The sequence below is a fragment of the Phodopus roborovskii genome, unplaced genomic scaffold (assembly GCF_943737965.1).
Source record: "Phodopus roborovskii unplaced genomic scaffold, PHOROB, whole genome shotgun sequence".
NCBI classification, from domain to species: Eukaryota; Metazoa; Chordata; class Mammalia; order Rodentia; family Cricetidae; genus Phodopus; species Phodopus roborovskii.
In genome coordinates, this window is record NW_026126651.1 from 8,781,276 (window position 1) to 8,853,040 (window position 71,765).

The following is a 71,765-nucleotide window of genomic DNA, read 5'->3' on the forward strand; positions in this document are numbered from 1 at the left end:
GAGGGCTGTGTAAATGTACCTCGTCTTCTTTATCCATTCCTTGGTAGAGGGACATCTAGGTTGTTTCCAGGTTCTGGCTGTTACAGATAATGGTGCTCTGAGCATAGTTGAGCAAGTGTCCTTTGGTATGATTGAGCATCCTTTGGGTGTGTGATCGAGAGTGCTAATGCTGGGTCTCGTGGTAGGTTGATTCCCAGTTTTCTGAGGAACAGCCACATTGACTCCCAAAGTGACGGTACAAGTTTGCACTCTGACCTAGGCACTCTGCATATATGTCACAGTTGTGTAACTTAGTCCTCTTATGGGACTCCTAACAGCGGAAACAGGGCCTGCCTCCTGCTTCTCAAAACTGGGTCGCCTTGCCCAACCTTAACTCATGGGGAGGGGCTTAGTCTTAGTGCAACTTGATATGCCCTGTTTTGTTGATACCCATGGGGGAGCTGTCTTTTCCTGGATGGAGATGGGAGAGGAGGTGATTGGGGTGGGGGTGGGGCAATGGGGGAGAGGGGCTGGGAGGGGAGGGTGGGAGGCTTCAGCAGGGATGTAAAATTAATACATGAATAAAGGAAAAGAGGCCGCTCTCTGCTTTCTGCTACGGTGTAGCAAGACCTTGGCCCTGAGAATGCAAAAGTAAAATTAGTCCATCACAATTTAGTTCAACACAAAAGGAGGTGCTGTGTTAAGACAGCACAAACGAACTAAGACACAGTGAAGTTCTGAAAAGATTCATTGCTTGCATGTGTTTGCATGTTTGCGTGCATACACGTGTGGTCACTAGACACACATTGGATCCTCTGGTGCTGGAGACAGCTTTGGGTCACTATGGGTAGGTGCTGGGAACCGAACTCAGGTCTCCCATGAAAGTGGGGAGTGCTTTTAACTGCTGCGCCATCTCTCTAGACCCAGACACAGCACACTGAACAATATCTGCACACTCGTGTTCACAACAGCCAAACGGTACAAATGGGACGTATGCATACAACCCATCCAGCCTCCGAAAGGAAGGGAACTCTGATGCCTGTGGTAACATAAGCCTTGAGGACATTGCCTAAGTGGAACAGCCAGTCAGGAGACGCCAGGGCCTGTGTTATTCCATTTACATGGGGGTACCTTGGAGAACACATTTGGAGAGGCAGAAAACACCATGGTGGTTTCCAGGCTGGGGGATGGTGTGATTGACAGGATCTCAGCTTGGTAAGATGAGTTGTGCTGAAAATGGTCCAGGGTTATAAATGCACTGAGCATCTCTGAGAGACATACTTAAAACGGCTAAAGGGGTATATTCTGTTCTGTAACGTGTCTTCCACCACAATTAAAGACAGGCATGTGGAGCTAGAGTGCTTCTTCCAGTTTACACACCCACACCCTCACCAGTATTTGCTGTCACGTGCTCTCTGGAGGGTGGCCACTCTGACAGGCACAAGGTGGAATCTCACAGCAGCGTTTTAACTCGACTCTCCCTGATGGCTGAATGTGCCGAGTTCTTTAAGTATTCCTTTGCCATTTAAACTTCTTCTCTTCAGAACGCTCATTCAGCTCGTTAGCCGCCTGTTTACTGATTGGATGGTTTGTGGGGCTGTTGGTGTTTAATTTTTGCCGTTCTCTATGTATTTTGTGTACGAATCCCCTGCAGGACGGGCAGTTGGTAAAACTGTTTCTCCTGTCTCTTTAGTGATCATTCTCTTTGCTGTGGAGAAGTTTCTTAATTTTGTGCACTCTTTCTTTTTTTATTTACTTAATGTATTTTTACTTTTTTTTTTTTTTTACTGGTGTTTTGCCTGTGTGTATGTCTTTGTGAGGGTGTTGGATCCTGGAGTTACAGACAGCTGTGAGTGTTGCATCCAAATTCTGAGCCCCCAAATCACCAAGAGACCCGATCCAACGCAAAAGCAAAGAGTCTTTAATAACTTAACAAGCTAACTATATTAACTTGGTTCCTCTGTCCATCCGATGCCGTGGGCAGGCGGAGCCAGAAGGAGCCAGAGGGTCCATGGGGCCAGGAATTTATTGGGGTGGAGCAAGGGAGTGTCTGGAGCCCACAACAGTCTCAGGATTGGTGCACTTCTGGACTTGGGTGATCTGGCCTGTGTTGGTTGGTCAACTGGTTACTATGGCTTCTAGGCCCTCCCAGGGCAGTTACTATGCTCTGTACATCACTGTTACCATGAAGCACATCCAGAGCCCACCAGCTAACTTCTGATCAGTTCCTTGACACACGGAGGTGTCTGGCTTCCTAGTGACTGGGGGTGGGTGGGTCAGGCAAGGTCAGGAATCTCAGCACATGAGACTGAGTCATGCCACTGGTCTACATCTTGCTGGGTCTTTTCTGTAGCCTGTCCTGGCAGCAGGTGGCCAGGTGTGAAGCTGTAGGAGTAACTGAAAACTCTCAGCATAATCACGAGGCAGAGAGGGACGCTGGGAATGGCATGAACCTTTTGCAACTGCAAAGCCTCCCTCCCAATCCTTCCCAAAACAGTTCCACTAACTGGGAATGGTCATTGGAGCATGTGAGCTTGTGGGGGCCATTTTCATTCGAATCACCACGAGACTTATGAGCTATAGGGTGAACTAACCCTAACCTCCCCACATTGCTTTTTTGTTGTAGTGTTTTCTCCCTACTAGCTTCAGACTTAGAACGACCAGACTCCATGGCAATTCTCAGCTGATGAGACCAGATTCTGGCTACCGAAAGTGGGGTCACTTATCTCTATTCACTTCTGGTCACAGGCAGGCTCCTGCCACTGGAACCTTTTCTTTGCTAGCCTTCTAGTTCTACAAAACTGCCTGTCTACGTCTTTCATTAACCAGAAGCTATGGTAGGCCAAGTTGAAACTCCCCAACCTGTGGCAAGTAGCTTAGTTATCAACAACAGAGTATTGAAATTGTTCATCTGATGCCCCCCTCCAGACATCCATCATGGCACAATGGGATTTCTCCCCACTTCTGACCCAGAGGAACCAGCTCTCTCTCTGTTTGAGACAAGGTTTCTCTGTAGCTTTGGAGCCCATCCTGGGATTCTTTCTCCTTTTTTGTGTGGGAGTGTTTTTGAAACACTATGTAGCCCTGGCTGTCCTGCAACTCCTTTTGTAGACCAGGTTGGCCTCGAACTCACAGAGATCCACCTGCCTCTGCCTCCTGAGTGCTGGGATTAAAGGCGTGCGCCACCACCACCACCACCACCACCACCCAGCCAAAGAACCCACTCCTTACTGTACGTACTGGACTGGAGGCTGTGGGCTCATCCTGAGTCCCCTTGCTGCCTGGGAACCCCTTAGCTGTGTCTGGCTGTCCCTGGGTATGGAATGTCTTTGTTCCTGCTTCCCCAGTTTCTCATTCAGACCACTCCTCCCCCGGCTCTTAGGAAGCGCCACTCACCTGCTCACTCAGAAGCTCCTCCTTTCTGTTTGCTCCCACAGTGTAAGCTCCTGTCTCCGTAGTCATTCCCCATATCCATTGTTCCCATTTCCACATGTTCTTTGTCCCAGCTTCCCCTAACGTTTAGCGTTTCTGTAAGCCTTTCTTTTTCTTTTTTTCTAGTCTCTAGATAGCCTCTCTTGCCCAAGCTAGCCTAGAAGTCACTATGTAGCCCAGGCTGTCCTCATACAACCATGGAACCTCCTGCCTCAGCTCCACGTCTTACTTCCCTGTAACCAAAATTCTCAGCAAAGACCTTGTTCGGGTGGACGCTTTGTCCTGGATCCTTCCGGTCACACGTTAGGGCTAGGGCTGCCAGGAAGAGACTCCGGTGTTGTTTGTATGTATGTATGACTGCCAAACGCTCACTTCCTTTGCTGTTCTGTTTCTGAAAATTCATAGTTGCACCACCTCCCTGCAGGGAGGGCAGTAAGAAGAGATTGGTTTTGGAGACTTTTTGAGAGCAGCCATGACTAGGCCTGCAATTAAGGGCACAGTCAGTGTGAGCTCTCTCAGAGAAACACTCCTCATGTCAGTTTTGGTAACCTACATTTGTAGTTGCTACTTCTTGAGGGCTGGTGGAGCCAAGGCCCCTTGTGGCCTGCCCGCCTGCTGCAGCCAGCTCTTGAAGGGCCAAGTGCTATACTTCAGGCCCAGGGCTTCCCCCAGCCTGAGGGGGCCTGCGCCATCACCTCCCAAACGCTGACTCTTACAACTGCTGTGTCAAGCTGTGACAACCCTCAGTTTTGAAAGGGGCGTGACATTCAATAGCTTCAAGGCTCTCTAGCTACCTGCCGAGGTTCCACCCCGCCTTGGAGACTCTCCTGGATTCCTTCTGGGATCTTGGCACATCACTGGGCAGGAGCTGACATCTCTTTGCTCCTTTAAACAGTCACCTGGTATCATATTTGTGATATGTGAGTGCCACCGGTCCGGTTAAAGGAATTGGACAGTGGATTTTCCCCATCCCCTCCTACCCCATTCTTCGACACTGCCTTTAGGTCAATTCTCATGGAGGAAGGGTAGATTGCATGCGCTCAGGAAGTCTAGACTTGAAAAAATTTAACATTTCTTAGTTTTGGATTTTGTATAAGGCGTGAGCTTTCTTACTGGCCATATTAGAGTTTATTTATTTGTTTGTTTGTTTGTTTACTTGTTCATTTTTTGTGCAGACATAGATGGTCCCTAGCACTGAAAGCAAAGTCAGGAATGGTCGTGCAGGCTTGCAGGGTGTCACTGCACTTATTTGCCTCCCGCCCGTTTATAAATGTCGGATGGGGGCAATTGGCGTCGTGGTTCCCATCCATTCCTGCTTGTTCCTCTTTTGAACTGTGTTGTCCTTTGCCTTGCGCTGAGGCCGCCAGTGCTTCCAGTTAGGGCGAGAGCACATGCAGCCTCCTCAGCCACTGTGCCCTCGTCGTCAGCACGCAGATGCGAGAGCGGGGAGTTTTTAAGTTTCCAAGCAGCTATTTCTTCCCTCAGTTCATTAGCTGGGATGTTAATTAATTCCATCCGGTGTACAATTCACGATACCTTTGACATCTGTGGGTTTATAAGCCGGTGGCAAACTCAGAATCCTCTCTTGTCTTTTAATTTAAATTTAATTTGAATGGAGGACTTCATACACAAGTCCTATGTTTGCAGCGTTTCCACTCCTCCTGAACCCACTCCAGCTCCTCCCCTGCCCTCCTCACTGAATGAAACACGAGGGCGTGACTGCCCCTACAGTGTGGAAGAGGCTTCTGGAAGGTTCAGACTGAACTGGGCCGAGGGGGGAGGGGAGGGAAGAATGAGTGAGGAAGAGGAGAGAGAGGAGAGAGAGAGGGGCTAAGAGAGGAGCTGTCCACCAAGAGGAGCCCAAGGGGGAAAGCAGGAGCTAAGAGGACATGCAGCCAGGATGGCTGAGTTATACAGGGATCAGAGGCAGGGGGGAGGGCGGGGAGAGAGGGGAGGGCAGGGAGGGGAGGGAGAGGAGGGCAGGGAGGGGAGGGAGAGGAGGGGAGGGGAGGGAGAGAGGGGAGGGGAGGGGAGGGAGAGAGGGAGGGAAGGTAACTGTAAGTTGTTGAGAGTTCCTTGATGCAACTCCCCTGTCATCTATAGAGAACGTCATCTTCCAGGAGATTTCCAGGTCCTCTTGGTCTTCCGATTTTTCCACTGTGTCTTCTGTGATGTTCCCTGAACCTTAGGAATAGGCTTTGGGTTGTAGATACAGCAACTGGACCTCAGGGCCCTATGGTCTAGTGTTCTCTGCATCTGACCTGTGTGTGTGTGTGTGTGTGCGTGCACATTTGGAGTGTGTGAGGTATGTGTGTGATATGCATGTGGTGTGCACATGTGTGTGGTGTTGGTATGTGTTCATGTGGTGTATGTGTGTGTGTGTGCATGCATTTTTAGCTTTGAGTAATCACCTACTTCAACAGCAAGCTGGCAGGAATAGCCGGGCAAGTTTCGTGTTGTTCAGAATATATGTAGCTCTCGCCCAGTTGGGCAAGTCATTCACACACAGCTCCCTCGCCCTGAATTGACTTTAACCTTCTCACTGAATCAGAAATGTCTGCACTCAGTTGGTAGAGAATGAAGGTGTAACAATGCTGGTTGTTGCCTTTACTTGTATGCGTACTCGAACTGAGAGCTTTTGTGGTAACTTCTCTTTCAGAAAACACCTTTGCCTGCAAAGATACAGAACTCTTGCCAGACCCTACAGTCACGTTAATCACATGCCCGCGATTGTTTAAGACTCTGTGCTCAAGGCGCTATCACACCGCCGACTCAGCCTGCTTAACTTGCCTTGGAGAAGGCAGTGCCATCAATTTCCCTACGCCCTAGCTTTACACACCCTAAGCTAACCGCATAGCTTTGGTCTTAAATTATGTACGCATCCGTACCCCTGACCAGAAGAATGTGTTTGTGTTATAACCATTGGCTGAAAACAGCAAACAAGTTGAAAGCAACCTTAAACAAATAACAGAAATTCCATGAATGTTGGGAGCAACATGTAGCTATGGCTTTGTAACATTCCTTTGCAGTTTTGAGGCTATCCTGGGTTGGTTGGGGTCAGCAAAGTACGTTTTTCCCCTGTTAATGACAGGCAGCACAGACAGACCACAGACCGCAAATTACTGACAGACAGACAGAAGGTGCAGAGAGAGAGAGAGAGAGAGAGAGAGAGAGAGAGAGAGAGAGATGAGGAATTCAAATTTAGGCTCACTCTTTGTCTTAACTACTCCAGGAAGTTTTGTACGCTGGGTAGGATTCCTTAATATTGAAGCATTCTTCAAATCTTTGGTCTGGTGTCTGTGTCAATTTCAGCCAGAAAAGCTCTTTTAGTCATTTCTTGTCAGCTAGGTGTTCTGGCCATGCTCTGATTAAAGAAAAAAAAAAAAAAATGGTGCTAGCCATGGTAACACACACCTTTAATCCCACCAGCACAGACAGAGGCCAAGTGGATGTCTATGAATTCAAGGACAGCTTAGTGTATGTAGAAAGTTCCAGACAATCCAGGGTAAACAGTGAGACCCTGTCTCAGACAAAACAAAAGACCCAAAACATTGGCAATGCCTCAGTTCCCCCCTCACTGTTGAAGGTTAGATTTACTGGAGTTTTGGTTCACAGTGTTCCCCTCACACTGTAAATGTGTGCTTAGGCCGCCTGTTTGCCACAGCTGCTACGGCTGCATTTGAGTATTATTATTTATTTTATTTTATTGTAAGCCTGAAGGAAGAGATTGAATGTACACGGCTGCTGCCTCTCTCCCAGGGTCTCTGCTGCAGGTCTTACTGATGCTGATGATATCAGAGATGCTGGACCACTCCTCTTCCTCTTCTCAAGACACCAGCTTCCCTGCTCACCAGCTGAACATCTCATGCTGCAGCAGTGTGGCTCTCTTGTGTTTACCCTAGTTGCAGTTTCTTGAAATTCTTGTATTTCCACATTTATTTCTTCTATAAAACTTGGGGATTTTTAAATCAGTATTTCTTCAAATATGTTTTTCTTTTCTTTTTTAAAGATGTATTTATTATACAGTGTTCCGCCTGCATGTCTACCTGCAGGCCACAGGAGGGCACCAGATCTCATTACTGATGGATGTGAGCCACCATGTGGTTGCTGGGAATTGAACTCAGGATCTCTGGAAGAGCAGCCGCCGGTGCTCTAAACCTCTGAACCATCTCTCCAGCCTATTTTTTTTTTTCTTTTGTCTCTCTTCCTTGAGACTCCCCAAAATGCATTCATTAGTTAATTCAATTCCACAAATGCTCTAATCTCTCTTCGTGTAGTCTTTATTTTTTAAAATTTTCTCCTCTATTTGATCCTTTGCTTTATTTTATTTTTTTCCTCACTTCTTCCATCTGTTGGGTCAGCTGTTGGGAGTGTCTTGTGAGGCTGGGAAGATGGCCTAGCTGGTAAAATGCTCATGTGCCTGATGATCCTAGGAGGTTGGATCTGCAGCTCTTACCTAGGAGTCAGGTCTGGTGGCATGTGCCCGAAGCCCACACTAGAGGGCAGAAGTGGGCAGATCCTGGGAGCTCACAGGCTGACTAGGGAGGGAGGCCTAGCTAAATGATGAGTTCCAGGTTTGCTGAGAAACTTTGTCTCAAAAAATAAGGTGCAGAAGCAACTGAGGAAGATGGTCCAACATCATCAGCCTCTGCCCTCCACATACACTCACATGGGTGAGCACGCAAGCACATACATGGGATCATACACACTCAGATGCAATTTCTTATATTTTTCAGCTCCAAATTTTTGTTTGGTTCTATCTGACAATTTTAGGGTTTTTTTTTTTTTGGGGGGGGGAGTTGATATTCTAATTTTATTCATTTTTTATTTCACTTGTTGCCTTTAGCTTTTTGTTCATTTCCCGGCAGATAGGGTCTCATGGATATGAGGCTGGCTTTGAAATTGCTGTATAGACACGGATGACCTGCAGCTTCTCCCTGTCTATACCTCCCCTGTGCTGGACTTATAGGGGAACACCACCACACTTGGTTTGTACAGGACTGGGGCTTGAACCCAGGTCCTCCTGTGGGCAAGGCATGCACTTTAGCGACCGAGCCACGGCTCCAGGCCTGTTTTGAAGGTACACTTCCTGAGGCATTCCTCTCCTGGTTAGCTGGGCATGCTTCAGTTTGAAGGCCAGCTTGGGGTAGGAGCCTCTGGTCATCCCATGTGCTAAGAAGTGTGAGTTTGCTTGATCACACGTTTGGCATTTTCACGATCCCGGTGTGCATGGTTGCTTTTGAATATGGTACTTTCCTGAGGAGAGGACACTCACTGTAAAGATTTCAGTGGGGATGGGGGCAGACAGAGAGGGTAGAGGAGGAGTTATGGGTGGGGTGACTCAAAGTAAGGATGTATTTCCCTTATGGAAATCTACTAGTTTATAAATTAGTAAAGATACAATATAATAATAATAGTAATAATAATATTATAGAATTTTAGTTTGGCCGGGTGTTGGTAGCACATGCCTTTAATCCCAGCACTCTGGAGGCAGAGGCAGGTGGATCTCTGTGAGTTTGAGGCCAGCCTGGTCTACAGAGCTAGTTCCAGGACACCATCCAAAGCCACAGAGAAACCCTGTATCGAAAAACCAACAAAATTAAGAAAAAAAAATTTATTTTAGTTTGAACAGAAGTGCCAGCTCGCACATAAAGACATGGAGACTGTGGATGCCTGGCTTTATCATGCTTGTTTGTATTCATCTACATTTTGCCTTGGTGAATTTTACCTTTGGTTCTGCATGTTGTGCCTTTCACTGCTTCTTCCGTATCTGGCTGGCTGGTGACTGGCTGGGTGACCCCAGCTGCCTCCCTCTCTTTCTCCCTTGTTCTGTCACCCTTTCAAGCCTGGATTCCTCCAACAACTTCTTCTCTCTGCCCTCCAGCCCTGCCTATCCCTCTACTGCATAGCTATTGCCCGGCCATTTAGCTTTTAGATCAATCAGGTGCCTTAGGCAGGCAAATCGACACACCTTTACATCGTTAAACAAATGCAGCATGAGCAGATGTAATCCACCTTTACACAGGTAACGTAGTATTCTACCACAACCCTGCGTGGGTACGAGGCCATACTGCACTCAGAACACACAGATTATTAAGCTAAAATCTCAGTGACAGTCACTTGATGGGAGGTGTCATTCTGTAAACATGTTTCTCTTATTGGTTAATGAATAAAGCACTGTTGGCCAATAGGAAAGCAAGAGAGGCGGGACTAGGAGACTAGAGGGGAGAGGAAGAAGTAGGGAAGAGATTCAAGATGGAGGACCAAGAGAACAAAAGTCCGGGCCCTCTCTCCGGTAAGATGAGACCACGTGGAAATACTTAGATGAATAGAAATGGTTTAATATTTAAGACAGAGCTAGCTGATAAGAAACTAGTACCTGGCCAACAGCTTTATATCTAAATCAGAGTCTCTGTGTTTTTTGGGGCTGGCGTGGCGGTGGGACCAGGCCGGTGGGAAAACATACTCGTAACAGTCACTGGATATTTCCCTTTGAGTTATTGTCCAGGGAGGCTGTTGGAAGGACACAAACATAACAGAGGCTGTTGACATTGTTCTGCGCTGTCCTCCAGAACCAGTTGATAAGACCCCATTGCTGAAGACACCATATACTTTAAATGCAGGTCATAGAGAAATCAATCTTGGCTGAACAAAAGAGCATTTCCCCGCTTACACAGTGACAGAAGGTGCGATGCAGAATTTCTGGGGGGGGGGAAGATATCCACGGCCTCAATTATAACAGTATATCGTGTACGCTACAATATTGATCTGCCTTGAAGACTGTGCCCACTGTTGCAATGGTGGCATGCCTATTATGGGAGTAATCAGAGGCCTGCATCGCAGGAGAGATTGTGTGCCTTGTATTCTGAACCAGCTCAAAAGTCTGTGACTGTGGAGAGCACAGCCCCGGATGAGGGGAGTACCCATTGTTATTATGCTAACTGGCCCCATTGCCAACTGCCTTCTAAACATGTACGCTCATCCTTAGATCTGTGTTGCTCCCAGCTCTGGTCAGAGAAGCTTCTTTTTACAGTGGGTAGTGGTTCATGCAGAGAAGCATAGCTGGTCCAAGAACCAAGTGTAAGTGAGTAGGGGTGAGTGTTTAGCTGCGGACGGACTAGTTCTATTAGTCCTGTGCCAGGGAACCTTTGCAGGCGACTGGGCAGTAACAGTGTAAGAGCTGGATGAATAGGGAGAGGAACTGTGAAAAGCTGACTTCTGGATCTGACACAGCTTTGCACGAATCAACCCAGTGGCTGTGGCCACCTGCACACAGGACCTGCACAATATCGAGTCAGCGAAAATTCTAGCATGGACAGTGGAGTCCCCTGTAGCCATCCCTCCTAAGTCCCAGAAAGAACTTTGGCCACATAGATCTCATTTGGGTCTCAAGTGAGCATTCCATTCCTGCAAGCATCGTCCACCTTGGTGACTCTGCGTCTCTCCCTGTCTCTCCCAGGGCTCCTTCAGCTTTGTCTCAGTTCAGCGCCAACTCAAGAGACCTTTGTTTGAAGGAAGACACCCCCCTGCTCTGGAACGCGTCACAAAAGAAAAGGTGAGTTTTATTAAATTAATGTTTTTTTTTTAAATTAAATTAATAGCTTTCTGGAAGTTATTTGTGGTACTAAGTGTCCTTTGTTCCATGGATGATGGAGAATTCTTCCCGAGATAAGAACTTTTGCTTGGGATGTTGGATTTCTGCCAGGTCCCAGAAAGTCCATTATTGTAGAACTTTGTGGTTTGGGATTGTATTCTGTGAAGAACCCCACACATGTGTACACCCATGCATGTACACAATTCCGACAGGCGGTCTCATCGACCATAGGCTTAAACCTTCTTCACAGGGAGATGACTTAATTCTCTTACTCCTTCCCTAAGGGATAGCCGAGAGCAAGCATTCCACACATTTCGTCAGTCATCTCTCTTGACATTTCAGATGTGCAATTCACCACACGTCCAGTGAATACGCTTTGTCCTGCACATGTGGCTTGAGTGTCAGCTGGAGGCTTACCTGCCGATCAACCTGGTGAGCTCCGATAATGACCAGCCTGGCAAGATATGCCCATTGGTGCAATTGTGACAACATTTTTCTGGGGGGGGGGTGGTGGTGGTAACAGTAGCTTGTTGTTTAAATTTAAGGCCTATTCCACAGGAGAGGATCACACCTGGTACTGTAAACCTGGCCAAGACCCTGTGTCTGGGATGGCCATACATACTCCTAAAAACAGACACGTATGTCCTTCAACTGCCTTCTAAATGCTTATCCTTAGACTCATAGATTAACACAGCTTTCGCCTCACATCAGAAACTTCTTTCTTAAATTCATTTTAAAAAAATTAATTCTTTGAGGGTTTTATACAATGTATTTTGATCCTAACTGCCTCCCTTCGCCAACATTCCTCAGATCCACACTCTCTTCCTTACTTTCACAATTTTGTGTCAAAAAAAAACAAAACAACAACCCAATAACAACTGGACCCTTTGAGTCCAGTATTTTGCCCACATAGGCTTGAGTCTGTGGCCATCGGAAGAACACAGAGAAATCAGTCTGGTAACGAATGGAATGGACGCTTTGTCTCTGCTGATCATCATTTCACTCAGCGGTGAACCCCCCCCCCCCAGCCCAATCAGGAAAGCTAGCTAAAGCCCAGAGAATACGTTGCTGTGGAACGCTCAGCCACAAATGGGACTTCTCTATGCTACCCTCCTCCCAGCATTCAGGGGACATTACGGAAGAGGCGGGTGGAAAGAATCAGAGGCTGTGGAGAACTGTTTCAGAGTATTTGTCTTCTGGGTGCTGCAGGGCTAGTGAACGAGCTCACAACAGATTTGGCTGCCTGCAGAAGAGCTGTACAAGGTCAAGCCAGTCTGTTGTCACTTGGAGGAGGGAGGGTCATGCAGTCACAGCTCTAGCTGAGACCTAGTGGCCGTTGGTGGTTTCTGGGGGAGGAAGAGTCAGTTTTCTTAAGGGGTGTGGCCTGCCACAGGTTGCCATGCTCTGTCGGATGGCTTTACACCCATACACACATAAGGGGCACTAATTAGAATCAGTGGCTCATAAGGAATTAAAAAAAAAAAGATGAAGTTGGAAAGGGGGAAGGTGGAGAGTTCTGGGAGAATTTGGAGGAGTAAGTAGGAAGTAGATGTGGTCAAAATCCATTGCAGGCATGTGTGAAAGCTCAAAGAGTGTATAAATAAAATAAAAAAAAATTAAAGAAGGTATTGGTGGTAGGGAAATCTTCTGTCTACCTTTTCTTTCTAACCACATTTTTTTCTGTTACAATTTCAATTTGAACTGTAGTTTATCATGAAAAGATCAACTGCTCTGTAATTTTAACAGAAGGACCCACGTCATTTCAGAGCATCGGGGACCATGGCACAGGGTTGGAGAGTGTGCCACACTGGCACTAACCTGGTAGTCACTCACCACATGTGATAATTTGGCTTCAGCTTCCATTTGTGCTGGGGGCTCTGGAGTAGATGGGGGAATTCATTTCTGCTCCCCAGAAAGTGCTGTGCATGGTGCAGGCATCTCCTCAGGAAGCACCAATGCTCAGAACTGCTGTGCACAGTGCAGGCATCTCCTCAGAAAGCGCCAATGCGCGCACTGCAGTGCACGGTGCAGGCAGCAATGTGCTTCTTCCCTTTAAGGAAAGCAGTTTCTTCAGTTATGAAGCTGCAGTTGTAGTCTTCCCCTTCCCCCAAATCAAGACGACATTTCACACATGGACACTTCCCAGTCACAAAATGGATCGAAAGAGTAACTATTTCCAAAATCACTTATCTTGGCCACTATATTGTGGTTGAGCCAACCTGATGTCTATCTCTAGGTTTTTCCTTAAGAATAAGATCATTATTATTATTATTATTATTATTATTTTTATAATGTGGAAAAGTTTTAAAACCATGTTGCATTGAGAATTACGATACCCACTTAGATGAACACGTGACACCAGCCAGTTCTTGGCTGTGGTTAATATTAAGATTATGACTACATGAGCATTCTGTGGATTAATGTGAAGACTCTCCCTTTTGGTACAACCTTTCGAGAAGGATCCCAAGCTTTCAACCATAAGAGAAATGACCTGGTCACCCAAAACTTAGGATTCCTTTTTTATGTGTCCTTGTAAGTAGAGACCCCAGCCTTGAACCTTTGTTAGCAGATGTTGACATTGTTCTTCCCAGCTTAATTAACCCAGCTGAAACACTCTCTCACAGACCCGCTTAGAGACCTCTCTTAGGTAATACCAGTAATCAGTATTAAGTACGGCTTCCCTTAAAGACCAGCACTGATTCAATCACATTTGTACCTCACAACTGAGAAGAAATCTTGTTTTTTGAGGGAGATACTGTTTCAGGAAATATAAACATAGTTGCTTTTCCCTTTCCAGAGCACAGTTCATGCCTGCTCATCACCCAGAGTTCATAGACACTGAAGATTCCTGGGAAAATGGCCTGACTGCCTGGCAGCAAAGATGCATGCTGGGCAAAGAGGTTGCTGATATGTCTACACTGGACTCGTCAGAGAAGGGAGACCTTGCGGGCAGTGTCCACCTCAGGGTTCAGGTCTCCAGACTGGGGTAGGTGGATGTGGGCAGAGACACCTCTGGCCGTGGGTAGTGGCTGCATGTGGCTTTCTGTTTGCCTTGAGGCCTTGCCCACACTTCCAAATGTCTAGGGTTTACAGGAGGATGAAGTTTTCTTATTTAGCCAGGCTACACTTTTTCTTCAGCATCATCTACTCTTCCCCTAGGCCACAGGGGACACACAGGTCAGCTCTGCAAAATTGGCAGGGTGCTGACCAAGTCACAAGGAAGCCCGATGAAAAACCCAAATGACCTGTAGCTCGTATTCATTTGTTCCTGCTTATGAGGCTGGTGTCTTCTTGACAAATAGGATCACTGGTGTGGGGATCCCTGTGGTGTTTTGGAATTTACTGTCTCGCAGAATTCAGTGGGCACGGATGGAGGAATGAGTGTCTGAGGGCTGGGAGGATCTTCTGGCCTCTGGAGCTGCCCACGCATTTTAGTCTTATTTTTTCTATCTGCACACCTTCCTTCTTCGCACGCATTTATTCGGAGAAGGGTCTCCTTAGTCAAAATGTTTGAAAGCCCATCTCCAAGGGAAGGTCAAGGCTCACTCACTGTGCCCCTTTGAGAGAGTGGTTGGGTAACTGTGACAGGGCAGTGTGTGGCTGTGCAATTGTCTCCGGTGACGGGACCTCCCTCCACTCCATTCCTTGCTGTGGGCTTATGCAAAGATGGTGACTTTATATCCAAGATGATCGAAAGAGTGCCTGCCACCAGACTCAAACTGCTCAGCATTGGTACTGTGCCACTACGCTTGTGGGTTGGTCTTTTGTGAAGACGCTGGAAAGGCTGATGGATTCCGTTTTAGGCCTCAAGTGTTTTATCTATGCTCACAGAAAGCCACCTGCCCCTTCATTACCAAGTCACCCCAGTGATTCTCCCAACAACTGTGACAGTTATGCAGAGGGCTAGTGACTGGGATCCTTTCGCTTTGACCACGAATTGTCGCTTTCTAACCTGGCTCCCTCACTGTAACAGCTCCCAGCTCTCCTTCTAGGCACAATGGCTCATGGAGCTGTTCTGAAATTATCCAAATCATGAAATTGAGTGTTTGGAGATCTGGCTACAGGGGTGGTTGGAGGTGGGGGTTAAACCCTGTTACTGTACTTGCCTTTCCCCATCTGGCTGCTCTGCAGTTTCAGAGGCCGTCACAGCGCCAACTGTGTCACGGTGAGGTAACTTTACATTCAGTGGTTGGATCTTCTGTGATTTGTGGGACAGTTGCGTCAAGCTGCTCTTTATAACCCAGAAACTCAATACAACAGGTTCACCTTTTGGTGATAGCACAGTCAAGAGATAAACGAATAAGGAACGGCTTATTTCTGGGCAGTTTGACAGAAGCTAAGCTAGGCTGTTAGCTGCACGGGCTAACACAAACGGGCTAAGGTAAGTTAGCTCGTGCATCCTGACCTTGGGTTCCTAGAATAGAGCTGGGTAATTTTCCATGGGACTCTCCATCAAGGAGGTCAGATTCTAGTTAAGTTTGAAATGACCTCAGCGAGGACACGTGATGGAGGAACCTCTGGATTGTCTTGTCCTGTTACAACTTCTGTGTCATGCTTCCCTAACTCACCTGATCAACACATTGGTGGGCAAAGAACTCCTCTGAGCAGAGACGATATCATGAAATGGTTTTGATTTTTAAGTTTGCTTTTGCTCACCTAACATGTGTTCGTGAAGAGTGCTTCCTTATATAGTTCCCAGAGAGGCCTTTTCTGCAACCAAAAGCAACTTTAGAGGCGTGTTTGGTCATCTGAAAGGCCAGCAGCCTTCTGCAAAAGCATGCACCACCCTGAAGGCACCCGTGGAGTAGCTAATGACAAGTCTAGGTAGCACCAGGCATGAACAGCACAGACATTTGCAAGAAACCTTTCATTCTGAATTGTCAGCTCTGCTGTACGTCAGTTATGTTAAAAAAAAAAAAAAATACACCTAGGATTCAAAAGCCGTTTAGATATCACTTAAGCAGGGCTGTTGAAAAGGAATTTGGAAATGTGAAATGACTATTTGTCAAATTCATTAAGTCTGAGAGAATGCAGAATAAAATTTTACCATTTTGAAATTTCCAGAATTATTTCCTCGCACACAGGGAGCTTAACCAGTGAACACAATAACAAGCTGTGCTATCTCAGACTTTCCTGCTCCCTCCAGATACCAAACAGACGCTGCCACTGTGCGTGGCTCAGGACCCCCCCCCCCCTTTCTCTTGCAGGTGCTGTGTGCGGTGGATGAAGGTCACAGGCTTGTTTGTTCTTGTGGTGGTGTGCTCTGTGAGTACCAATGTCACCCACCACTGCTATTGGACCACTGTGGGCACCGGGGGGCCTTACTGGGTGGACACAGCCCTTGTGTGCTTTGGGATGGATGGCAGAAGGACCTGGGACGTCCTGGTAGCACTGACTGCCTGCCTGAGTTTCTGGCCTCTTTGAAGAAGATGCAGGGTGTGCATAGACAAGGCAGGCTGAGGGCTGGTGAGGGAAGCCCGCCCTTAGCAGCACTACTTATAGGCAGAGGTCTGTCTCTCTGTAACATGTAGTTAGAAGACAATGGTGCATCTTATTCCTTCTAACTTGAGTTGAATACAGTCAGCTCCAAAATCTGTGAGGGAGAAGGTTCAGTGGCCCAGAATCAGACAACCCCATACTATGAAATGGAAAAAAACTGTCTTGAACTCAAGGGGGGGGGGTGGTCAGGGTTCACCAGCTTTCCCTCAGGCCGCAAAGACAGCTTGAGCTCAATATTTAAACCTCAGGCTTTTTTTATGTTGGAAATGGACTTTTTTTCTTTGTAGACACATCTGAAAGAATTTGAGAGATAGCTTTGAACTTCTGTAGGGTGGCGCCTTATCATTCATTTCTTTAATCACTTTAATTTAATTAATAATGTTCTTTGTAATTCCCACAAACATGTTAACAATGGTCACTGAGGTATATTTCTCTGTTCTCCTGAATGAGAAAATGACTCACATACACGTTTGACAGTTTAATTTGTGTTTAATTTGTGACAGTTTAATTCTAGAAGCTGCTGAAACAAAAAAAACTGGAAGTGCGAACCCTTAACGGGAAAACATCAATAATCAAGGCTCATTGTAGCTAATATAGGACAATGAATAAAAGTATTTTTTATGTTCTAATACTATTAGGGTGTGCTGGTGAAACTCGAATGTATAAACCACACCTCTGTTTTTAACAGCAGCCACGATTATATAAATCCTATGTTTTTCATATTACAAATATATAATTAGATGTTTTTAATGGTTACAGATTTTATTCAGCCTGTATCCGGATCAAGGAAAGTTCTGGCAGCTGTTGGCCGTGTCACCACTGGAAAACTACTGTATCCAAAGTATGCGTGGGGTAGCAGTTACCTATACCTGAAACTTGCAAAGCAAAGCCATTCAGAAACTATGACTACTCTGCCAAAGAGGGTCAAGCACAGAGGGTCAGAGTCAATGTTCCTACCATGGACCGTTTCGTAAGGGTGTCGCTGGTGGGCCGGGGGGTCCAGGCTTCTTAAAGCTCCAGTGTTGTCTGAATTGTGGCCCTATCCCGCTGTTCTTTAGCATTTCAGTACAGGTGACTCCCTGTCTTCGAGTTCTGGGTCTTACCTCTGGCTGTATCCTCTGCTCAGCCGCTGTTTTTGTTTTTAAACATAATATTGTTACTGATTATTTGGGAATTTCACATGATGAACCCTGATCACACTCCCCAGTCCTCCCAGGTCCTCCCCACCCACTCTCGTGGCCCCCTCCCCACAAAAAAGAAGAAAAACAAAACAAAATTGAATCCATTTGTGTCACTCGTATACTCACTGGAGCACGGTCGAACTCCCAGTTGTCAGACCCTTAAAGAAAACAGAGACCTTCACTATCCCCATCCCCTGGAAGTCATCAGTTGTGGATAGCTACATCTCAGCATCCTTATCACAGTTTCAATAGTTGTCTGTCTAAGCTGTGACTTTTTTGGGGGGTAGGGTGGGATGAGGTGGGGTGGGGTGGGGTGGGGTGGAGGTAGGGGTTATCACAGAAGCCTTTATGTCCCCCTTTCTCAGCTGTGAGTCCACAGTCACCGCAAAAGTAATTTTTCTCTTGTCTTGGAATCTTCTGTCGAAAGCCATCATTAGGGCAGTTGGAGACTGAGTTCCATAGTTTTTAAGGATGGAGACAGACAATATCTTAACCTCTGTATTACTTGGAGAGTTGATGTAGACCTAGTCAGAAGTGAGCTCGTGTGGGGAGTGTTGGAAACCTGGAGTGACTGTCCCTTGTCTGACTTGAACATGGCCATGTCAAGGACTCCAGTGCCTTAGACCCACGGGAATTACGTCCAGATGCGGAGTGTGAGCAGAAATTAGCAATTGTAGCCTCCTCCTCTCTTATTACTGCAACCCAAGACCCCGTTCCTAATAGATACCTCCCACTGAGGCTAGTTAAACCCCGCCTTGTGCTGTACATATTAAATGTGCGCGCTTTCTGGGTTGTACAGTTGTTTCCTTCTGTCTGAGCAAGCGCAGCCCACTTGACTCAGCGTTTCTGTATGTGTGTCTGTTTTGTTTTTCACTCCTGATTTGTTCCAGGCATGTTTCCAGGACCATGCCACACAGGACGTGGTGAGTGGTACCTTGGCATAGGGGCCCCTTACTATGGGATGCTTGCGTAGTCAGTCAAGGGAATGCTCCTGAGAGAAGCTTGCAAGTAAAGAGAAGGAGGAAGAGGCAGATCAGAGGGGGCACAATCCCAAGTGTTGGGGACAAGTAGACTCTAGATATGTTGGTGCTTTGGGGGCGATTTTGAGATGCTGTGGAAGTAAGATAAAGAACTGCATCTTCATCCGTTTTTAGATTATGTTCAGGAGATAGTTTCCTGAGGAAGAGACAGTAGGTTTGCTGCGTGGGAGGAAACAGGATGACTGAGGGACTGGGCACACGGCTGAGGGACCCCAGTGTATTCCCATTTCCGCTTTCAGTTTATGGAATCGTGTACATGATTCCGTAGATCTGCGGCTGTTTCCTCACAGGAGGGCAGGCTCTGCAGACCTGGGTCCTGGTGAATCCAGCCTTGCTCCTCTTGCTGTGAAGGGGCTGGCAACCAATACTTTGTTCTTAGTAAACTTACCAACACATTAACAAAGCCACTGTAAAAGCATGCTTAGGCTCCTTGCAGGGGTGGGGCGGGGAAGGGCGGGGCGGGGCAGGGTTCCTGCCTGTTTTCTTAAGGTGACAACAGCATACACTTTGGTCACTATGGCTCTGAAGTGTAGTTTGAGTTCAGGGTTTTTTTTTTTTTTTTTTTTTTTTTTTTTTTTATGGGGATTGCATGGATCTGCACATTGCTTTTAGTAAAACAGTCATTTTCCACATTAATGTTGCCACTCCACAAGCACAGATATTATTATTATTATTATTATTATTATTATTATTATTGGTAGCTTGAAGTTTCACAGCGAAGGTCTTTTATCTGCTTGGTTGGGTTTATTCCCAGGCACTTTAAACTGCTGTTTGAAATGAGTTTTTTTTTTTTTTTTTTTTTTAAATAAAAATATGTTTGTTTCTTTGAAAATTCTCTTTAAAAAAATGAGATGAACTTAGAAAGCTAAATTCCAGTATTTATTATACTTACACTTTATAAAATGGGGTCTCTTTTCTATTTGTTGTAGACGGTGTTTCTTGTTATGACTGGTCCCACGGCCATTTAGTCCCAAATAAACACACAGAGACATATTAATTATTAACTGTTTGGCCAATGGCTGAGGCATCTTACTGGCTAGCTCTTTCTTAAATAGTAACCCATAACACTAATCTATGTATTTCCAAATGGCCTTATCTTCCCGGAGAATGCCCGGAGTCCTGTCTTCCCAGTAACTACATGGCGTCTGCCTCTCTCTTCCTAGCATTCAGCTAGTCTTGTAGCTGTGCCTGTACTTTCTGTCTGGCTCCTGGCCAATCAGCGTTTTATTAAACCAGTAAGAGAAGCACAGCACACAGAAGGACACTCCCCCATCAACTTGTCCTTTTAGGGCTCATTTCTCAAGTCCCTGTGAGGGAGGCTCTCTCTGTTTTCCCGAGTTTCACTACAGGGCTGCTGTGAGGGCTGGCTGAGCCTTTTCGCATGTCCTGTACTTTTCTTCAGTGTTGGGAAAGGGGTGCCGGGTTTCACTTTCGGCAGAGGAAGCACTTCCCTGTGAGGTTACTGAAGATCTAGGATGGTGGCAGTCTGAGAAATCCAAGACTTTTTCCTGATGTTTCCTGGCTTCTTTTGTCCCCTCCCCCACCCCCTCCAAAGCATTGGTTTCACCCTGGCCGCCAGGACTTGGGTTCTGCTCTCCCACCACCTGGTAACTTTGTAGCAGATGGCTTGAAGCCCTCTGAGGACCGTCAGTGTTGCTGAGTTAGGTCTCCAGTGAGACTCACAGAGGGAGGAGAGGCGTCAGGAAGCTGTGGACGGGACTGTGCTGTGCTGGGACATCCCTTGAGGACCAACGGTGACATCCTCATCACACAGGCATCCTACATAACCACAGCAGGTTAGGAGGGGAATAGGTACCAACAGTAAAGCCCCTTTCCCTGTCACCATGGTATGCCGCTTTTATTCTAAAGCAGCCTACTGAGCTCTTCATTGGCGCTCACGTAGGCTAGTCTCCAGCAAAGGGTCCATGGTCCATCAGTGGCCCATGTTTTCTGGGCAACACAGGTAACAGGGGGCTCGTTTCCCGTTTTCTGGGTGGGCTTGCATGTTTGGATGGAGGAGGAGCTAGAAGGAGATGGGGGGAGCATGGGGGAAGCCAGGCGGGAGGGGCCGGGTTGGGGGGGGATTTAGGACAATTATTACTCCATGGAGGCTGGTTCCAGTTTTATGTGGGCTCCTCAGAACAAGTCCACTGTCACCATAGATTTCCTGTGGCTCCACTCTCCAGACACTAGGCTCTAAGTGCACAGTGAGGGTCTGTGAGAGCTGCCAGTCTGTGACCCTCTGGGGCCGTACCCGGTGGGGAAGTAACCAACTTGGGATTTGTATACTGCCGAAGGTGTACAGGGAGCTCAAAGGAGTGTAGTTCTGCTAGAATTGAAGAAGGGGCTGGAACATCAGGTTAATCTCTGCCTGAAGAAAATCACTCCAAGCACCCAGAGGTAAAGGAAAAAGAGACTCGCCAATATTGGTGGACGGTAGCCCCTAGCTCAAGGAGCCTTTGCCCTGAACACAAATCGTCCATAACTTACATAGGTTTGAGCTGTCATATTGCGTTCTTACGTATGCTGCCACGGGTGAGTTGCTTTCAGGTTCCTGTCCTCAAGTTACACTTAAATCAATTAAACATCCCCCCCCCCCAGAGATAACAACTCTAAGTTCTAGTCATTTTGAACAAATGGGGGATTTTTACAGAGCTCCTGTAGGGGAAGCTGTTAACCAGGGTTGTCTGGCTTACCTGGTAGAAATATGTTCTTTGAGATAAGGCACAGGGTTCAGTACATAGCTCAGAGCCAGGGTCATCCTGTCTGAACTGGCAGAGTATGCTTATTATTTTTAATTATTTTTTCCTTCAGGTCTAGGATGTTGGTGACGCGTGACTGTCATCTTAGTGTTTGAGAAGCTCAGGCAGATGAAAACCTGCTACACAGTGAGACCCTGTCCTAGAACACCAAAGCAGAGGAACAGAAAGTATACAGGGATGGGACAGGGCTCTGACCTTTGAAGGCAGCTCTTAGAGGGAAGGGAATTAAGCACAGCCCCGTGTTCTCCTTTGCCAGCCTTCCTGGATGGAGCTGAGGCCAGAGACTTGGGGCTGTGTGCGGTGACAAGGAAGGCATTGGGGCAAAGAGCCACTCGGTTGCAGAATAACAAGGCTGATTCTTCCTTGCGAACATCTGTGTCTCCTTGTAGCAGTCGGCCGTGTCAGTTCAGTAATTGCAGGGTTTATTTTAGAGCCCTGTAATTGCAGGCACCTGAAGATCTTTGTCCCCAAATTGTTGTCTGTGCTTGTTGTGGGGGAGGGCAGCAAGGCTCCCAGGCCATTATGTAAAGGAGCAGGGACCAGTGGCCCTCCCTCTCTCCCTCCCTCTCTCCCTCCCTCTCTCCCTCCCTCCCTTCCCCTTCTCTCTCTCCCTCTCTCCCCCTCCCTCCCTCTCCTCTTCCCTCCTTCCCTCCCCCTCCCTCCCCCTCCCAGTCCCTCTCCTCCTCCCTCCCTCTCCCCTCTCTCCCTCCCTTCCTCCCTCCCTGTCCCTCCCTCTCCCCTTTCTCTCTCCCTCCTTCCCCTCCCTGTCCCTCCCTCCTCTTCCCTCTCTCCCTCTCCTCTTCCCTCCCCCTCCTTTCTCCTCCCCTCCCTCCCCTCCCTCTTTCTCTCTTCCCTCCTCCCTTTTCTCAATACCTCATCCTTTCTTTTGCTCCCCCCCCTCTCTTCTGTCCCTTGTCATACCTCCAGCTGTACCCAAAGCTGTCAGCAAAAGTAGAGGAAACAGTGTAGGGATGAAAGCTATTTCCCCCACTGCCCTTTTAGGGTCTCCAAATAGGACCCCATAAATTAGACTAACAAGACACAAATAGAACACACACACACACACGCACACACACACACAGAGCTATAGATGTATACAATTCAAGTATATATATTTATATGCATATACATACACACATATATGTATATACAGTTATAGATATATAAGACAAGTATATCTATCTATATATCTCTACACACACACACGCACACGCACACACTAATTATTTCAAGGCATTGGCTCACATGATTGTGAAAGCTGAGACATCCACCTGCAAGTCTAAGTGGAACTCAAAAACCTGGGCATGTGGGGGTGGCGTGTGTTCCAGTCTAAGACTGAGCCTAGAGCAGGAGATGAAGATCTGGCTCACTAGAGAGAAAGGGGACCAAATCCTCCCTTGGACCTTTTCCACCTGGGCTCAGAGGGTTGGATGGTTTCTGATGTGTTGGGAGGGCACTCAGCTCCATTCAGCCTGCCAGGTCAAATGTTCAAGTCTTGCGGAAACACCCTACACAGTAACAATTATTAACCAAACACAGGGAAATCTTGTAATACAGGTAAACAGACCCTCAAAGTAGCTCTGGCAAAGGAGGACAGAATCCTCGGGGGATGCCAGGGGGACAGCTTGTAGGTCCAGTCCAAAGGAGGGCCAAATCTTGAGCAAGCAGGGAAGCTGGGCCCCGCAACATGGAGCTTAATGTTCAAGAGCTCCACAGGAAAGAGGAAGGTAAGCCTTTGGGGACTCAACAGTGGAGATGCCAGCGAAGGTCTCTCTTTGAGACCATCGCCTGCCCTTCTCAAGTTTCTTCCTCCCTGCTACAAGACAAGATCCCCAGCTCTGGGACAGGAGTGGAGGGGGAGGTCCCTGTCCTCAAAGGGACAATGGGAGATGAGGAGGCACAGGCCGCCAAGACCTCTGAGGATGAGTTTTGGAACCCCGAGGGGGTGCTGAGTTAGGTCTTAGACGACAGGGAAAGCTTACATTCAGGCAAATGGGCAGGCAGAATGTGGCTGATGCATCAGAAAATGGAGGAATTTGTTTTTTTCTTCTCAGTGCTCTTGTCTGTGTGACTACGGTCTAGATTCAGAGGACCTGGAGGGTGAGTCCATATACAAACTGTTATTTGGTAACCGTGTACTGTTTAGGGATCATTCTCCAGAGGAGTTAAAGGAGAAAAAGGAGAGTGAGAAGTAGCTCTGTTGCTTGAAGAAGTATACCCACCCATTAGGGAGAAAGTTTAGACTTTCAGACCACGCTAAATACATTACTTGTGGCTTAGCGCAGAGTGCGGCAGAACACAGGGAGGAGTGGCAGAAGGGGGGAACAGACTGGGCCCTTGGTTGTGTTTCAGAGATCAAAGTATGCAGTAAAGTTCTGCAGAAGTGGGGGATCATTGAGGATGGGTGCCCCATGCAGAGACCTGCATTGCATCAGGATCACACTGTGGCTGGAGGTCTTAGGTTAAAGAGAGATACAGGGCAGGGCTCATCCCCAAGGCTTGCATTTGCCAAGTGTGGAAGTCATCCTGACACAATGCCAAACTCCAGGTTGGGCTTGGAGCCCTGAGCATGCATTGGGGAAAAGGAAAAGTGGCTACATGTGCAGGGCTTATGCATCCATCCATCCATCCATCCATCCATCCATCCATCCATCCATTCATCATCCACCCATCTGTCATCCATCCATCCATCATCCATCCACCATCCAGCCATCCATCTATCATCCATTATCCATCCATCCATCTATCATCCATCTTCCATCCATCATCCATTCATCCATCCATCCAGTCATCCATTCATCATCCATCATCCATCCATCATCTATCTCAGGGTTTCTCTGTGTAACAGTCTTGGTTGTCCTGGAACTTGCTTTGTAGGCCAGGCTGGCCTTGAACTCACCAAGACCCACCTGCCCCTGCCTTCCGAGTGCTGGGACCAAGGGTATGCGCTACCACACCCAGCTGCCCCTGTCATTTTTGTGTTCTTCATTTGAATGGCTAACTATAGGTGTCACCTCCCGACTAGTGCTTTAGACCCCCAAACGCACACACACTGTTTTGGAAGGTTGTGGAATCTGTGGGAGGTGTGGCCTAGTGAAGGAAGTGGATCAGTGGAGCGTGCTTTGAGGGTTACAGGCCAGCCTTGTTGGTCCCAGCCTCCCTTTCAGGATGCTCTCCAGGAAATGGAGCTACCTGCTGTCACCACCTTCAAACTGATACCAGAATACATTTTTATGCTCTCCAGTTTCTCCTTGTCAGGTGTTTGTTCGCATGTAGAAGAGGAATAACGGCTACACTCAAGGACAAAGGCTTTGTTTTACTCTGCAGTAGATAGATGCTCAAATTCTGGAGGGACGCCAGCTGCTCTTCTGCAGTTTGCCTCTAGGTGGCACTGTTCTACTTTCTGACGTCTTTAAGGACCTTTGTAGTTTCTTTCCTGTTAATACTATTTCTTTAGTATTTAGTGGGAAAGACCAGGACAGGAACAGTTTCAAGCTGGCAGAGCAACAGGGCCTCTCTTGTAACCCTCTATGTAGATTTTGCTCCATGTGTGATTTCCATTTTTCCATTTGTCCCTTCTAAACCCAAGTGTCGAACCGTGTGAAGCTCCCGTCACACAGATCACTGGGTCCATCAAACATTTTCTCTACCAGCGTGTTTTTGTACAGCATTTTAAAAAAAACAGTATGTTTAGAAAATTTAAAAAAAAATAATGAAAAAGAGCCGTTTACTGACTGACTTTCCCTAACCCTCAAAGGAAACCCCGTATGCCTCCAATAAATCAACTGCATTTCTAGGGACTAAAGACAGAACAAAGGACTGGCCACTGAACCAGCAAGTTCCTTCTGAAGATCTGCTTCAAAGACGCCTCTGCTCATTGTCCTGTGCAGTCAGTACCGCTTACACACTCTGTGCTCCTAGGACCTGGCAACCCAGGTGGGAGGGGCTGAGAATCAAGACTCAGCCAGCCAAGGAACGAGGCAGGAGCTAAGGGGCAGGGCACTGGGCCCTGCTCAGTGCCATGGAGCGAGCAGAAGGGCCGTCCCCCCTGATAGGCCCTGCGTGACCATGAGCTTGACCTTCAACTCCTGGAGCGTCCAGTTTCAGGGTGCCTCTCAGTTCTCACTGTGGTTTCCCATCTGACTCTCAGGGGTTTGACACCCTGTGACTTAGATATGGTATGGGTTAGTTCATCCATGAGAGAATCTGACCTCCTGTGGGTCCCTGAGCTCGGATGGGAATTTTATGCTAACAGTACATGGTGTGAGCAAGGAGGCAGCGTGGATACCGCCCAGTACTCAAGCAACAGACATTAAACACGGTGGAGCAACACAAATCCAATTGTATGATGTGTGGCGGTGAGGGGTTGGCGTGATACGCGGGGCGAGGTTACAGGGGTGCAGGGGGTGGGGGAATTGGTTGGAGCTACGTTTCTTTGTGAGCGCTCCCAGGAAGGGAGGAATGTGCCTTGGGTAGGGCGGTTTCTTCCTTGCTTTGCGGTTCACCTTGATAAACCCGCAGCTGTGAGCCTCAGTGGCCACGCCGACGCCGTGATGCTTCAGCTGGACCTGGCAGGGCCCCTGACGGCTGGAGGACCAAGTGGTCCAGGGAGAGAAGAGCATGTCGTGGTGGCTGTGACCCAGGCAGACCTAATGGGCGGCAGGCGGCGGCGACCACAACAGGTTATACTTATTATTTGAAAGCGATTGCGAAGTCTCATTACACCTTGTTATACGTTGGGTTTCCCATTGAATGGTTTTTTTTTTTTTTTTAATGGAAGCCAAAAGGCGGTAACTTCATTATTAGTGAAGCCATCAGTGATGCTCGCCCGCTTTGTCGTTGAAATTATTTTTTCCTATGCCATTAGAGTCAAGTCACACCTGCCAGTTTTTCATGCAATAAAAATTTTGACCGGCTTATTTCGAGAAGCATTACGGGTGTAAGCAGTTTTTGTTGTAAAGTGCAAACCAATTTGGGACTCACCTGATGTTACAGAGAACAGGTGGATGCTGCAGCTGCCCTGTGTTTGTGACATTGCTGAGCACATGGGTTCCTGAGCCTATATGCAGCCCCATGTGCAGAGCTTTGCTTCAAGTCCCGTTCTGAAAATGCACTCGTGTGCAGGAGGGGAGCCAGCAGCAAAAGTCCTCATGTCAGTGACGCCACTGGAACCCCACTGGAACACCTGCATGGAAGATATGCCCTGTGCTCAGGGGTCTTCCCCGGTATAACCGGCCATGAGACAGAAACCCCATGTATATGCAAGGTTGTCCCTCTTATATTTTCCTCCTCTGCAGATTGTAGTCCACAGGACAAAAGTCTAATTATGAGCAAGAATGATAATTGCCACTGGCCGGTACAATGCTAACATTCTAAACCATAGAATGACTTCAGGACAGGAACTAAGTTCCCACATGAGGTGCACAGCCCACTGCAAGGAACGCGGGGTGGGCATATCTGTCTACCCTGTGCTTCTTGACTCTTATGCCAAAGACCATGAGGTATAGGAGGATGCCTTCAAACATTATTTTATGATTAAAATTTTAATTGGAGCAATATGCGTATATACTTGTATGGTAGAGTGTAATAGTTCGGCACTTGTATACACACAGTGTAATAATCAAATCAGGGTAATTGACATTGCTGTCTTCTCAAACATTCATCATCTCTGTGGCAGAAAGTTGCACATTCTTCAAGTCGTTATTATAGTTTCCCTGCTATGCTACAGATGACTAGAAGTAAGGTCTATTGTCTAGGTGCCCTCTCAGCTTATTGTCCAAATTAAATGAGTAGTAGCGCTTCTCCTCGCTCTTTCCAGAAGGCTCTCTCTAACATGCTGGCACTTTGCAAATGCCCACATACACATCCATTCCCAGAAACACAGAACCCGAGTCTTTCAAGGTGATTTGTGTTTTCTCACGTATGAGGCTTCCCACAGGGACCTAGTTTAGAGTTCCTCTGTCCAACCTCTTTCCACTGCTCTCCACTGGAAGTTTCTCTCTGCTGTGTTGGCTCAGGGCAGGTATGACTGCAGCAGCTGCTGTTCCAACTCAGCTCTGTGGGAGGAGCTGAGTGACGCAGGGTGCTGGAGTTTCTTGGGGGCAGGTTTGTACCTCCTGGCTGTTAGCAGAAGTCAGCACTAAGGAGGCATTTAAAAATTGCCTCAGATGACTAAGAGACTGCCCAAGACTCAAATAATTCCAATAACACGTAGTGATTTATTTCACTCATGGATCAGTATTGGTGGCCTTTCTTATCCACCATAGGTTCTACTACATTCAAGCGTTAGATCAACTGTAATTTGAGAGTATTTGTAAAAATATTGTGCCTGTTCAGAACATATACCCCTGTGTTTCCTGGTGGTTCTTCCCAAAGACTACAACTGTACATAATTTTGACTTCTACAGGTCACTCACAACTGGACTGTCCTTTTAAGTCCGAGGAGCGAGCACGTGGTGGTGAGCAGAACCTTTGAGATCATGAGCAGGTGGGTTCTTGGGTTTCAGGATGACTTTTCTGGGTGAGGCTTACCATCTCCACTCTGTCTTCTGCTGGTATACCAGAATATCCAGGACTGAGTGATTTGTAGGGAATAATGCTTTATTTATCTACTGTCCTGGAGGCTGAGAAGTCTGAAAACACAGGGCCAACATCTTCTTTGCATGTAGTGTGTTTGGCTGCCTCCAATGGTAAGACAGAGCAAGCCTGCCAGCCTGGGGCAGTCTTCTTCCAGGACCACAGGTGTCATTATGGGGACTTACTCTTAGGAGCTCATCTAACCCTAAGCACCTACCTCTCCAAATACTATCAACATACACATTTGCAGATTAAGTTTCCTGCACTGGACCTTTTGAATGGCACATCCGAACCATATCACTTGCTTAAAGAAGTTTAGCCTACAGGACACCAAACTCGGGCACACACAGTGGCGGAAGAGTTATGTGATTTGAACAAGGTACTCACACATTCTGCCATTCTGCATGGGTAGCAAGTGCAGCTCTCCTGGGTAGCAAGTGCAGATCTCTGCAGGAGACATTGTAACGATCCCAGCCAGGACATAAGAGGATTGACTTCAGTACCCACTTTGAAGTGAAGGCATGTTTTAAAGTCAATGTTCAAATCTTATTAACAGTATACAAATTCCATGACAGTTTACACGGGAGACTTGAGTATCCCGGTTTTGGTATCATTGGGGGTCCTGGATGCAAGCTCTTGTATCCTGGGGGATTTGGGACTCCTTGGGATTTTTGTTTAACTAAAAGAAACTCTCTTCAACCAGCATTGTGGTTGCGGTTATGGCCATCACGGTTACGACAAATCAGTTAGGGTGTATACCCTGGAGGGCTGGAACATCACACACGTTTATTCAGAACTCGGGACTGGGAATCTGACATCAGGCAGAGGACAGGCTTAGCTCACTGTGAGCGTTCTCTTCCTGGGCCACAGATGTCATCTTGCTTTTGTCTTCCCCGTATGACTGTGTCCTCATCTCTGCTGATGAGCACAAGGACCCCTGAATCAAGGTCATTTTCACCCATTGTGTCTTCCTTAAGAACCATCTCTAAATCATGCTCTGGGGTCTGGGGAGTTAGAGTTCAGCATATGAACTTGGGGTGGGAGTTGACACCATTAGGCTCACCAGATTTATAATCGAGAGGCTTTCAGAAAAGTGCTTTTGTTTGAGTGTGTCCTGCTCGTTTGTCTTCAGGCTTCCCATTTATTTAGGTGCCGTCTAACACTCCTGGGGACCAAAGTTTAAGTAGCCGGTGACTCTCCGTGTTAGCAGGTGAAAGAGTTCACTGTGTTGATGAGGATGGAGAGAATGAATGGCTAAACCCATTGCCAGTTGTTGGAGTAGCATCTTCAAAAGGCTGAAGGGCCCTTGTTGAGTGTCCCAGAAAGACTGTACTTAGGGCTCTTCTGTCTGGGAGATTGTGGATCACTGTGGAATACCCTGGGCTCTGGCTCTGGCCATGTGGCTGTGCTAGAAAGGATACTGAAGAAGTGTACTAATTAGTCACTTTGTGACCCCAGTCAACCTCAAGACCTTTGATTTGTTTTTGCAGGGAGGCTGTTTCCATCAACATCCAGGCCTCCCTTCGACAGACTCGCCTTGTTCCTCTCTTGCTGGCCCATCAGTTCCTTGGAGCGAGTGTCGAAGCACAAGTCACAATAGCGGTGGCCATCCTCACAGGGGTTTATACTCTGGTGATATTTGAGGTAACCTCCGTGCCTGCTTCCTGTGATCCTCCTGCGCCTGTGCTCAGGACAGCTTGCCATCTGCCTTGGTAGACTCCACTTTATTGATTTTTCTTATTTTACATATCGACCCCAGTTCCCTCTCCCTCCCTCCCTCCCATGCCCCCTCACCACTCTCCCATCCCATTTCCCCATCCACTACTCCACATGTAGGGTGATGCCTTCCAGGAGGGGTCATCTAAATCTGTCAAGTCATTTGCAGTAGCGACTAAGTCCTCCCTCCTTCCTCTAGGTTAAGGGAGTTTCCCTCCATAGGGAATGTGCTCCCAAAGTCCTTTTGTGCACCAGGGATACATCCTGGTTCCACTGTCAGAGGTCCCTTAGACTGCCCAGGCCTTCTAACTGAGACCCATGTTCAGGGGGTCAGAGTAGGTCCAATGCTGGATTCCCAGCTATCAGTCTGGGGGTCCATGAGCTCCCCCTTGTTCAGGTCAGCTGTCTCTGTGGGTTTCTGTAATCTGGTTTGTCTTCCCTCTCTGCATTTGGACTCCAGTTCGGTTCAGTATTTAGCTGTGGGTGATAGACTCCACTTTAGTCAGTCAAGTTGGAGAGGTGTACTTCTCTAAGGATTAGACTGTCCCTCATTCTATGTAGGAAAGGCAGCTGCCCCCCCCCAATAGTTGCTGAATCATGAGCACCGACCAGAACAGGATTAGATGGGAGAGGGCAGAGCAGCTTAGTGTTCTATGTGTTTAGTAATTGAAGTTTTAATGTTGAGTTTTGAGTACTCATGTATTTGAGATATAAATATATGAAGTTTTGTTGGATATGCATTTTGCAAATATTGCCTTGTAATGTCTGTGTGTCTCATAGATTATGATTTAATGTGAAGTCTAAGAACTTACTGCTCAGCTGTAAGTTCTCTAACATATTTAAAGTCTTAGCTTTGAGCCAGTGTCTGTGTGTGTCCTAGATGGAGGTTCCTTTTCAGATCCATGGATGTCCAATTACTCCAGCACCGTTTATCAAGAAAGCTTTCTCTCCTTAACTGAATTGCTTTTGTTCCTGTATTAAAAAAGAAAAAGATTGGGTGGGTGGGGGAATTGCAGTGGCTAAAGAGATGGTGGTTCAATGGTTAGAGCATTTGTTCTTGTTGCAGAGGATCTGGGCTTAATTTCCAGAATCCACACGGAGGCTCACAACTGTGCCTCCCTCCCATTCCAAGGGGTCTGGTCTCTTCTTTTTTGCTCCTGTGGGTACTAGGAATGCACAGACATATGTATGAGTGAAACACCCTGCCCCGGCCAGCAGGGTCAGTTAACCCGGACCTTGAGGGGGGAAGTGAGAATTAAGATACAAGAGACGAGAGAGACAGAAAAGACGGTATTCTGATCAAGTCTCTTTTAATGAATGTAATGTAGTAGTGGAGAAATGAGGGGATGGGGCAAAGGGAGGAAGTTAGGGAGGCAGAATGTCCTTCCAAGCAGAATGCAGGCGCCATGTTTAACAAGAGAGCAGTCCTAGGGGAATGGAAAATTACCAGTGTGTTAGTATCTAAGAGAGTAGTAGGAAGGATGGCTGTTAAGATGCTAACTTTGCTCTGGGGTTCCCCACAACACCCATGTACATAAAATAAATAAACCTAAAACAAAACAAAACCCAAACACTTAAAAAGCAACTCGAGTCCTTGTGGGGCATATTTCCCAGTCCCTCGTCTTGGCACACTGGTTAGGTTCTTACCCATCCCCCTCACACTGCCTTGATCATGGCGGGCATGCTCTGTCTTCTCACTGGAGGGAGCACCTCCCACTTGCTACATTTCCCCCAGTTTGTTTAGTGCAGTGGTCATTCTCATTCCATACATGCTTTATATGCTCTCACAGTCTGCAAGCATGGTGTATCTCTTAATTTGCTTTGGCTTTTGTTAAAGAAACAAGTCACTGTACAGACCCTATTCTATTCGGTTTCTACTAAATCTTCACACTTCCTTCTCTTTGGAGCAATTGAAAATAGCACTCCATTTTCTTTGTATGGATGTTTACTGGAAGCGCGCGCGCGCGCGCGCGCGCACACACACACACACACACACACAGGACGTTTTAGGATAGTCTTGTGATCTGCCATTTTCCTGATCTCACGGGAGTAGTTTATTTATTTATTTTTGAGATTCTCGAGATTTTAAAGATAGACTGTTATAGATTGTGGGCGGAGGTGGGACCAGGACACCACCTTCAGCGCTTTTTCTGGAGTCTTTCAGTTATACAATTAGAGTTTGATTCCCACATGGCCAGAGGACTTACTGCAAGGATTTTTATCTGACTTGATTTATATTTTGTGAACTGGAACTTAAAATTAAATTCCTATTTTGTGACATGACGGTGACTTGCAGATATGAATTGCATATGCAACAATGTGTGAAATGGAAACTCTCTGCCCTTGGTTGGTTTGTTCCTGGGTAAAGAAGGAAAAGAAAGTTGTAGCAGTGTTAGAACAGCTGCGTTTTAGTTTGTGTTCATATAACTTCTGCGCTTCCAGAATTTTGTAGCTTTCCTCCACTGGTGAGGCTTCCTGTGGGTGGGGGATGGTCTCTGGAAGTAAGGTCAACATTGTTGCTTTCCTGACTTACACTGCTGATGTCTGATCCGTTGGCCCCAGGCTGAACCACTAACCCACCCACTCACTCTCCCGATACTGTTGCCACTGCTAGTTTCCTGGTCCTGCCTTACCTGTTTTTCCTGGGAGCTCCCTTATCGTGCCTGTTGGTCAGTGTTGTGGCTAGCACCTTGAACCAGGCATGAAGCTAGCTCAGTAAGTAAGCAAATGTCCCTGAGTGCCTGCAGGTGTTTGAGACAGTGCTGAGTTCTGAGCCTGGTCAGCCTGACCTCTGAGCAGTGCCCACACCAATTCTTTCTTTCTTTATTTTTTTGTGCCACTGACCCACACGCAATTGAGCAGGAGACAAAGGCTCAGCCAGGGTCCCCATATGTCTCTAATAGCTGGGTAGGATGGAGACACTTGAGGACATTCTTTGGGTTATTTATACCTCTGATCCTATAGCGGAGGTAGAACTTATTGGTTCTTCCTCAGTGTTATATTTCTTATCCTCTCTGAAAGCACAGAACAAAGTTGGAGCAATCCTTCTAACTCTCAGACTTTGATCTGTAACTGGGCCTTGGCCTTAGAGAATTTCCCAGCATAGCATACTAAAAATACTACCACAGCCAAGGTTTGCAGACTGAATAAAATCACATTTAAAATGTCTTAGACAGTCTTAACGAAAAGGAGTTCACAGCATAAAGGAGACGGTGTGTTTCTCAGACATCCACCCTGGGTTCCTTTCTGCTGGAAACACAAAGGCGCTTCCCTTTACCCCGTTATCAAACAGAGGCAGAATCGTGCAGCCTCTGTGTGAGGCCAGGCTTCACTGCTCAGGTCTTTTTGTACTTGGCTTATGCATTATGCAGCGTTTGGTTTAAAAGCTAGCTATGATCTTCTGCACTAGCCCAGTGCCCCATGTCTTCCTAACCTTATTCTGCCTGTGCTGTAACCGATCTCCAGGCACAGCCTGGCCTGCATATCTTATCTCAGCCGAGCTTGCCAGGTCTGTCCACCCAACCTATTCCACCTACCCCAGGGCACCCTCCACCATCCTCAGACTTAGCCTGGGTCCCACATCAAGTGCCCTGGCCTGAGGAGCCCTGTTGATGCTATCTTTAACCTGAGGCTTGGGCCAGGACTGACATCCTGTACATCATCCCAATCCATGTGTCCTCATGATCTTATCCCAGCCCACCGTACCCAACTCCCAAGCCTGTCCCAGTCCAAAGATCCTGTGCATCAATCCGGATGATGAGTCCACCTGACCCTTCCCTGCCTTCCCTCAGTCGCCATACCCACCCCAGGCCTACAACCAGGACCCTGGCTCAGACTGGTGTGCCCTACCCAGCCTCCAGGTTTGGGCTGGTTAGTGCCAACCTTTTGTGCCCACATCCAACTTATGACCAAGGCTAGAAGTCCAAATGCTCAGGTCTCATTGCAAAAACACAAACAACATGAATGGTTAAGATAGAAAGTACGTCCCCTGCAAAATCTGCCAGTCCTGTAGAAATATTCTTTTGTGAGGATTACCCGGATGAAGCCCCAAGACCAGGAGTGTAAAGGGACAATCATAAACACAATTGAAGAATTAGGAAGTTTGAGATGACATAAAGAAACAGCTGAACAAACTTAAAGAGAATAAATGCCTGAGTGATGCCCAAGAAGCACAGGTGTAGGTTGAAGAGGATGACAAAAACAATCCAGGGTTTTCACTAAGGATCTAGAAATAATGAAAGAAACTAGAAATAATGATGAAACGAACTTGAGATGAAATGAAGACGGGATTGAAAAGCTCAACAGCCCAGCTAGAAAACTCAGAGGAATCCTTACAAGAAGGGATCAAGGAGAAGACAGAATATCAGGACTCAACAATAAAGTGGAGGAATTAGACCACTCAAGCAAAGAATATGAAGAAACCCAAAGGAGATGCAGGAAAGGGATGCGCAGGATCTATGAGACACCGTGAAAAGACCAAGTCTTCAAGTTACAGGCACAAATAGAAAAGAATCCAGGTCAACAGTCATAGGAGAAAACTTGCACAAACCCAGGAAAGCTATACATGTGCAATACAGATGCAAGAAGCACACAGAATCCCAGACAGAAGAGGTCAAAAGAAACTCTCCATAGCATATCATAGTTAAAATGCTGAGTATACAGAATAAAGCAAGAGTATCGAAAGCTACCATAGAAGAAACACAAGTCACATACAATGCAAACCCATCGGAACAGTTTTTTTGTGTTTTCTTCTCAATGGAAACCTTAAAAGCCAGAAGAGCCAGGAGCAATCCCCTGCAAGTTCTAAAAGACCACAAATGCCAACCTAGACTACTGTATATCCCATAGTTGAAGGAGAAATAAAACATTTCTGTGACACAAACAGGCTAAAAGAATTATGTCCATTAAACCAGTGCTACTGGGGGTGGAGGGGAGGTCATCCATGGACGATCAGGTTGGTTTTAACCTGGAGATACATGAATGGTTCAACCTAGCTTAGCCAGCAAATGTAATAAATCATACAACCATCTCAATAGAAACAGGAAAGGCCTTTGACAAAATCCAACATGGCTTCATAGTAAAGTTCCTAGACACAGTAGGACTACAGGGAATATACCGCAACACAATAAAAGCTATACATGACCAACCCACACCCAGCAGTATCCTAAATGAGAAAATCCCCAAGATACATCATTAAAATTAGGAATGGGAAAGGACTCTCCACCATTTCCACTTCTTTTCAAAATAGTACTTGAAACACAATCTGGTATAATAAGGTAAGAAGAGAAGGAAATTAAAGGAATGCAAATAGTAAAGAAGTCAAATTTTTCCTAATTGTAATTGGTATTGTTATTATACAGAAGGAATTCCAAAAATGCCACTAGAAAACTTGGAAAAATGATGAACCATTTTATCAAGGTTGAATACAAAATCAGTAGCCGGTTTATACACTACACCAGGCATGCTGAGAAGCAATCATGGACATACTAAAATTCACAGACGCCTCAAAGACGATAGAGTATCTATGAATAAATCTTACTAAGGAAGGGAAAGACCTCTACAATAAAAATTTTAGATCTCTGACAAATCAAGCTTGGGGAAGTGAATGGAATCTGGAAAGGGCTCATGTACATTGATTAGTAAAATTAATATTATGAAAAATGGCCATCCATTACATATTCAATGCAATCTCAATAAAAAAATAACCATGATATTATTCATAGAAATAGAAAAAAGATTCTAAAATTCATGTGGAACAGCAAAAGACCACAGATAGCCAAGGCAATCCTGAGCAAAAAGAACAATATTGGAAGGATTTCTATCCTAGATTTCAAGATATAGAACACTATAGTACCAGCATGGCAATAGATATATAGACCAATGGAAAAATAGAGAATAACAGAACATAAGCACACACAGCTATAGTCATCTAATATTTAACAAAGATGGCAAAAACATACACAAGAAGCATGGCATCTTCAATAAATAGTACTGGAAAATCTGCAAGTCCACACCCTGCACAAAAATCAATTCCAAATGGGTCAATGCGAATCCCCAAATGCCAAAACTGCTCTAAGAAAACATAGACAGTAAGCTACAAGACATGGACGTAGAAAAGGGTTTTCTGCCTAGGACTCAATTAGCCCAGAAATTAAGGCCAACAATGGACAAGCAGGACCTCATAAAACTAAAAAGGTTTTGTATAATAAAGGAAAACGTCAGTCAGGTGAAAAAGAAGCCCAGAGAAACTCTTTGCCTGCTGTATATTTGATAAAGGGTTAATATCTAGAATATATAAAGAACAAAACAACAACAATGAAAAGCAAAATCAAACAGAATCAACAAAACAAAGAACCCAATTAAAAATGGGCTATTTCTTTCAACAGAGATTTCCCAAAAGAAGGAACAAAAATGGCCAAGACGTAGCTCAAAAAGTGCTCACCATCTTTAGCAATTAGAGAAAGGAAAATTAAAAGTCCTTTGAAATTTCACTTTGTCTTAGTCCCAATGTCTAACATCAAGAAAAACAACTGACTAAACAATTGACAACAAGTGTCAGGGAGGATGTGGAGAAAGGGGAGCTCTCATTCCCTATCCTGAGGACGGCAAGCTGGTGTAGCCACTACGGACGAAAGCACAGAAAATTCTCAAAAAGCTAAGATCAAATCCATTATTTGGTACACTTATACCATTCCATAATTTATCCCCAAAGGACTCACGTCCTACTCCACAGATATTTGCTTCGCTACATCCATTAACAATAGCCAGAAGCTGGGTGGTGGTGTGTGCACTTTTAATCCAGCACTTGGGAGGCAGAGGCAGGTGAATCTCTTGAGTTCAAGGCCAGCCTGATCCTCAGAGTGAGCTCCAGGACAGCCAGGACTACTCAGAGAAACACCGTCTTAGGAGGAAAAAGCCAGCAGATGGAACCACTTCAAATGTTTTTTGACTGATGAACGGGTAATGAAAAGCTGCACATGTGGGCAACAGAACACTATTCAGTTATAAACAAAAATGAAGTCATGAAGCTTTCTAGTAAATGGATGTAACTTGAAAATATTGAGCGAGACGACCCAGGCTCAGAAATTCAAGTGTGACGTGTTCTCCCATCTGTGGTTCCTAGCTCTAGGTCTTTAGATGCGAGCATATAAACACACACAGTAACCACAGAGAGCAGGGAAGTTAAACAGGACCCGGGTGGGGTCTAGAGAGAGGAATCAAATGATATGAAGAGGGAAGTAGGAAAAATGGAAGAGAGGCTTTAACTTGGAAGAAATAAATAACACTGTTGTTTGGAAATCCACAAGGAATCTTACCATTTTACGTTTACTCCAAATTACAATACTCTATATAACACACACACATAATATATATTAAATAAGGATACATCCAAATCTATGTTAAGTGAAGTTAAGCTACTTGAGGTGATAATGCTTTTCCCAAGAGTGGTAGACTATCTTAGGAAATCCCCAGTATCGTGTGTTACGAGTAGTTTTTCTGTCAGCCTGGTCCCACAGCCACGTCAGCCCCAAATAACACACAGAGACGCTATATTAGATATAAAGCTGTTGGCCTGTTACTAGTGTTTCTTATTGGCTAGCTCTGTCTTAAATAACCCATTTCTATTAATCTAAGTATTTCCACGTGGTCTTATCTTACCGGAGAGAGGGTTCGGAGTTCTGTTCTCTCCAATCTCTACGTGTTGAATCCCCTCCTACCTCTCCCCGAAACCTCCTTGTCTCCTAGTCCTGCCTATCTTGCTTTCCTATTGGCTACCAGTGCTTTATTCATTAACCAATAAGAGAAACATATTTATAGAATGACATCTCCCATCAATCAGGCATGAGAAACCTCCTTTGGTCAGGGGAAACAATATCGGCTATTGCATTTTCTCTTGTTTGAATCCTCAAAGTTGAAGTTCAGAACTCAGAGGAATCAAGTTGGACATGACCCGAAAGCTTCTTCCCTGAAAACTAACTTTCATAGTACTAGAAGGTCTATGCAGACTGCCAAGGGAGTAATCAATAGTCCTATCCAGCTGTGATACCTGTGAACCTCAGCAGTAACCACCAAGCAATATATCCTTAAAGGGGTAATAGTGGTTCTTCAGTCTTGGCAGTAAGCAACATCTATCTATCTAGTTGGACTCATGGCCCGATTAGCAGGAGGGAAATCAGGCCTTATACTTTCAACTTTTATAGCCAACTACAAAAGGAAGCCTCTTTGGAGAGAGAGGGAGGAGGCTGCATTTCAAACTGCAATGTGCACAGCACAATGCTGGTCCAAGCAGTTAACTCCAAGGCAGGTTGTCTAAGTTTTCCTTTGTAATTAATGGTTTGCAGAGCTGAAACTCAAATAACACCTGTGGCCAATTACTGTTCCCCTAACCCCCCAGTTATTCGCCTCCAAGTTTCTTTCTACTACTGTTTCACCCAACAAGTTTTCTCCGTTACCTATTTCCCAAGATCTTTCCATTTCTTCTTCGGAAATGATTTTAGAATTTCAGGAAAACGGATGAATTGGCTTACACAGGGCTATCAGTGAAGTCAACTTTCCTATCCAGAGTGTTTCAGTCCATCGGAGGTTTTTAGGTCATGACCCTTTCAGTCTTAACAGAGTTCAAACCTCCACCCTTTCAGTCTGAACAGTGTTAGGACCTCCACCTTTTCAGTCTGAACAGAGTTCAAACCTCCACCCCTTCAGTCTGAACAGTGTTAGGACCTCCTCCTTTTAAGCCAGCGGCCTTTGTTTATTGCTGAACATGAAGACAGCAAACTGGCTTGAGCGGGTAGATGGCCGAAAGTGACTCAAAGGAGAAGAAGATGAAGTGGTTAGCTAGCCAAAGAAACCTTATTTACCCTCTGTGAGAAGCCTGCCCTTGTCACCCGGACTTAGGAAATATAGCATACAGTAATAGGCCAGTAATGGCAGAGTGAGGGCTCCATCTTTAATGGCTGCCTTTGGAGTCCCAGCTTCTCTCCAGGTGTAGTGCTCATCCAACTGCACAAAAATATATAACAGAGCCTGATGTCTAGCCATAGCCCCTAGAATGGGTCTTTGAGATAGACCCACCCTTAAGATGGCTTCATGATGGTCCTGTGACCCATATGGACACTTACAAAATTACCTGAATGGGCCCAGTCATTCCTTGAAGGCATGAGTATGGAACAATGGTTTGGAGGGGTGGCTATGAAGACTAGATTCACCATTGATGGCCTTGTCATTAGAAAAACATCCTGAGTGTGAGATCAGTGAGCAAGGACATGGGCATGTATGAGGCTCTTATTACATGTGTCTATGAGCATATGGGATGGTGTGTGTGTGTGTGTGTGTGTGTGTGTGTGTGTGTGTGTGTGTGTATGAGGTGGTCTGGGTGCCCCCTTATTGCTCCTGTTACTGGTTCAATCTTCTTCATGACTGGTCTAACCTTTCCCCTATATCCTGAGGTTTGTGAGTTTGTCCCTCCGAGGACTAGGCATTACTAGAAGTGGGGCAGGCACTGTTAGCCAGCCAGGACACATTGTGATGGCATGGGTATACCTTCTGCCATCCCTTACCGAGATCCAGTCTTTTTATGTTCTCATCCAACCTCCTCTAGGAGACAGTGCTCAGGTCACCTGCCAGAGTGAGTGCAGCAGCCATGCATCTCAGGCAGGGGTGGCTCAGTCTCATAACACTAGACAAGAGGATTGGCATAGCGGCTTTCCCCCGAATGTTGCAGCATCCAGACATGTAGCAAACAATGCATCTATCCACCTTCTCTCTCCCTGGAGTGCCTTCACAAGTGGGGAGGGGACAGGACAGGACGGCAGGGTGTGGCTTCTGAGCCCCCACCCACCTGTTATTATCGCCTTGACCTGATTTGTTAATGTCTTAGAATGCTAGTTTGCCTTAAAAATACATTTAGCCTTAGGATGCCTGGGTTGATCTTGTCTGGGCTATTTTAATAAATGGATCTATGAAGACTGGGATGTGCGTGAGGAATAATGAGACACAGGATAGTGTCTTAGTTTGTTTTTTCTTGCTGTGAAGAGGCACCATGACCACGCAACTCTTATAAAGCCAAACATTTAATTGGGGCTGGCTTATAGTTAGTTCAGAGATTCAGTCCATTATCTTCGTGGAGAGAAGCCTGGCACCGTGCAGGCAGACGCGGTGCTGGAGAAGGAGCTGAGAGATCCACATCTGGATCCACTGGCAGCACCGAGAGATTGTCACACAGGGTGTGGCCCAGTGCTGCCTAGTCCATGCCTTCAAATGCCCCCATTTGTGGTAGGCCTGAAGCCGCTGGAAAACTCACACCTTTCTGCCTGGAGGCCACCCCAGGGCAGCTGCTGTGCCCTGCATTCCACTATTACCACATCCAGAGCCGGCCAGCTGACTTCTGATTGGTCTTTACCACATGGAGGGTATCTGGCAGTTGCTTCCTAGTGATTAGGGCAAGGTCCAGTAAGGTCTGGGTCTCAGCACATGTTGCTGAGTCAGGGGTCTACATCTTGCTGGGTCTTTTCTGCAGCCTGTCATGACTGCCAAAGCAGGGGTTTGGGTGAGGGTCTGGGCCCTTCAATAACACACATAGAAAACCACAGGGGGAAGTTGTTGCTTGTGAAAGCTGTCTCTTAAGTGCCAGGAACTTCTGAGTTAAGTGCATTGATGTGAAGACTCCACACAATCGTATATAATGTTTAAATTCCTCTCTTTGTGAAGCTCCCACCGACTTTCAATGCCAAGTGTATTAAAAGGGCACTTTCGATCAACTGGAACAATTCTTATCTGATGCTTTTTGAACACAAATTTCAGAGCCATCTGCATTCTCACGCCCACCGCTAAGAAATGGAAACAATTTAAATGTCGGCCGTTTGATAAGTAAGCAAAACCAGTGGAACACAGACACAATGGGAAACTAGTCAGTCAAAAAGTGAAGGAAATTCTGCCCTTTGCAACAACATGGGCGGAACTGGGGGCCATTATGAGAAGTGAAAGAGACAAGGAGATACAGAAAGAGGCAATTTCTCCAGTGGTCTGCCCCTAAGAGGCATGAAAAGGTTGACGTCACAGATACTCAGTGTTGTGTCGTGGTTATCAGAACCTGGAGAGAGAAAAGGACTGGGTATACGGGAAGATGTTGATCAGAAAAACTAGTTCTGGTGCACAGGGTACACAACAGGTAATGGTGGATATGGAAACATTTCAAAGAACAGAAGGAAGGATTTGGGGACTTTCTCTTTCTTCCCCGAGACAGGGTCTCACTATGAGGCCATAGTTGTCCTGGATCTTGTTATGTCAACCAGGCTGGCTTTGAACTCACAGAGATGTGCCTGCCTCTGCTTCCCAAGAAATGGGATTAAAGTCATGCATCGCTGCTCCTGGCTTTGAGGTGTTTTGGAAATTAAGAAATGTTAATTGCCTGAGGGACGGACACATATATCTACGAGACAGATATGACAGATAGGGAGACATGAACATCACGGAGTATGCATAGATGGCAACATCACGAGACAGTTGGTAGATGCATATAATACTCATAAGCAAGGCTACATAGTATCTGCCTGGCATATACAATTTGTGTTTCTACTTTAAAATATTAAGAAATGGTCTACAGACAATAATGGGAAAATAAAAAAATTAGAGGAATGCAGCTTGCCTTGGAACCATAATGAAAGGTAGCAGGCAGGCCACCCATTCTGAAAACATGCTTTACCAGGTTGAACAAAAAAGAGAGACGTTAACACCAACACAAAGAGGTTTCTGAGCATTCATTAGCTTCCTGTCGTCACGCTGCTTTGAAATGTAATCTCTCTTCAGTTCCCTACCTGTCCTTTTAAAAATCTTTTATCCCTCATGTACACATCAGAAAAAAACCCGATTTGAGAAATAGTTGATTGTTTTTTAAATGACGAAATCAAGTGTAGGCTCCTGCTACCCACCCCACCACCCCCAACCACTTGTGGCTCAGTGCTCAGCCCTGGCTGCTGACCGCTAGACTCTTACCTGTAAACACAGAGGATATGACTGCTCCAAGGCACCGTTAAAGGGAAGGTTTTCAAAAATGTAGGTATGAGGGAGAAAAGAGCCAGAGGCATCTGGGAGAGTCCAGAGCAGAGAGAGAGAAAGTTGACCATGGCCAGGGGACTGGGCCAGGCAATGAGGTGGTGTGTGTGTGTGTGTGTGCGCGCACGTGCGTGCATGTGTGCGTGCATGCGTGTGTGTGTGTGTGTGTGTTAGAGAGATAGAAAGACAAAGAGAGTGTGTAAAGGAGGCTGAGGACTGAGGGAGAGAGAGGGGGCACCAAGAAGGAAGACAGAGAGAGAGAGAGAGAGAGAGAGAGAGAGAGAGAGAGAGAGAGAGAGCATGAGACAGCAAAGTATAGCGTACTGGGGAGGTTAGTGTAGACTTTAAAAATGTATAACAAGGACTTGTGAATGGGCACTGAGGTCCTGGGGGCCAGCATGGGCTTTGATATGTAGCTTTGATATGTCAGTGGAGCCATATGTCCCTTCTGCCAGAGGTGAGGGAAAAGACTCCTTTTGGTAGATGCGGACTGATTTTACAAGGTCTGGAGGAGCCCTGGCTTTTATCTAACTGCCAGAAATCCCCCTCTAACCCAGATTCCTAGCAGAGTTGTTAAATTATACGGTGAACTTAAAGGAACTGCAGGCAAACTCTCTTCCAGAGTTGCTTTACCGCTTGTTTTGCGCTCTTCAGGGGCAGTGTCTGAGGGCTCAGCTTTTCCAACATATTTGGCATTGGAGATTCCAAGTCCACCGGATTATATAACTCAGTAGAAAAGATCCTTTTGTGATTCAGTTGCATGCTGGCCTTTCAGTTAGATTAGGCACTCGGCTGTGTGCAGGCTTAACAGCGGTCTTAGTGATTAAAAGGGGCTATTTTATGTCCTTAAACAAAAGTTTCAGTTGCCTAAAGAGAGCATGGTAAGTAATTAATTCTGCCTCAGTGCAGACTTCCTTCAGCAGACTTCCACGGTCGTTCAGGGAACGAAAGCTACTTTCCTAGAATGTAGTCTGCTGGTGGCTGTGTGTCTCTATGTCAAGCCCCTTGAAATGGTCTTCATTTGGATGGTGTGGAATGCAACGGCACATGGGACACTCATGTCAGTGCAGGCTTTTTGTGTGTTTCTTTCCAGATAGTGCACAGAACCCTGGCGGCCATGTTGGGAGCTCTGGCGGCATTGGCAGCACTGGCTGTGGTTGGAGATGTAAGTCGCTGCGTTTGATTTACTGACTTGCCATTGGATACAATGCCAGACCCATGGAAACTCTAGGGTGTAGTAACCGCTTTAAAGTCTTCTATACGGTGTTTCCACGTGTTTTGCCCATGATCCATAGACTCACGAACTGACACCCTTGGTTTAGGAGAGTTGTCCCTGGATATAAACACACTCAGCTATGTAGTGTTAGTCTCCATTTGGTCTGGAGACAGGTCTTAGATGTGGATCTAGTGTTGTGTGTCTGTCCATCTTGGAGACATGGAGGTGGACCTCTGGGGCCGGGGTTCTGCCCTGTGGCATTGCAGGCCTTGGAGATGCCCTATCTAAATAATGGAGGCCACTTGACAGGGACGTGAGGAATTCGTAAAGGGAGGTGGAGGAGCCTGAGTATTGTTAGGAAGCGGAGAAGTTCGGTAGTCCTGTTTGGCTCATTTAAATACCTATATGTACATGTTGTGTTTTCTTAACTTAAAATGTCATCGTAGAACTAGTGTGAAGGCAGTTGTAAGATGCGAACTTTTTCTTGGCTGCTTTGCCATAAGTAGATGCTAAACTGAAAGGTAAAATATCCACAAATTCTAAAATTTAGAGATCAGAGAGTTTTTCTTTTCTTGTAGTACTTGGAACCCAGGGCATCGCACGCGCGGTAGGCGAAAGTACTCCTGAGCTACATCCCGCCTTTACCCGTTGTTTTCAGTGATAGCCGAGTTGTGTGGGAAGAAGGATGAGGAGGTCCATGGTAGGAGCAGGGTTAATTTGGACCAGGGCTTTCTTTAGCAAGCAGTCTTTCCTCACAGGCTTAGGTTTTTACCCTTCCGGGGAGGGCTGAGGCCCAGTTCTGCCAGGCACTGCTAAAGCTTCAACTAGGATGTAGATGGCTGGCATTGGATGCATTGACTTCAGGGAACTGACTTTGGGAAACTGAGGCTGATATTATGGGAAGGAGGGGGCTGGTCAAGCTGGATGCAGTCCATGGGTTTGGGGTGCTGCTGGGCTGGAGTGGGATGGTCTCCAAGTCTCCGAGTCATGCACTTGTTCTCAAGTACTGTTCCAATAATCTTTCCCTTGGAAAATTGCTCTTATGGCACACAGCGGGCACACACATGGAGAAGCCCCTGGCCACTTGGTGAGTTGCCCTTTCCTGGCAGGCTAGGCTTCGGCAGTCCCTCACCTCACACTTAGTGCTAGGGGTACTTGGAGAGCAGAATAGACAGCTGTCAATCATACAACTCTCCCGAGGAAGACACGCGCAGACCAAACTTGCAACTGAGGCAATAATCCGGGCAACAATCTTCCCAGAGCTTCCAGGAGTGGGGTTACATTCTTTCTTTCTTTTTATGAAACTTTTGATGTGACAGATGAGCTGGATCACGAGTGTTATTCAGCAATGATATAATCCAACTCCAAAGGGAAGTGGATGGAGTGTTTCCAGCTTTGGCCCAGTGAGTGGGTTTGTACTAGGGGCAGCCCGTCTTCTGAGCTTTTGTCGGTAGGGCTGAAGCACAGGATTAATTGGCAAATTTGCGCTTTGGTTACAGAGACCCAGCCTGACCCACGTGGTGGAGTGGATTGATTTCGAGACTCTGGTCCTGCTGTTTGGCATGGTAATTACGGTCCTCCCAGCAGGACATGGCTCCAAGTCCTGGTCCTTCGCTAGTCATTATAGTCAAGGTGGCTTGACAGGGCTTGATTGAGAAGTGTTAGTGCTCATTTCTCCCAAGGAGGAGGGAATGGCTGGCGCTCTGGCTCCTTAAGTGGAGACTTCAGCATTAACACTACGTTGCTGAGCAATGAAGTGTCATCATTATTTACAAAAGTTAGCTATTTTTTTTGTTATCAACCTTAAGAAAAAGAAATCGACATACTTCCTATAAATGAACCACACAACACTTCCAGTGATTGGGGAAGTGATTTTAATTATATGAAGAAAAAAAAAAAAAAAGGTTCCTAAGTAATAGCCCTAGTGCTACCGTTAAGCTGTGAGGGACATTACGAGGTCAGCTTGTTGGAAGGAAAGAGAAAGTCATGAAGGCTTAGCACAGGACATGAGTTGTAAGTCAATTAAGGTAGATTTGGCAAGGCCCTGGGCAAAGTGGGAATGATTGTGTGTTCTTGGGTCATTCTCTGGACAAGATCTGTGGGGCTCAGCGGAACTACACCAGGAGTCTTACTTTGTAGAAGTCACCAGACAGCCTCATCTGTTTGCTGGCATCTACTCTAGGTTTTCAAGGGACTCAGAGTTGCCATTGTCTCCGGATGAGAAGGTGGAGAAGGGCTCTGGACTCAGGTTTCACGGAGGAGCCAACGGCTGTGCTGGCTGCTGAGAAATAGGGCTTGGTCATTTGGATAGAAGGGTGTCACACCAGATGTCTGTAATATACGATTTCATACAAAAGTTAAGCAAATGGAGTAGTAGTTTCGTAGAACTGCAATAACAAAGCATGGCACATATGGTGGCCTGATGAATGAACATTTATTTCTTTCTCACAGCTAAAGAGGCTGGATTCTGGGATCATCAGGGCTGGCCTCTACTGAGTCTCCTCCGTGGCTGTCTTTTCTCCATGTGCTCATGTCCCATCCTCCTATAAAGCCAGCTGTCATATTCTATTAGGGACCACCCTCACGATCTCACTGTAACTCTTTAAAAAGTCCTGTCTCCAAGTGCAGCCACAGTTTGAGGGCCTGGAAGTTAGTAGTTCAACACACACGTCTTGGGGAGGAAGGACGGAATTGAGCCTATAAAAATAGCCCGGTCTTTCTTTTCCTCAATGAAAAGTGCTCCAGCAGACACTTAGGTATTCTATGCTTTAGGTACTATGGAGTTAGTGCACAAAGCGGGTCTTACTTTCCCGGGCTTACTTCCTGGAGCTTCTTACCCCAGTCTCTGTCCAATCAGACTGTAAGGAGTAGGTTTTTCCCCGCCGCCCGTCCCACCACCATGCCTGCCCCAAATAATACACAGAGACTCTGTATTATCTGTTGGCCAGTTACTTGTTTCTTATTGTCTAGCTCTGTCTTAAGTATTAACCCATTTCTATTAATCTAAGTATTTCCACGTGGTCTCATCTTACCTGAGAGTGGGGCTGGTGTCTGCTCTCTCCAGTCTCTACATGCTGACTCCTTCCTACTACTTCCTTGATTCATCCTTGTCTCCTAGTCCCGCCTATCTTGCTTTCCTATTGGCCAACAGTGCTTTATTCATTAACCAATAAGAGAAACATATTTACAGAATGACATCTCCCATCATCAGACAGCGAGGGAATGACAAGAGAAGGCTGCCCAGTTGCCCCCCGCACCTGTCTACTTACATTCACATGAGGCTACACAGCCACACAGGGCTCTGCTGAGCTAGGAAGCTGCTCTAGACAAGGGTAGTGTTGAGTCAAAACTGACATGGAAGCATTTTTGTCTCATGCAGTTTATTTGAAAGGTATATTGGGTCCACAGTCTCCCAACTATGGAATATATATATGGAATACACACACACACACACACACACACACACACACATATTCTCGCAGCAGATTCACAAGGTAGAGAACATCTGGGGGCGAGCAGAAACTTGATGTGCAGAATGGTAAACCAGGCACACTTTACTGAGGGCTTGAACCTACATTTTCTCATTCCAAGTTCGACATGAAGCAATGTGGAGGGTAGGGATGTGAGACAGCTCCCTGCTCTTGAACTTCGTGGAGAAACCGACTTCTGCATTGGCCCTGGGAAGAAGATAGGGTTTAAGCATCTGAATTAAAAAAATAGGGGGCCATATCAGATATGGCATATTAAAAAAAAAAAAAGAAAAAAAACGAAATGTATCTCACTTCCTGTAAAATAGGAAACGTAGCAAGTTCAGGTTTGCTGGGATTTCTGGTTGATTAAGCACAGAATAAATGGGGCATTATTTCTATTAATAGTCCACGCGATGGCTGTTTTTAATCACTTGTCATCAGTAGAAACACAGGTAAGCATTCTTAGTGCACATAGGATTGGAGGTCAGTCGCTTTAAGTACCAACGGTCCAGCTTGTCCGTGTCATCATATTTGTGACAAAAAATTTCCAGTTTAGTTATGTCAGAAACCAAAATTTGATACAGTTTTAAAGCTATTTACTTAAAGCTCTCGATTGTCTGAGTGCTGTGTATGGGGGTAGACAGGTAGAAAGCCCAACTGCTGGCCCTGACCTTCCCGCTTCTAGCTTCAAAACCGATCAAGCCACCTGTCTCTTTGGTCTAGAAAAACGAGTAAAGATAGCACTAGATGTTTGCTGTCAGGGTTAGATGGGTTGATAACACGTCTTAGGACAGTGACAACGTCCAGGATAGGAATATACATGCAAAACCATCTTTAAGAGGTTCCACTCTGGGGGTTTGTACTTGGGTAACTGAAGTCGATGTGGATAACTGAAATGATGGACATGTGGGTAACTCGCTCTGTAGACCAGGCTGAACTCACAGAGCTCTGCCGGCTCTGTCCACACCCCCCACCCCAAGTGCTGGAATTAAAGGGGTGCCCCACCATTGCCCAGCTATGGACATGTGGATGATTGAAGTGGCGGACATCTAACAAAGCAAAGGTTCTCTCGATGACACAGTTGCCAGGAGCCAGAGCTCAAACTCAGGATGGGGTCATTATGACATTGTTCCTATGTGGTGTTTTGTGTGTGTGTGGGGGGAAGAACAAAAAACAAAAAACTCTTGTTACCTACTTTTTCTTTTTTCCTCATAGATGATCTTAGTCGCCATATTTTCAGAAACAGGATTTTTTGATTATTGTGCTGTAAAGGTAGGTGTGATGTTACGCTTGATGGTTGACCACTGAATAAATAAATAGTAAGCATAAAATATTTATGTATAGTCAAAGCGATGTAAGTACAAACATAATCAATAATTGGTAACATCAACTAACTAAATACTACTATTCATTATTGTAATATACACACTTAGTAAATTAAAGTATCTAAAACTTCAGCCTCCTTTCAAAGTGACCTCCGGAGGCCTGGGTGTAATTGCCGTGATAAGCGTGACTTAGAACAATACTTCCAGCTTCTCCATAAGTAAACGAAGAGGGAGCTCAGGGCAGAATTCTCTCCCTGAACATTTCTACAAGAGCATTTGAATGGGCTGGTTAGGGTTTCACATCAAAACACACTTTACATTTAAGAGTCTGAGTATTTCAAGTCATCAGCTTCTGACTGCATTGGGGGATATAATTTTGATGTTTACTTTCTGGACATGAATAGTACTGGGTTTTAAATTTGGGGAAATCATTTGTTGCTGTCATTTTAATCTTGCATAGGCTGTATTTATTTAGTTATTCTGGGGGTTGGACAAAGGGCCATGTGTATGCTCAGCACATGGGCTGACACACTCACTCCATAAAGGACTTATTTTTTTAAACTTATAATTACTATTATTTGATTGATAAACCATAATCATGTATGTTTGGGGAGTATAATATGATGTTTCAATGTACATGCACACAATGTGCCATGATTAAATGAAGCCAACTAACCTATGCTTACATATCATTTTTTAATGGTGACATATTTGAAATTTACTTTCTTTTCGTTTGATTTTGAGACAGGGTCTCTCTACATAGCTCTGGCTGTCCTGGAACTCTCTACATAGACCAGGCTGGCCTCAGCTTACAGAGTTCCACCTGCCTCAGCCTCCAAGTGCTGGAATTAAAGGTGTGAGCCACTACACCTAGCTTGAAATTCACTTTTTAAAGTTATTTTGAAACACACACAACATTAAATATAGTCACCCTGCCTGTGTGGTAGCTCTCCAAATCTACAACTTCTTACTGTACTGTGTACCCTTTGGCCAGAGTCTCTCTATTCTCTCCCTCCCAGTCCTGTAGCCCTGCTTCTATGGGATTAGTTTCTTGGAGTCCGAACAGAAACGAAAACATGTGTCATTTGTACATGCATGCCCAGCTTATAGCACTTAAAACAGTATCCTCCATCCATTATTATATTGTGTTAAGCCATTGTTGAAAATGTCAGGATTGCATGGCTGAATAGTATTTCCTGATGTTTATGACCATGTTCTCTTCATACGCTGACAAACACTTAGGTCGACTTCATATCTTGGAAGAGTTCTCTAACAAACACGGAGCACATGTTTGTTAGAGAACTCTTCACCATGCACATTTGCTTCCCATGGTCCTCTTTTTAGTCCTTGGAGAAACTCTGTACTGTTTTCCATAACGATTTTACACCAGTGAGGGAGGATTCAGAGACAGGCTGATCTCTGTGAGTTGGAGGCCAGCCTGGTCTGCAGATCGAGTTCCAGTACAGGCTCCAAAGCTACAGAGAAACACTATTTCCTTGAGGACAAAACCAACACCCCAAAACAAGACAAAAACAAAAACAACAGCAGCAAAACAAACCCCCAAACAGAGCTTCACTTAACATAGTCCCGCCTCACTGAGTTGCTGAGTGTTGTAGGGATTCATTTAGCCTCGCCTACAACTGAGGATGGCTGATGTGACAGTCCTGAGCCACCACACCTGGTTTATGTGGTCCTGGGGATTGAACCCTTGACCTCACGAACGCTAACCAAACAATCTACCACTAACACATGTCACCAGCCCTGTTATCTTTTAAAATGAAAATCCTAATGGGTGGGAAATGGTAACTCATTATGGTTGGAATTTGCATTTTAACGGGAACCCTGGCTACTCTGTCAGCAGGTCTGAAGATTAGAACTGACCCTTGCACACATAGTGGACGAGGGGAGATGGTGCCATGCCCTAGTGGGCGAGGAGGCCTTGGCACACTCTACTAATGCAAAGGCTGGTACTGACCTTTACTTGAGTCCTGGGATTGAAAACTTCTTTTTCAAAACAATGTCTTCAACAAAACTGCAAATTCTGAATTAGGATTTATTTTGGTCCCCATATCTTGGAGCCACTAGTGTGTGAATGTACTGATTTTGGCTTGTTCCTTCTCGTGTGTGTATCCTAGGCATACCAACTTTCTCGAGGAAGAGTGTGGACCATGATCAACATGCTTTGTCTCATTACGGCCATCCTTTCTGCCTTCTTAGACAACGTTACCACAATGCTCCTTTTCACCCCTGTCACCATAAGGTGTGTAGAACACGTCCAACGTGGAGATTCAGATCAGGTTTTTACCCCCGTCACCATAAGGTGTGTAGAACACGTCCAACGTGGAGATTCAGATCAGGTTTTTACCTCCGTCACCATAAGGTGTGTAGAACACGTCCAACGTGGAGATTCAGATCAGGTTTTTACCCCCGTCACCATAAGGTGTGTAGAACACGTCCAACGTGGAGATTCAGATCAGGTTTTTACCTCCGTCACCATAAGGTGTGTAGAACACGTCCAACGTGGACATTCAGATCAGGATTTTACCCCCGTCACCATAAGGTGTGTAGAACACGTCCAACGTGAACATTCAGATCAGGTTTGGGGCAGATTAGCACTCTGGTACCTCCTGGCTCAGGGTTCCTTCCTCACATACACAAAAGGTAGGGGTTGTTATCCATCCCTTTGCTGGGGTACAGGTCGTGGGCTTTCCAGCCCAGCCGATTCTGGCTCGTGTGACTGCAAAACTCTAGGCAGGTAGAGGTATCAGCATAGTCCAGAAATACTATGAGAAGTTGGAAGACATGAGCATTGCTTTTCAGGAGATAGACTGTCATGGGAGATACAGGCAAGCCATTCAAGTAGATCGCCAGATACCAGGAGTTTTTGCTCATGAATCCCACATTTTCATGATGGGGGATGTCCTTCTGTATATATGTTTCTCTAATTGGTTGAGGTGTAAAACACTGATTGGTCAGTAGCCAGGCAGGAAGTATAGGTGGTGTTATAAGACGAGAAGAATTGTGAGGAGAGGACACAGGGGTCACCACCACAATTTCAACTTTTACTTACTCCTAGGGCCTAGTCTTCTGCTGATCGGGTTTTGGGCTTCCAAAGATTCCAGAGCAAATCTCATACAGCCAAGGTAGAGGTCCATGGCTAAGGAAGAAGTAATGAAGGTGGTGATCCAAAGAAAGTACTGAGAGAGAGGGAAGGAGGGAGAGTGAGAGAGAGAGAGAGAGAGAGAGAGAGAGAGAGAGAGAGAGAGAGAGAGAGAGAGAGAGTGTTCAGGGTCTCCAGGAAAGGGGAAGAGAGATAAGGGACTAAGTCAGCAGGCTTAGTGTTACTGCTGGTGATCTCTGACTACCTGCCACTCTCCTGACTCAAGGCATCTGATGGCCAGTGCCTACTTACATGCTCTAGGTCCCCCCTCTACTGCCCCCCCCCAACAGAACACACAGTACTGTCTCTAGGCTTGGAGCAGGCAGAAAGTACATCATCACTTGGATAGCACAGATGGTGGTATGCTAACATAGAATACTTGTAAATAGTGGGGTACCCAGGGATGTTTTGGTGAGGCTCATTCCCCTGCGTTACTCTTCACACACTTGGTGCGTGCGTGCATGCATGCGAGTGTGTGTGTGTGTGTGTGTGTGTGTGTGTGTACACGCAAGCGCGTGCGGGCATGAATGTACCTTCCTTGAACAAGCAAGTTGCACACCGGCCTTATCCCTTTCTTATATTCATGACAGGTTATGTGAGGTGCTCAATCTTGATCCAAGACAAGTCCTAATTGCAGAAGTGATCTTCACAAACATCGGAGGAGCTGCCACTGCTATTGGGGACCCACCAAATGTTATCATCGTTTCCAACCAGGAGCTGAGAAAAATGGTAAGTGATAGCACACTCGGGTTGCTTTCAGGAAATGCACGACTCACCTGAACACTCTATGCAGTGTCTTCTACTTAATGGTTGTGAACCAAGGTCCCTGCTGTCACCTACCTATTCACAGAGCACACCACTGATGGTAGGAGAGCAAAGGCAAGAAAGGCCCTGCAAGGTGATAGGGCTGCATTTGGGAGCTATGCTGATAGCATAATGCGATGGGAGGTGGTTTTGTTACTGAGGCCATCAAGGAGAAATGTGTAGGAAATTGCAGAGGGATGTAACATCCGAAGGAGTTCCCAACACGTGTCTAATAGGCTTGGTGAAGACATCAGCAATCCATGGCACACTGAGTCTCCTCCTGCTGGCTCTGAGAATCGCCAGTTTGGGTTTTTCTCTTCTGCCTTTCTGCTGCTTGATACGGTCACCCGTAGAGCTCTTCTAGTAACTTCCACCCAGTGCTGTTGCTTTGCTGGGCTTATCTCTCAGGGTCTCATTAACTTTTCTCTCTCCTTATCTTTCTGCTCATCTCAACTTTCATTTGTTGTCCCACTTCCAACGGGGGAAAACTTAGGTGCTCTGACCAGACCCAGAGCTACTCAGGATGCAGGACGTGGGTTTCCTCAGCCCATGTTTGCTAAAACTAACAATTGTATTTTGTAACCGGTTGGTTTAAGGTAAACGTATGGATATTGTATTTAAGTCATTTTCTTAGGCTTATTAAAATTTCTGGTGTTTGCTTATTTTTTTATTTTATGTCTTATGGGTGTTCTTGCCTGCGTTCATGTCTGTGTACCATGTGCCTGCTTGGTGTCCACAGCCGTTAGAAGAGGGGTTCTAATCCCTTGGACAGACAGGTCAGTCTGTCACTGTTGTGTGAAAATTTAGTCTTTTTACTCATTGGCCTTTTTGGGGGGGCCTGCTACCTAGCTCCTGAGTAAGTCATACAGGGAGTCTTATTATTACCTATGAATGCCCTGCCTTAGCTTGGATTGTTTCTAGCCACCTTCCCTTCCCTTCCCTTCCCTTCCCTTCCCTTTCCTTCCCTTCCCTTTTCCCCTTTCCCTTTCCCTTTTCCCCTTTCCCTTCCCTTCCCTTTCCTTCCCTTCCCTTTTCCCCTTTCCCTTTCCCTTTTCCCCTTTCCCTTCCCTTCCCTTCCCTTTTCCCCTTTCCCTTTCCCTTTTCCCCTTTTCCTTCCCTTCCCTTTTCCCCTTTCCCTTTCCCCTTCCCTTCCTGTCATTTTTGATTTTTCGAGACTGAGTTTCTCTGTGTAGCTTTGGAGCCTGTCCTGGAACTCAATTTGTAGACCAGGCTGGCCTTGAACTCCCAGAACTCAGCCTGCCTCTGCCTCCTTTCCTTAACGTAACCTAACCTGTCTATCTTACTTCTGTATACTTTCCTTCCTACTCTGTGGCTGTGTGGCTGGCCCCTGATGCCCTCCTCTCTTCCTTCCCTTCTTTCTCCTTCTATTTTTCCCCTTTGCCTGCCAGCGCTGCCTACCCTTGCTCCGGCCTCACTATTGGCCGTTCAGCTCTGTGTTCGGGCCATCGGGTGTTGTAGACAGGAAAAGAATCCCATTGCCACACTCTTGAAAACAGTCTTCTACCACATGTCACCTGTAACTGGACAGTCGTGAGCCACTGTGTGGGTGCTGGGGGGGGGACCCTGGCACCAAAGATATAGCTATCTTCCATCAGACATCTGGGGTGTGAACTCTGTAGATAAATGTAAAGTTTACATTCAAGGTAGTGTTCCAGCTGAAGGGCTGCCAGAATGTGGTGAGTTCTGAGTGAGGTTCGGTGACACACATACCTAGAACCCCCGTTACTTGGGAGGTGGGGGCGTTTAGCCCAAGCTGTGTAGTGAGAGCTGTTGAAAGATAGATTTCCTGAATGGTTACTGATGCCTGTGGAGTTTTCTACCTTTACCTGTCTGGACCGCTGTGTCCTTGGTGACCAAACCCTTACAACCAAGATCATTCAACCTCTGAGATCCCAATGCCCCACAGTCCTGTGGGTCCCTTGACCCTCACCCCCCCCCCCTTTATGGCAGTAGCTGCTCATGGAAACTACCTGAATTCTCATAGGCGATAGTCTCCAAGGCCTCATCTGTCCTACTGATGCGACTTATTCTCTTATAGATTAACCTAAGGGTGATTTTTGCCAAAATGAAGCACATTCAACAGATGACCGTGACACAGCCCTACACAGACAGGCAGAGAAAGAGGGAAGAAAGGGAGGGGCTGCCTAGGGGCCTCGTACTCTGTGCACACACCACAGTGTCCAGTGGGGGAAAACTGTACTTTACAGCCAGGGGATGCTTCTTCCAACCCCACAGCATGCACTGTGGTCAAATATTTAAAAAAGAAATTAACCATTAAATAAGTGAATATATATATATATATATATATATATATATTTGAAAAGAAATTAACCATTAAATAAGTGTATATATATATATAAATATTTAAAAAGAAATTAACCATTAAATAAGTGAATATATATATATATATATAAATATTTAAAAAGAAATTAACCATTAAATAAGTGAATATATATATATATTTAAAAAGAAATTAACCATTAAATAAGTGAATATATATATGGGCACATTGTTCAGTGTTTTGACCCCAATTCATCTTGGGGCAACACATTAGCCCTGTGATGAAGATAGACTGAATTTGGCTAGGAGCTAGTTGTTACTGCCTGTTTTTGTTTCCTTCTAAGGTGGCTTGTAATTTATGTAAGCACTGTTTTTTTTTTTTCAGAAACACAAAACACAAAACTATATATATATATATATATATATATATATATATATATATGCTTTAATCAGCCAGTTGGTGGCATACATCATTAATACCAGAATTCAGAAGGCAGAGGTAGATGGATTTCTGTGAGTTTAAGGCCAGCCTGAGCCTGATCTACAAATCACGTCCCAGGACAGGCTCCAAAGCTACACAGAGAAACCCTGTCTCATAAAACAAAACAAAAGGAACCAAACCAAGACAAAACAACACAAAACCCAACAAACGACAGCAAGAAGGCTTTAATCATTTCAGACGCACTGAGCATCGGTGTTTGGGCTGGGGGACTCCTGTCCAAAGGTCACCCAGCCCCTGCTGTTTCCATTTCGCACTCCCCATCGGTCTTCCCAAGGCCCACCTGTCAGATACCACTGCTTTGTCTTGCAGGGCCTGGACTTCGCTGGTTTCACAGTGCACATGTTCCTTGGGATTTGCCTGATTCTCCTGGCCTCCTTCCCACTCCTCCGACTCCTGTACTGGAACAAAAAGCTCTATAACAAGGAGCCTAGTGAGATTGTCGGTGGGTATGAACACCTACCTCTCCACGCTGCAGATTCCCCTCCCCCCATGCCCAGCCCCAGGGGGTGGTCTTATAAGCAGGAAGGGGTACTCTCCCACAGGACCACCAGGAAGGCATCGATTTGTCCACAGGATGCTGCATGCTTAGGGGCAGTGGCTGTCCACAGCTACCTCCAACCTACCCAACAAGCTGCACTCAGCTGCTTCTGTCTCAGTGTGCTGAGCAGCTGTAAAGGCTGGCCTGCTTTTAATCTGTCATCTTGGCCTGTTCCTTATGTAATTTTTTCCCCCTTCAAACTGTAAAATAGAGGTTAAGCGTAAGCCTCATATTATCTCAGGAAGCAATGGATGGCAAACCATCTCTCTCCCGTTCACTATCAGAAGGTGTCTGAGTTCAGCGACGGGTGGAAGAGCTGTTTCTTCCTTTTGGCCAGCATTTCAACAGCTGATTTCTTGTGCGACACCCGAGCTCACAGGGGATAGGAGAGGGAATGCCCCTCTACCTCCCATTTTCTTACCAGATTCCCTCTAGAGGTGCCAAACAGAGAGTCACAACTATACTGCTATTCAAGAACTCTGTTTTGGAAACCAAAGACCGGGGCAATTGGCTGAGTTCATTTGTGTTGCTAGACCTACCACAGCCTGGCAAGCTAAAAAGTTAGAGGCTTATTCATGCTAGCTTACTGTCCCGGAGGCAGGCAGTCCAAGAGCGTGGCTCCAGTAACCGGTGAGGCCTCTTTGCTGCATGTCACATAGTTTGGAGAGGACAAGCCCGATGCGCTTGCTTTTTAGTCAGACAGCTGAGGAACTATGTCACGTGGAATGAAAACTGTAACAGCAATGCTCAAATTTCGGCTGAAAGCAGGGCCGGTGAGAATGGGCTGGGGTTGTTAGGTCCTAGAGTTGCGACACTGCTCAAACAAAAGTGCAACAGCAATAAATTCATAAGTGAATTAACAAAGATGTTGTTTGAGAAAGGACTTTATTCTTCAGGCAGGGTTGAAATGGCTTCTCTTGCTTCCACGATGACTTTCAGAGTCCCGTTATTTTGTCTGGTTCCATCATCACAGCCCGTGCTGTGACGAGCCTGTGCTAGGTGGAGCATGGTTGCACATTGTTGGGGACATGGTGGGCAGTGGGGAAGATTTGCTGATGTCCGAGGGTGGGAGAGACTCAGTGCCTTGCTGTCATTCCTCTGCAGAACTGAAGCATGAGATTCATGTCTGGCGTCTGACTGCACAGCGCATCAGTCCAGCCAGCCGCGAGGAGACAGCTGTGCGTGGCCTACTGCTGGAGAAGGTGCTGGCTCTGGAGCACCTGCTGGCCCAAAGATTGCAATCTTTCCGCAGGTACCATACGATGCTGCTTGGGTTTACACCAGGGGCTCCTTATAGCTTGAGCTCCATGGTGGCATTGCATGAGGAATTGCAATCAAATGTCATATGATACCCAAGTGAGTTTAATCTTTTTTTGATCAAAGCAATAGTTAATTTTCTGTTGCTATAATTAAACGCTGTAGCAACTTATAGGAGGAAGTGTGGTGATATATTATTTATGGTTTATTAAAGCTTGCCTGAGGGTACAGAAAGCAAAGTCAGCCACAAGCTATAGAGGTCAGGCAGTGGTGATACACACCTTTAATCCCAGCAGCCACACTAGTTAGCTATAGAAACTGAGCAGTGGTGGCACACATCTTTAATTCCAGGACGCAGGATTAAGAGGCAGACGGATCTCTGTTAGTTCAAGGCTACAATGGCTACATGGAATTGATCCAGTCCTAAAAGAAACAGCTCAAACAAAGGCGATCTCAGCACCTGGGATCACACGCCTTTAATCCCAGCGCTAGGGAGACGGAGACAGGAGTGATATGGCTGAGTGGAGAAAGGAATGAAGAGCTTTTGCCTCCAAGGATTTGTGGAGACTGACTTGCTTTCTCTTGCTCACTCAGCTTGTTTCTCTATACTGTCTGCCCAGGGTGACACTAGTCACAATGAGGCAGGCATTCCCACATCAGTCATTAGCCAAGAAAAGGGCCCACAGTCTTGCGTACAGCTATCTGAAGGAGGTATATTTCCTGTTAAGGATCCTCCATCTTAAATGACACAAATTAACCAGTACCATTGATAGCCCTTGTCAGTTTGAGACGTAAACACATCACTGTTAAGCCACAACCTTTCCCTGATTATTTCCAGTATCCCATTAAACATAATATAACTTTAAAAATCCCACAATCTTTTAATATATATATCTTAAAATTTTAGATTATATTATTGGTTGTGAGCCTACTCTTTAAGGACTGAGCCATCTCTCTAGCCCCTGAGATTATAATATAAATACATCTGGGAGCTGGAGAGATGGTCCAAGTGGTTCAAAGCACTGGCTGCTCTTCTAGAGGATGTGGGTTCAATTCCCAGCACCCACATGACAGCTCACTATGGTCTGTGACTCTAGTTCCAGGGGATCCAACACCCTCACACAGACAGAAATGTTGGCAAACCACCAATGTGATAAAATAAAAGTAAATAAATTCTATAATATAAATATATCATTTATCTTTCCTTTACCTCCCTTTAAATCCTCCCATGTATATTCCTTATCTCCTTTAAAAAACTTCTTGGCTTTTATTTTCCATTAATTTTTGTTACATGCATATATGTATATGTATATACATATTTAGGAATATCACCTGCTCAGGGATGACCATTTGGTGTTGTGTTTTCAATTGGTTTGTATCTCTTTGGAGAAGATTGTTTTCCTGGTCTCAGCATTTCTTAGTTTCCTGTAGTTCTTTATGTAGTGTCCAGTCCTTGTGGTCTTTTGTTCATCCACTTTGACATGTCTATTGTGTTGTTCTTGTTCCGATCATGTTGGTGAGACTCTATGGGTAGTTTTTGTGACGTTACTAGAAGACACGGTCTCACAGCAAACTCCTTGATCTGCAATGTTCCCTGTCCCTTGGGTGCTAGAGTTGCTTTGTAGAGGTATCTACCGGGATTGGGTTCCACAATTCCCTGAACGTAGATTGCTTGTTGTTCTCTGTTATGGTCACTGTCTGTTGCAAAGAGAAATTTCCTTGATGAGGTATGAGCACTATACTTATCTGTGGCTATAAGGACACAACTTTTTAAATGTAGTTGGGGATTGTGCAAATTTAGTTAAGTGGTCGTTTGTAGGTCAATATCCATTGACTTTACTAGTCCTTGGTAATCGGTTATATTTCCAGTTCCAAGCATGCTTTCCCTCTTTTAGAGGAGGTTTTAAGTTCAATTAGAGAGCTTTTGGTTGTTGTATATTTGTATTCCATTTGCAAGTATTTTCTTGAGCACTTTAAAGTGGATACTCATTAGGGATATTCACCTACAATTTTATTGTTTGGTTGTGTTGCTAGTTGGTTTTGGTTGTAGAGTGATACTGGCTTAGAAGGAAGGGTTTTGTTGTGCTCATTTATAATTTTTTAAAAAGTAGTTTGAGAAGGAAGGGTTTTGTTTTTTAAAAGAAGTTTAAGAAGGGTTGGATGTAGATCTTTGAAAGTCTAGTAGAATTCTGTGGTGAATCCAGCAATCTCCTCATTTGCTGTGAACCTGTTTAGGTTGATGACTTCTCTGTTTAGTTTTTATGGTTACCGTGAGTCTATAAATTCATTTACTTCCTTTAAGTTTGCCAGCTTAATTAAGTACAGGTTTTAAAATAGTTCCTTAGAGCATTCTGAATTTCTTTGGTATCTGTTGAATATTTCCTTCCTTCTCCCCGTCTCCCACCCCTTTTGACTAGTTGGACCAAGGATTTATCAATCTTGTTTATTTTCTCAAAGAACTAACTCTTAGGTCCATTGATTGTGCCTTTTATTTTCTTTGTTAGTCATTAATTTCTGCTCTGCTTTTTTAAAAAATTAGTTCTTGCTGTTGACTGGGTTTGGATTTGGTTTGTTCTTGTTTTTCAAAATTTGTGAGTCTTATCACTAAATCTCTAACTTTTACTCATCCTGATGTTTTATTGTTGGCACATAGAGATATTAATTATTCTTGTAGAACTGCTTTCCATGTGTCCCAGAGGTTTTACTGTGTAGTGTTTTCATTTTCATTTAGTCCTAGGACATTTTCTTTCTTTCTTCTTTGGCCCATTCAGTAAAGAGTCATTTAATCTCCATGAGTTCCTATATTTACTAGAGATTCGTTTGTTGTCAATTTTGAGATTTATTGTCTTGTGGTCAGATATGATATAATAGTTATTCAATCATTCTGAATTTGTAAAAATTTGTTTTCTGTCCCATAATGTGGTATATTTTTTAGAAAGTTCCATGTCCTATTTAGTAGAATGTTTATTCTTTCGTGGTTAGGTAAAATATTCTGAAAGAATCTGTGAAGTCCATTTGATGTATGATGTTAATTAATTCTGATATTTCTGTTTATCGTTTGTCTGTTGGGGAAAGTGGTGTGTTGAAATCACCTACTATTAATGGGTTGATTTTAGTCTGTGCTTTAAAACCCAGTAAGACATTATATTAGGGTAGTCAAGTCTCCTTGGTTAACTGTTCCCTTGATTAGAATAAAGTGTCCCTCATTATCTCTTTTGATTAGCTTGTTTGAAGTCTATTTTGTCAAGTATCAGCTAACCTAACTGCTTGCTTCTTGGGTCCATTTGATTATAGTATGTTTTCCCATATTTTAGCTCTAAGGTGACACCTTTATAAAGCTCAGATGGATTTCTTGTAGAGAACAGACAAATGGATTTCTTTCTTTTCTTTTTTAATAAAAAATAGTTTTATTGATTCTTTGGTAATTTCACATTATGCATTCCAATCATGCTCATCTCCCAATCCTTTTATGTCTGTACCCACACTTGTAGCTTCCTATAGTGATAACTCCCCAAAATAAAAATGAAAATTAGAAAAAAAAGTCTAATTTGTGTTATGTATATACTCACTGGAGCATGGTTGAGCTCCCAGTGGCCAGTCCCATAACTAGAACTGAGCAATTTTCCTCCAGAACCTCTGCCAGAGGCTATCAAGTATGGAGGGCCAACTTCAACATCCTTATCACATGTTTAAAGAGTTCTCTTCAGTGGCTTCCTGTCTGGTGGTGGGGGACTAGGGGTTTAGGTCTTGTCACAGAAGCCTTCCAGGTGCCTTTTTCTCAATTGTGTGTCTGAAACCATCAATATCTCTGAAAAAGTAGCTTCTTTGCTTTTTATAGTCATTGGACACATGGAATCATGGGCATCCATATGTTTTCTGGTAAACAACACTGATTATGAACACGCTCCTAGCTGCAGTAAGACCACATTCTTCACCAAAACAAGAGCAATCTAAAAGCAACATACTAAAATTCTCCTCTCAAACCTCTTGAGCCACGCCCCCACAGTTCAAATCACCCTTGGTACCACTGTCTCCAGGTACCTACTACTGTGACCCATTACACAGGGCTTAAGGCATTCCACTGCTTTCCTAATCCAAAGTCCCAAAGTCCATATTCCTCCAAACAAAACCATGGTCAGGACTATCACAGCAATAGCCCAGTCCTCAGTACCAACTTCTGTCTCAGTTAGGGTTTCCATTGCTGTGAAGAGACACCATGACCATGGCAATTTTTACAAAGGAAACCATTTAATTGGGGCTGGCTCACAGTGTCAGAGTTTTAGTCATTATATGGTGGCAGGAAGGCAGACACATGAGTCTTTTGGGGACATCTCTATTCAAAAACTACCACAATATGTGTACCCTATTATTAAATTAGATTATTTGATTTTTGAAATCTAATTTCTTGAGTTCTTTATATATTTTGAATATCAGTCCTCTCTTGGATGTGGAAGTGGTAAAAATCTTTTCCCATTCTGTGGATTGCTGCTCTCTGAATGACAGTTTCCTTTGCCTCACAGAAGCTTTTCACTTTTATTAGGTCCCATTTATTAATTGTTGAACTTAGTGTCTGAGCTATCAGTATTCAGTTCAGGAAGTCTTCTCCTATGTTAACGAGTTCAAGGCTATTCCCACCTTCTATCATGTTCAGTGTATCAGGTTTTTCTCTCCTCCTCCCCATTCTACTCTTCCTCCTCCTCCTTCTCTCTTTCAGTGAGTCAGGTTTTATGCTTCCGTCTTTGATCCACTTGAACTTGAGTTTTGTACAAGGTGATAATTATGGATTTATTTGCATTTTCTACATGCTGACATCCAGTTTGGCCAACACCAGTTGTTGAAGATGCTTTCTTTCTTCCATTATATATTATTGGCTTCTTAAAACAAAACGAAACAAAACAAACAAACAAAAAACAGGTGTCCATAGATGTGTAGATTTATCCATGGGTCTTCAATTGGATTCCATTGATCAATATATCTGTTTTTATTACTATGATTCTGTACAACTTGAACTTGGGAATGGTGAGACCTCCAGGAGTTCTTTATTGTTTAGATTGTTTTAACTATCCTGAGTTTTTGTTTTTCCATATTAAATTGAGAACCATCCACTCAAATTCTGTGAAGAATTGTGTTGGAATTTTGATAGTGATTGTATTGAATCTGTAGATTGCTTTTGGTAAGACGGGCCATCTTTTACTGTGCTAATTCTACTAATACCTGAGAACCATAAATCTTGTGATATCGTCTTCAGTTTGTTTCTTCAAAGACTTGAAGTTCTTTTCATTCAGGTCTTTTACTTGCTTATTTAGAGTTACCCTAAGATAGTTTGTGTTATTTGTGGCTATTATAAAGGGTGTTGTTTCTGGATTTCTTTCTCAGCCCTTTTATCATTTCTATATATAAGAAGGCTGCTGAGTTTTACAAGTTAATCTTGTATCTAGTTACTTTGCTGAAGGTGTTTATCAGCTGAAGGAGTTACCTGGTAGAATTTTTGGAGTTGCTTATGTATACCATCAAATCACCTGCAAATAGTCATACTCTGGCTTCTCCTTTCTGATCTGTACCTCCTTGATCTCCTTTTGTTGTCCTGGAGCTCCAAGTACTGTACTGAATAGATATGGAGAGAGTGAACAGCCTTGTCTTCTTCCTGATTTTTAGGTGAATTGCATTGAATCTCTCTCCATTTAATTTGATGCTGGCTGTCTTGGAAAAACAAACAAACAAAATAAAAAAGAGAGTGTTCTGGGATATAGCAATTCTCTGGAAAAAAAAAAAAAAAGGCTGGTCCTTGAAAGGTCACAGTGTGTGGCTATCTTGAGAGCTGCTTTGTTAGCAGGAAGCCATGGTCTACTGCATGGAGGCACATATAAACCCAGAGATACAGCCCAGGGAAGAAGCACAATCTGAAGAGCAAGGTGTGGTGATTTGAATGAGAATGTTCCCCAGCGGCTGAGGCTTTTGGATGCTTAGCCGACAGTGGTGATGCTTGGGTAGCCTTGCTGGAGGGAGTATGTCACTGGGGGTGGGCTTCGAGATTTCAAAAGACTCATGTGCTTTTGAGTTCAGTCTCTGCTTCTTCAGTTCTTCTTGAGACGTCAGCAACTAAGACACAGGACCCCATCTCAAGGTCAGAGCCCACCTCATCCCACCAGTGGTGGAGAAAAATCACTTAGATAGTCAAGCCACTGGAAGCTTCCAGGTTGCATTCTGGGGACCAATTTCAACAAGCGTCAGACCCTGCTCATGAGTCAGAGATACAAGACCAAATCTTGGCATGGAGAATTGAAGAATTAAAAATTTTCACATTCAGTGGGACCCATACTTAAAAATGTGGAGACATGCAGACTTAGAGGTTTGCCAAGTTTTCCTGAGCCCATCTTGTGCCGTTTACAAAAAAGGAAACGGAAGCTGGAGGAAGGTGGTGGACTCTCAAGGTGCATTTTGTGGAGGACTGTATTAGAAGGATGCACCCCAAGCCAAGTGATAGCTCTGCACCTTTTGCTTTACCATTTTTGGAAACGTTGTTCTCAGAATTATTCCTCTTTCTGCTGGGATTTCCTTTAGAGCTGCTCTGGGCATGTGGCCAGTCTCCTTTGGTGCTCATTTGTGATACTTGAGTGTACACAAAAATGACCTTCTTCACTGTGTAGCATCCTTCCTATGGCTAGGGTAGATGAAATTAAATCAGAAAAAGTGAGCTAATTATATACATCAAAAGGAAATTCGGGAGCTAAGGAGATTACTCAGTCCATAAAAGAATATGTCATACAAGCATGAGGACCTGCATAGGATCCCTAGGACTAATATAAATGCCAGATGTATGCCAGATGTGGTGGGGTGTGCTTGCAATCTCAGTACTCAGAAAAGTAGAGACTGGAGGACCCCTGGATTCCCTGGAGGATCTCTGGATTCCCTGGAGGACCCCTGGATTCCCTGGAGGACCCCTGGATTCCCTGGAGGACCCCTGGATTCCCTGGAGGACCCCTGGATTCCCTGGAGGACCCCTGGATTCCCTAGAGGACCCCTGGATTCCCTGGAGGACCCCTGGATTCCCTGGAGGATCTCTTGGACTCCCCGGCCAGACATCTTATCTTGACCCATAAGTACCAGGTCCCAGTGAAAGGTCCTATTTTAATAAACAAGGTAGCTCTTGAGGAATGGTACCTCAACTTGACATCTGGCCTCTAAATATATGTGCATATACGTTCATGTGCACCCATTCATCGGTACACACACTTGCACACATGTACACACACCCACTCCTGCTCTATTGCTGCGAAGAGATACAACACTTTTTTTCTTTTGAGTCAGGTTTTCTCTGTGTAGCTTTGTAGACCAGGCTGGCCTCAAACTCAAATAGATCCACCTGCCTCTACCTCTGGAGTGCTAGGATTAAAGGTGTGCACCGCCATGCCACTGCCTGGCTCACAGCAGCTCTTATAAATGAAAACATTTAATTGGGCTGGCTTGTACCTCGGAGGTTTAGTCCATTATACTCATGGTGGGAAGCATCCGGGCATACGTGGTGCTGGAGAGGGAGCTGAGGGTCTACGATTGGATCAGCAGGCAGCAGGAAGAGAGAGTGAGCTACTGGGCCTGGCTTGAGCTTCTGAAACCTCAGAACCCGCCCCAGTGACACACTTCCTCCAACAAGGCCATACCTAAGTCCAAATCGTTTCAAATAATGCCCCTCCCTATGAACCTGTGGAGACTGCTTTCATTCATGCCACACACACACACACACACACACACACACACACACACACAGAGAGAGAGAGAGAGAGAGAGAGAGAGAGAGAGAGAGAGAGAGAGAGAGAGAAGCAGGTGCAGAGAATGGATAAGAGAGGACCTCAAAGCTACAAGGTGGCGACACCTGCTTCTTCTCAGATAAAATCTCCTAAAGCAAGTAACATTTCCCGTCTCACCTCTTACTCAAATTAGTTCTAAAGATACAATGCTCTCATTTTGGAAACAAAGATACCCGGAAACATGGAAAGCGCAGTCTGGCCACTCCTACCACTATGGTGACTACTAAGTCCCATTGCTGAACTCCTGATCTACCTGGGCAAGGCTGATGGCACCCTGACGGGGGCATGGCCATGAGGTTCTGCCCCGGCAACTCTCTCCTCAGAGTACATAGGGTTTTCTTTGCAGCCTCAGCCACAGTGGCCAAGGACTCTGAGTTCCTACAACTTCCCCCCAACTTCCAGATGTTGGTTTCTGTTCCTTTTCTTTGGGGATATAGAGTGAATAGCTTTCCTAATTTCCCTGGTCACCTTCGCGGTTATCCCAGCTCTCACACGGCTATGCCAGGATCCACAAATATACCTGGGCATCCAGAGCCATAGGTGCCGCCTTGCTAATCTCACGAAGCAGCAGTGAGCTTCCTGCAACATAGAAATAACGAGAGTCCTCTTTCTCTTACAGACAAATTTCGCAGGAAGACAAAAACTGGGTGGCCAACATCCAAGAGCTACAAAGAAAGGTACCTTGTTGCCTTTTCTCAGGGGTTTCCGAGTTATAGCTTGCAGAAAAGGTGGTTGTTTTTCTACTTAGGTTTGAGTATCAGTTTTGGCTGACACAGCTAATTGCAGAACATTGTGTACCATGGTGCCGTATCTGGATGCAGGTGCACCCTGGGCTCTGCTTACACCAGCCCACCAGCATCTTTTCTGTCATTTCTGTGTTCCGGTCCCTTCCCTTCAGAACTCTCTGTTCTTCCTGTTACAGCAGATTCGGTTAGTGACTGGGAAACATTGTTCTTTTCATTCGTATAGCTTTACACCAGGCATAATTTATTTTCTATGTTAACGAGGAAAGCAGTTCTCTGAAATGGCAGAATTATCTTGTCAGGAAATGAAAACCTTACCATTTTTGTATTCCCTGAAGATGCATTCCATTTGTGCCCTGGAAAAGCATGGTGGCCACCCTTGAAGCCGACCTCTGCTCATCTCTTCAGCTCTCCTGATGACCCAAAGTGTTTACAGGGCACGTGTTTTTGAGGTGTAACGTAGGAAGTAGAGTTTTAGGGACCAGTGTATGTATCCTCCGTGTGTCCTGCCATTATAGGTTTGGTTTGGGGGCAGAGCTTTGCCTCTGCTCGTTTTCCTGTTGAGATGAGCTGTCTGTGGAGCCGAGCACATCCGAGGGACTCAGGGGATGTGTCATCATTACCTTATCACTCTTAAAGTCATGAAGGTCTTCAGGGACACAGTGCTCTCTGTGCTCCTGAGTGACTGGGCAGATACACTTATCGGTTATCCCCCGGTAAGAGGCAAGAACTGTATTTCATGGTCTCCAGATTCCTTTTGCAGGGATACCAGTACTTAAAGAATGAATGCCTTGAGCATGTTAAAGACATACAGAGCCGGTTCTGTCATGTATGTCATGTTTGATAACCACACCCTGTAATGACTCTTGGATGTGGCCTCACATGGACACCACTTACAGGAAGGGCAGTGGAACTCTGGGAAATGCATGCACATAGGAACCCTCAGGCATATGTGCCTTGGAGACCATGCATCTGAATCTTGTTCCCACAAAGATTTTTGCTAGTATCTCACTGTGTTTCCACATTTATTTTTCACATTTATTATCATTTAGTTTTCACAAATATTTTGATGTTCTCTCTCCTTCTCCCTCCCTCCCTCTCTCTCTCTCTCTCTCTCTCTCTCTCTAAGGGAATACTCGTCGTGATTCAAATGATGTAGGGATCTGAAGACTGCACTGAGAAAATGACTTGTGTTCTTCTCTCTCTCATAGCACAGGATATCAGACAGGAGTCTGCTTGTCAAGTGCCTGATAGTGCTGGGATTTGTTATCTCCATGTTCTTCCTCAATTCCTTTGTCCCTGGCATTCATCTTGATCTCGGTGAGTCTAACATTCTGTTAACTTTTGTTGCCAGCTCTGCATTTGATGTGGCAGTGTGGACTGGAGGGCTTCCAAGTCTGTTCCCAGATGATGACCGTACTTTTTACACAGCAAACTAGTGTCTGTGAAGGTCCTGGGAAATCAGGAGAGCCCTACTGAACTCAGTGTCCTGTCTGGCTACAGATAGTTTTCCCGTCGAGTAATCTGCTGCCATGAGATGGATGTGGGGCAGCTCTCAGCGGGAGGAATGCTTTCTGTGTGACCATCCTCTTTGTTGGGAGGAAGGGAGGGTATCACTGAGGGGCAGTCCATCCACAGCCCCTTCAGGGGTCAACGCTGGCAGGGATGTAGATGTCGTGCTTGACATCCACGTCTTGAAATGGTTCCTAGAAGAGCCTAAACGTCACATCAGCAAAAGTCGTTTTGCCTTCCACACAGCAAGACATCACAGGCAAACTGAAGGGTCTGGGAAATCAGGAGAGTTCTACTGAGCGCAGTGTCCAGTCTGGTTACAAGTGGTTTCCCCACGAAGTCAGCTTCTCCCCCTCTGTGTCCCTGTGGTCTTCCCTCATTGTCAGCACATTCTCCCTAGTGGTTGGCCACTGCCCTTCTCCAGTTCTGTGTCAAGGTCCACCTGTGCCCAGGGGAGAAATGGCTCTTTGAGGTTGGACTCCCGGTGCCCGCCGTCCTCTCCACAAACATCTCACGTTGCCATAGACTTCATGTGATCTTTGTAAGCGTCAGTAGTTGAAATGTAACAAAAACATCTATTTGTAAAATCCACCTCATATGAAAGAATACGCTAATGAGAAATAGACGTTCGATGTGGCGTCCAGTTTGGTGAGTAACTTGGGCTTGGCTCTCAGCCGACGAATGTTCTATCTACACCAGAGCTGGTCTTTCTGGAATCCTCTGAAGTTCTGAGGCATGCAAGAGGCAGTGCTAACACGACATGGATCTCAACTGCTTTTGGTGGGGGCGCATCTAGAAACTGTTAAAGTGTGATTATTCTAATTATACCTAGGCAGGCCATCATTTTACTGTTATAAACTTTTTATCACTGAGAAGATTAAGTCACTGTGGGTAATTAAACAAATACAGTGAGCCTGGTGTACACGAACAGAAACCTTCCTTGAGAGAGTTCTTTTGGGTGCCACAGAGAACTTTATTTTTGTGCTTGGAAAGAGAATATAAGCATTTGAAAACCTAACAACACATGGGAAAAATTTTGCTAACATTTGCCTAACCTTTTGTTGGTGTGTGTGTGTGTGTGTGTGTGTGTGTGTGTAGTCCTAGCTGTCCTGGAACTTTATAGACCAGGTGAATTTTCTATTTAATTTAATAGCTATGGAGGTCTATATAACTACCAACACATTCAGGGTATAATCTCACAGCCCCTGTGCTCTCCTTTATGGCTGTTTCTCCCATCAGCAACTTGTCAGTTTCCCTCATTATCAAGCCATCTCCTTTGAGAATGCATACGTGTGGAATTGGGTTGTATGCGACCTTCCGAAATGAGCTTCTTAAGGATTTGTGTGACTCTAAATTTTCATTCTTGGCTGTTTATCTAGAGGTGAGACCATTGGTCATATATGTATTTACATTTGACTGTGAAAGAAATTGCCGGAGTTTCCCAGAGAGGCTGTTAACTTTTGTCTTCCCATAGTATGAACGCAGCCTTACCAGCACCAGGCTGGATGGACTCCCTCCCTTAGGGCTAGTCTGATGCACCCGAGGAGTCCCTTAGCATCTTTGTCTTGGAGCAATCTGTGTGTTATCTTTGAGGGAGTGTTTTTAGTGACAAGCAATCCGTTTGGTTTGTTTTCAGCAGCAGAGAGGAGTGTGGGGGGGATCATGGGCTGCCAGCAGAGGTTAGATAAGGACAGGCTTTGAGGCTGCACGTGATTGATAGAAGCTGCTCCACACTGGCAAACCCGCTTGTTCCCTCAGGTGCCATTCGGCTTCTTGTTTTTTTTTTTTTTTCTGGCACATCCTCAATCAGCGTGTAGAATCTGCGTTAGCCACACAGAGAGAAGGCTGTTTTGAGTTTCAGATTCCCAGGTGAAGAGTCTGATCGGTGCCCTAACGCTGGAAATGCCAGCCAGGAGGATAGGGCCATGTGGAAACACATGGCTGTGATGGCTGAGGGCGTAATTTTTAGAGGAAGGGGGGTCATTGTAGCAAGACAAACATTCTGCAAACCTCCCAACACATGGCTAGTCCCTCTAGGGTCTGGTTGGTACAGTTATCTCTTGTTATCGTTGAGAGACGATCCCAACACTCCCCAGGGATCCAAAAACCTTTGGATGCTCGAGTGCCTTAATGAAAACGGCACATGTTTGCATATAGCCTAGGTACCTCCTCCTCTGGGCTCCAACTCGCCTCTAGTTGAATTCTGTTTCTCTTCCTGCTACTCCTCTTTTTTTCCTCCTCCTCATTCTGCTGCTACGGTATTTGGGATTGAACTTAGGTAAACCTACCTCACAGATGCTAGGCAAGTTTCCTTCAACATCCCTAGCAGCTCCTCTTAAAATTATTATTCTGAGACTGATCTGTTTGTTCCCTTCTCCTGGCTCAGCCTCCCAAGTAGCTGGCAGCTAACAGTTCTACTGCCAGGTGTTGCTGATCATGTCCCTCTAGGAGTTTTCAGTATGGAGGGCACCGCTTACCTCTTCCAATACTGTGAGTTTGCATCTAGCTGACTACTGCCTCCTCAAAGGTCATGAAGATGTGTGCCTGTCTCCTTTTAAAACGGTTAGCTCTTCAGTTTTGGTCGTCAACCCATCACCTTTGTTTATTGCAAGAAGAGAACGGTTTTCTTCATGAGAAGTACTGTGATTATGACATGGTCTTTACGGGATAGAACTTTATTCACATTTTATTTGTTCTTGGATCAGTATCAGTGGTTTGTACGTTTTAGGAGTTTGTGCGTTTCGTGTGGGTTAACAGAACTGAAATTTTAGTTACTATCTGACTAGGTTAATCTACATTTCATGTGGGTTAACATGAAGTCCGTAGTTATCTGAGTAGGTTAATTTACATTCCATGGCTGGCTGACGCATTAATTACTTTTCTCATAACCATGACAGAATCTTACGAAAGTGATTATTGGAAGAATGATTTATTCTGAGTCACACTACCCCGTATTTGGGAGGGGCATGTCACATGTTGGCATGGTCCAAGATGGGGAACCTTGTAGCATGGCTTGTTCATATTTTAACAGACAAGGAAAGGGACAGTTTGGCCTAGAAGTAGAGTCTCCCCACGGCTTAAAAGGCTGTGATAGGTAGGCTCCATACTCAAATGGCTCTACAACCTCCCCAAACAGTACCACCAACTGGGGAACCAAATGTCCAAAATGCGAGCCTGTGGGGGATATTTTGCATTCAAACCATACTAATTTAGCTAAATGTTTATCAATTTTGTTGCTTTTCTAAGAGCCAGTTTTGATTTTGTTGATTGTCTCCATTATTTTGCATGTTTTCTCTTTTATTTATTTCCAATATAACCTTTACCATATTTTTTTTCTTATGCTTATTTTGGATTTACAGTGCTCTGCTTTTAGTTTCTTAGCACCGAAGTTGAAGTAACTGCACTGAGGTCTTTTGGAGTAGGCTGTTTTATGTGATTACTGCCTTATCGGTTCTCACCAATGCTGCTCTACTGTGTTTCCATTTCTATTACTTCAAGGAATTTTAAATTCTACTTTTGAATTAAAAAAAAAAAAAAAGTAAATTCCTATTAAGGACTGAGCCAGATCCCCTGAACGTGGGTGTCAGTTAGGAGGCTTGGGCAGTCTATGGGGCCTCTGGTAGTGGATCAGTATTTATCCCTAGTATAGGAATGGACTTTGGGAGCCCATCCCACACAGAGTGATACTCTCTCAGCCTGGACACATAGGGAAAGGCCTAGCCCTGCTCCAAATGATGTAACAGACTCTGAAATTCCCCAAGGAAGGCCTCACCCTCCCTGGGGAGCAGAAAGGGATTAGGATGGAGGGTTGGTGGAGGGGCAGTGGAGGAGGGGAAGGAGAGGGAACTGGGATTGACATGTAAAACAAGCTCATTTCTAGTTTAAATAAAATACAGGAAAAGGGGGGGGGAGGAGAATTTATGAAGCACGATGCTTCATTTGCACAATTCATGTAGTTCTCAAATTTTTTCCATCATTGACTTCTGAATTTCATTCCAGTGTAGATATCTAATCTATCATGATTTCAGTACTCATACATTCACTGGTATTTGCTTTATGGAATAATGGGTTTTAGAGAATTTTCCATGTGGACAGGAGCGTATTTGACTTGTGTGGAGAAGTGCACAGACACCTTAGGTTGAGTTTTATTTTCTGACCTGTCGTGGCATTTTGTCCGTTGCTGAGATAAGAGTATTGAAGTTTCTGAATATTACTGAGCTATTTCATTATTTCATCTTGTGCTCTATGCACTTGAAACCTTTGTTGGTAGAGGCGTTTATGGACTTGTAGCATTTTCTTGGTGTATTATTTTCTCCCTTGCCAGCAGATGCCACACCAGTTCCTTTCATTTTGAAATCTTTGTTACCTCGTATCTGCCTAGTCAATCCAGTATCTACTTACTCACTCTTACTAATCTACACTTAGTGCTGCATCTCTGAGAATGGAGTCGTTGCATAATGCATGCTCAGCAAGAGCGCTGTCCCTGAGCTGCAACTCCAACCCTTGGGTTTTAGAGACAGATACTAAGGAACCCATCCTGGCCTCAAACACACTGTGAAGTCCCCCCCTCCCTTTTTATTTTTTACATAGTCTGAATTTCTATGTTTTGGAGTCATCGTGTGAGAAGTAATGTCTGTGTTGTAGGATATTGATACACTGTGTGAAGGTGTATTGTTGTAATAAAAAGCTGAACAGTCAATAGGTATAGGTGGGATTTCTATGGAGAGAAAGGAAGAGGAGGAGGAGTCAAGGGCATGGAAAAAGCCGGGAGGCATGGAGAGGGTACAGGAGGTGGAAGAGAGGTAATGCTACATGATAGAACTTAGATGAATATAAATGGGTTAATTTAAGTTATAAGAGCAAGTTGGGAACAAGCCTAAGATAAAGGCCAGGCTTTCATAATTAATCAGAAGTCTCCGTGTCATTATTGTGAGCTGGCCAGGGGGACAGAGCGAGACTCATTATAGGTCTGTCAACTGTTCCATTTGTTGTGGTGTTCAAGTTCTTGGCATTTATAACTTTAGCAAGAATTTCGAAATCTTGTGAGATTTGATCAGTTCAGATTCTTTCCAAATGCTTGCTTGTGAAAACTGCTCTCTATTGTCAGTAAATGAACGATGCAGCCCATTGTAGCAAGACTCAACAACACGAACAACTAGCTTTTCTCTGACTATTTGCACAATTTTGCTTAAACCCCACGCATTGCATTTTTTTTCCTGAGGGCAAACGCTGTGGGATAGAGTAGGTGGTGCTGGGTAAAACGTTGGCCCTACCATCTCAAGCAATCTAACACAATAAAGAA

The 71,765-nt window shown here is 45.3% G+C and overlaps 1 protein-coding gene and 1 long non-coding RNA gene across 2 annotated transcripts in view; both read left to right on the forward strand.

The window, feature by feature from the left end:
- Nucleotides 1-23,174: 23,174 nt before the first annotated feature.
- On the forward strand, nucleotides 23,175-56,495 carry Oca2 (OCA2 melanosomal transmembrane protein). The gene is made up of 12 exons (XM_051174255.1): nucleotides 23,175-23,214; nucleotides 23,290-23,439; nucleotides 26,009-26,169; nucleotides 27,895-27,974; nucleotides 29,554-29,707; nucleotides 42,924-42,995; nucleotides 44,546-44,611; nucleotides 47,732-47,788; nucleotides 49,977-50,101; nucleotides 51,592-51,730; nucleotides 54,918-55,050; nucleotides 56,251-56,495. The coding sequence occupies exons 1-12, from the start codon at nucleotides 23,175-23,177 to the stop codon at nucleotides 56,493-56,495; spliced, it is 1,422 nt and encodes a 473-aa protein (XP_051030212.1).
- Nucleotides 56,496-64,823: 8,328 nt separating this feature from the next.
- Nucleotides 64,824-71,765, forward strand: part of LOC127213820 (uncharacterized) — an 8,961-nt gene continuing 2,019 nt past the window's right edge. Inside the window, exons 1-2 of the long non-coding RNA XR_007833671.1 lie at nucleotides 64,824-64,885; nucleotides 66,163-66,271. This is a non-coding gene — a long non-coding RNA (uncharacterized LOC127213820). The remainder of the gene's footprint in view (nucleotides 64,886-66,162; nucleotides 66,272-71,765) is intronic.

Bases quoted from the DNA above. Each gene is read 5' to 3' on its own strand.
- Oca2 (XM_051174255.1), top strand. From the start codon at position 23,175: ATGGAGCTTAATGTTCAAGAGCTCCACAGGAAAGAGGAAG. The intron at 42,996-44,545 runs GTAAGTCGCTGC...CTTTGGTTACAG, and splicing joins CACTGGCTGTGGTTGGAGAT to AGACCCAGCCTGACCCACGT. The intron at 44,612-47,731 runs GTAATTACGGTC...TTTTCCTCATAG, and splicing joins TGGTCCTGCTGTTTGGCATG to ATGATCTTAGTCGCCATATT.